The sequence below is a fragment of the Triticum aestivum genome, chromosome 1D (genome assembly GCF_018294505.1).
Source record: "Triticum aestivum cultivar Chinese Spring chromosome 1D, IWGSC CS RefSeq v2.1, whole genome shotgun sequence".
Classification (NCBI taxonomy): Eukaryota; Viridiplantae; Streptophyta; class Magnoliopsida; order Poales; family Poaceae; genus Triticum; species Triticum aestivum.
The window spans coordinates 28,500,366-28,572,454 of NC_057796.1; the positions used below are offsets into that span (position 1 = coordinate 28,500,366).

Here is a 72,089-nt window from a genome sequence, read left to right on the forward strand (position 1 = left end):
CAAAATATCAGATCATAACCAATTTTACAGGTGCATTCTTTTTAAGTTGTAACCAGATATTTTGATACATATACATGTAGTCAACGGCCCTCCAGGTAACTTTGGGTGCGACCACGATGGACTCCACGGAGACTTGATGGACTAAAATTAACGCGGATGGGGCTACAACGGTGCAACAAGGGCTCGCAGGAACCGGAGTCGTTGCTCGCGATGACCAGGGGTCGGTTCTTGCTGGAAGGATCACCAAGTACGAATCCATAAGGGATCCGCTGGTTATCAAGACTTTGGCCTGCAGAGATGCCCTCGTGTTGGCATTAGAGAAGAGCTTTTTGTAGGTGATAATTGAAATAGATTGACAGAACGTGTGTAACCAGTGGATGAAGGAAGACGCTCGTTCAGTAGCAGGTCAAGTGCTAAGGGAGATGAAAGCTGATGTCCACCACTTGCAGGGGTTTAAGTTCTGTTTTGTGAGTAGAATAGTGCTAGGGAGGCGATGACTTTGGAAGCACTCTCTTCTCAGTTTGATGTAACCCCTGTGTTTCTGATTGACGTTGTACAATCGGATCAGACTCGATTCCACTCTCAAATGAATAGAGTGCCCTAAGGGTGGTTTCTCAAAAAAAGTTACTTTTTTTTTTGAATAAATTCTTGTATATTACTCCAAAACACTTAAGGATTACAGTCAAGTTCAAAAATTTCTAAAGCGCTGGGGGCCCTCCAAGTAACTAGACCTCTGCTCCTCCAACCGAAGCCTATACCTCGTCCAAGTTTCTCGCCGTGCTTGTGAGGACCGACGGATGTCGAGACCCAGTAATTCGAACTCCGACTCTCTCGAGCAGTTGTCCTGTGGCTGGCCGATGTCCGCCACTTCATGCAGTCCAAGATCCACTTAGTTGCTGCCTCTGGCTTGGCTGGGAGCAGCCCAATCATATTCGGCAAGCATACTGGTCCGCGAAGCTCGTCGGCCTCGTCACCGACCAGCCACCGTCAAGCGGTCCGAGTCATTGCGCCGCTAGGTCCGTGGTCCTATCGCCGGTGCCTCTCCTCGTCCTTCGTAAATACCGATGTAAACGGAGAAATGGTCGTAAACTTAACAACCTAGAAACGAGAATCCAAGCGCTTGGTTGAAGATGACCTGTTTTTTATGAATGTATATTTTCCGGGTGCTTTTGATGGAAAACGACATTCAAATTGGAGCCTTATTGCGCAGTCCAACACAAGCTAGAGCATTTCTAAGACTCTTGATAATTAACCTTGTCTTTTTCTAAGGAATAATTAACCTTGTCTTAATAAGAGTCTTTTAGGACATGTAGAATGGTTGATAAATGCAGTCTTATCTTAAGTCTTGCACGTAATTTAGAGATGATAATAAAAATATGTCTACAATGGATTATCTCTTAGTCTTATATTCAATAACTAGTTATTCCTAAAAATATGGTGAGACATATTGTGCTAAAAGATCATCTCTTATATAAGAGAAGACAAGCCTTTTCTTATGATTTCTCTCTCCTTCACCTCAACGTTTGTCCTATGTGACACTGCTAAGATAGCACCGGTGTACAACCCTTACACTTTGGGTGTTACACCCTATCCCTGAATTATCTTAAGGCACTTTGACTCACTGCACCTAACATTACAAGCAAAGTATGCATCTTGTGCTCCTTAGATTGCACTGCTATATTCTAACAGTCTACTTGAATTATCAAAGGAATAGACAACGAGAAGAACACTATCAAGGTAGATTAATCAAACTGAAAAAAGCATGGAAATGGACACAAAGCTTTCGAATAAGGTACATGCAATGCAGCTGAATAGGGATCATGAAAGGTCATATCGATACTTCAGCTATGTAAGCAGCTGAACTGCAAGATATAATGATATACGCAATGATAGCGAAAGTACTCATGTGATCCCGAGCTCCAGTGATCCTAGATGAACAGTACAATCCGAAAAATAGTTAAAAGAAAAATAAAAAATCTGATTTTCTACATGCCAAAAAATCACTTATTTATTTATTTTTTACTATTTTTTCAGATTTTATTGTTCATCCGGGATCATTGGAGCTCTCGGGTTCACATACTCCACGTCCGCAATGATAGACACTTTTTTTGAAGCGAGATTTAACAACATTTTTTTTTCAACAAGGAAACAAAATGTTCAACTTGGTCATAAAAAGCTGATGGTATAGATTGTAAGATGAATAGAAAAAAATAGTAAGGGGATAAAGCACTACGTACTACTGATTCAAATAGTTTAGGCGGTTAAGTGAAAACAAAATAGTTTGTACCTGTCAAAAAAGTTTTCTTCCCAGAAAAGACACAATCTATTATAAAAGTTCACTAGAAGTACAAAGCACCACAAAACATAATAAAAATTACATCGAAATCTCTAGACCACCAAACAACCACTATCGCCACTAGAACGAGCCGCCGCCGCCGTGCCCTTGTTGCTGTTACCCTATTGGAGCGAGGCCTGGCCTTGTCGATGATAGCCAGGGATATTTCGTGCATGTGCTTCCTAAGGACCAACACCCTGGAGCCGCACTCGTTGTACTTGAACCGTTGAATCAATCCGATACTTGTGCCCCTAATGATTATCCGAAACGACTCTCGTGTTACTATGCGAGGCCCAAGCAATGGCAAACATGAATGAAGATGATCAGTTAGGCTATAGTCAAAAATAAAAATAAAAGAACATACCAGTTAAGTTATAGAGGTGTACTAGGAAATTACTACCTCTGCCTCTATAAATAAGAAATAACTATCTCTTCCTAACACATTACTCCCTTCTGTAATCAGTGTTGAAACAAAAAAGGACAATGTGCACCTAGTTCTGCAACTCCAGCTCTACATAATTCAGTTTTACTGAGAGCAGTTCAGTCCAAGAATTAGATTTATAAGTTCGATTCTACACAATACCGGACCACCTTCGATCAGTCAGTCTGCAACTGAAGGCAAACACTCAATCAGTACGTACATCACGAACACCAATCCCGGGGAGATAGAAAAGAGGGAAGAGTGATACGGGTGGTGGCAATTTTGAAGTAATTTCGAGAAATATTAGGGGCAACCACATATACAGTTTCGTTTTAAGTGTGGGCACTGGTGCAGGCGTGGGGCTGGCTCGGGGAAACGCCCGATTCCTACGTTTCAGCTCGGAGAGCTATTTTGCATCAGTCGGGCCAGGCCCAGCTAGGCGTGCAGTCTACCAAACAGCTACAAATTTGCATGGTGGTTGCGAGCCAGGTGCAGCCCAATCAACCAAACACACCCTAGGTGTATGGTGGCTAGTTTAGTTACATTGCTACTCTCTCTGATGAACACCCAACAGGTTGCATGGAACTCTGATGAACACCCAGCAGGTTATAAGGAACTCTATCTTGGCTAGAACGATTGTTATTTTAGTACCAAATATAGAGCACATACATGTAACAGTGGATTATTGAACCCGGCATAATATATAGAATAACATAGTAGACACAGAAACAAAGTAGCATGATAATAGATTCAGTGACAAATTTAGTCCCGTAATTCTTTTGGCGTCTCTTCTATTCATAGGATTCCCAAGACACAATAACAAGAAAAACGCATGATAATATCCAGTATATTGCCAAGACACTACAACAAGAAAAATAGTTGCGTGGTACATGAAAGGATATTCGCAAGACACAATAACAAGACAGATAGTTGTGTGGTACATTAAGGAAAACACATGGGTGGATTGGGAAAAAAAGGAACCATCAAAGCATGACATTGAAACAACAGCTCCAAAAGAAAACCATCAAAGCAAGACATTGAAACAACAGCTACAAAAGAAAACCATTAAAGCATGGACAGAGAGAGGTCTTGCTCCATTGAAAAAGCTCCAAGCTTCCAGGCCCCAACTAGCATCAAGCTCCAAGCTCCAACTAGCATCACAGAAGCTAAGTATCACATAAAAGACAAATATGACAAGCTCCAACTAGCATTGCAGCAGCTAGGTATCACTTAAAAGACAAATATGACAGGTGATAAGTAGCAATTAGAATACAATACGGGTTGTACACAGTGAGCACAAACGCAAACTAGAATTTCCCAACTCACTTCGTTTTAAAACAATATCTATACCTGAATGCTTAGAATTCTGTCTACTATGTGTTTAGAACATCAAACAATCTTAAACTACAAGATTTCTTATCTATTTCAAAACTAAAATTGTGGACATATTAATATCAAAGTGAACTTTCATAAACAAAGGAAACAAGCAAAAAAACAAAAAAATTGAAAGGGCTTGAGTTAGATCAGATTGTTTGTGAAAAAGTTTGCATTATGTTAGATTACTAGAGATATAGTTTGAGCTTGAAAAAGCATATAAAAGGTGGATAGAAGAGCAAGGTTCATGATTTCTCCGTGCTATTTTACCAACAGGAGGGGGGAAAAAAGATGTCCTATCTTATTTATGTTAGCCCAACAATGTGTATGCACTTGTGATATGAGACTAGAAATTTAGCCACTGCCCTTTTTACTTAGCCAAATCAGGCCTTAATGATCTATATTATAGCAGCAGAACAATCGACTAGTTAAACAAGAATGTAATGTACAACAAGCTAGTTAAAGATCACCCACTTAGAACATATACAACAAGCTTTAATCAACCTACAAATCAGCAGGTCCAAGTAACTAGAATTTTCTAAGCAATCATCATGAATCATAAACACCACCAAAAAGAAGAGACTTACCAGCAGATTTTGCTAAAAAAAATTAGGGAAACAACTTGGTAGAGGCTGTTGACGTCCTTGGTCTTCTTGGCTAGCCATCCAGATCTACGGGTCTCCAAACTGCCGTCGCTTGCTGGTGTCTACTTTTCCACTTGAATTTTTGTCTCCTTTTTTATTGGCATTTGTGTCTCTTGCTGATCATGCATTGATGGATCATCTTCATCATCCTCACTCACCTCATCATTATCCTCACTCTCATTATCAACATATTCATTCCCTTCGTCATCATCCTCACTCTCAGTGTCTACATACTCATTCTATTCATCATCATTCATCTTTCTTTTCTTGTTATTACCCTTTGTAACAACATAAGAAGCTTTCCTGCTTGAGTTGAGGCGCCTTATTTTCTCAAACACAGCACAAGCAGCATCGGTCCATCCATGATTGGATCATTTTCATCCTCATTCAACCATTGCATTATTGGATTTGTTTCTTCAAACATTCTTGTATTCATTAGCAATGCACTTGGATCAGTTTCCTTATCTATCTATTTCTCTTGATCTTCTTCAACAACTATCTTCAAGGTTTCAATAGCAAGTGAAATATTTCATTTCTCCTAATTTTTATGCATGCGAGGACAATACAAGGTAGAAAGTAAAATGTGTTGGTTTATAACTTTAGGTTGTAGAGGACACACACTATCTTGTCATATAAAAGACGGGTTTTTTTTTTTGCTTTGTGTGCACCAAAGCAAAGGCGCTCCAATTCCTCTCGCATCCACTAGATGAGACACATTGTAAGCAAATTCTCATTGCACACTTCTGTAGTGCAGGAACATACCCTCCAAACTGAAATCACTATTGGCCTGCAAGATATCACCATTTAAATTTTTAAAATTGCAAACCGAAAGGAAATGGACATTCTAAAACTAAAAGACCATGACTTACTTGGCTCCATTCTCGCCGTGGCTTGTTTTGCTAATCAAATCCCAAACATCCCTTGGCATTCCCTAAACATACTTATGTTATTAATTGATGAAAGAGCACTCTGTTTATCTAATATCTTCTCTATGACATCTATTGGTGAAGTAGCATAATCTATATGGTAGCAAATGTTGATCTGGTAATGTGTAAATGAATCAAGGACGGCAACTGCATATAACTATAAAGCAACATGAATTAAAAACAAAACAAAAACATAAATTACAACGATCCATTCATTTATCGATACCTGCAACCATAAATGTATCTTGTTCCATTGCATCTATCCTCTTGGCCACCTTGTGCATAAAACTAAGATGCAACTTTGATGTAGGGCCAAGATGGGCTTCCATCCTTGGTATAGTGACCATCATACTTTTACTGAAGCCAGAAAAAGTGTGTTGTTTCTTTGTATCAACATACTTCATCGCCTTATAAAGTAGCCTCAACGCACCCAATACTCACTCTAATGATGTCCACCAAACATTACTAGACAAACACTCTGCAGCAAACATGTAGCGAGGCTCATACCTCCATTGACACTAATTCCAATCCTTAGAAACCATTAATTATCTAAATTTAACTTTTTTCATACAGTAACTCTCAAGGAACATGAACACGGTTCTAAATGGGTGGCATTTAGAGACATGAACATGAACACAATTCCAATCCTTAAAACATGAACATGAACACAGTTCTAAATGCCACTCGTTTTAGAATTGTGTTCATGTTCCTTGAGAGTTACCATCTGTCGAAAGATAAATTTAGAGAATGGGTGGTTTCTAACGATCGGAAGAAGTGTGGATGGAGGTATGAGCCGGGTTACATGTTTGCTAAAGAGTGTTTGTCTACAAATGTCTAGTGGACCTTGGAGTGGGTATTGAATGTATTGAGGCCACTTTATAGGGCAATGAAGTATACTAATACAAAGCTTCAAAAAAAGTATGACGGTCGCTATACAGAGGATGGAAGCCCATCTTGGCCCTACATCAAAGTTTTACCTTAATTTATACACAAGGTGGCCAAGAGAATAGATGCAATGGAACAAAATACACTTATGGTTGCAGATATTGATAAATGAATGGACCTTTGCAATTTATATTTCTCCTTTCTATTTTTATTTATTTATGTTTCTCTATTGTTATGCAGCTGCAGTCCTTGATCGACCAGATCAACCTTCGCAACCATACAGATTATGCTACTTCACTAACAGATGTCATAAAGAAGATCACAACCATACAGATTATGCTACTTCACTAACAGATGTCATAGAGAAGATACTAGATACAGAGAGTACTTTTTCAGCCATTAATGAAATAAGTATGTTTACGGAGTGCAAAGGGAGGTTTGGGATCAAATTAGCAAAAGAAGTTGAGGCAAGAATGAGCCAAGTAAGTCATGGTCTTTTAGTTTTAGGATGTCCATTTTCCTTTCGGTTTGCAATTCTAAAAACTTATTTGGTGATATCATGCAGCCCAATGGTGGTTTCAGTTTAGAGGGGATGTTCCTGCATGGCAGAAGTGCGGAATAAGAATTTGCTCACAGTGTGTCTCATCTAGTGGATGTGAGAGGAATTGGAGCACTTTTGCTTTCGTGCACACAAAGCAAAGAAATAGTCTTTTATATGACAGCTGCACAAGCTAGTGTCTGTCCGCTATAACCTAAAGGTATAAACCAACACATTTTACTTTCTAACTTGTACTATCCTTGCATGTATAAAAATTAGGAGAAATAATTTACGTGGTTTACTATTCAAACCTTGAAGATACATGGAGAAGTAGATCAACACAAGGAGAGATATGTAGATAAAGAAATTGATCCAAGTGCATTGTTAATGGATACAACAATGTTTGCTGAAACAAATCCAATAATGGAGTGGTTGAATTAGGATGAAGAGGATCCAATCATGGATGGACCCAATGCTGCTTGTGCTGATTTTTTGAAAATAAGGCGTCTCGGCTCAAACAAGAAAACTTCTTATGTTGTTACAAAGGGTAATAAAAGAAAAGAAAAAGGAAAGATGATAAAGAGAATGAGTATGTACACACCCAGAGTGAGGATGACGACGAAGAGAATGAATATGTTGATAATGAGTGTGAGGATAATGATGGGGTGAGTGAGGATGATGAAGATGATCCATCAATGCAAGATCAGCAGAAGACACAAATTCAAGTGGAAAAGTAGAGACCAACAAGCGACAACAATTTGGAGACCCGTATATCTGAACGGCTAGCCAAGAAGACCAAGGACGTCAACAACCTCTACCATGTTTCCCGAAAAATAAAATAATATAATTAACAAAATCTGCTGGTAAGTTTCTTCTTTTTGGTGTTTATGATTCATGATGATTACTTAGAAAATTCTAGCTACTTGGACCTTTTAGTTCGTAGGTTGATTAAAGCTTCTTGTATATATGTTCCAAGCAGTTGATCTTTAACTAGATTGTTGTACATTGCTTTCTTGTTTCACTAGTCAACTGGTTTGCTGCTCTAATAAACATCATTAAGGCCTCATTTGGCTAAGTAAAAAAGGGAGGTGGCTAAGTTTCTGGTCTCATATACACAAGAAGATGAAGTGCATTAACTACTAGGCTTGGTCCCAACAAAACTAACCACAGAGACAATAGCATGAGGCCATCGATTTACGGTCTTGCACCATTGGGCCATGGAACATCGGATGCCAAACATCAAGGGTCATTGTAATATATCAATACTTTGATCATAACAAAGACATGGATAATAATCTGTACAGGCTCGCCCTAAAACAAGTACATGCAGTAAGTTTGCATATACTTGATGATAATTTGGTTTTGTAACTATCTACAATATAGTTATCAATTTGCTACATACTATTGATATCTAAAGCCAGAATAGTCACTCAAACAAACATCCTTACTATGGGAACTCCAACATCTCAGCCATATATAGACTTGCGAACAACAGAAGGTAGGTGCATTTCATATTTTAACATCCATATATATATCATATATACCTTCTGCCTGCTGAGCCAGCCAGATCTGCAGCTTTCTTGATCACTTTGGATAATCTGTTAGTATCATGCTTCCGGGTGGATTGTGCTCACTGGGCTTGTGCACGTTATTCACAACATTTATTCCTTGTGTTTCCTTTTATGCTTCCTAAAATACACAAGTTGTAGGGAAGTATCATCTCTCATATCCTGAAAAAGAATGAAATTCAGAGCTGAGTCAAAAGTACCCAAATACTAGAACTGAAATACGAGATAACAGATATATACTCTTAACCAATGGTGAGGCATGACACCAAGAATTGATTCTCAGAATTCCTGGCATTCATACTGCCAATTTATACGACACATCATTAGGTTCCAGTAAGCAAAATAATACTATAAACACACATTGCATCTCTATGGGTTTGTGCCCAAATCATATCGTGAAGTAGCACCAAAATTTGATTAGTTTTTCCTTTTATCGACTATCAAGAATTGGTATGAGATTGCTAAACTTGTATACTAAATCTATAGTAAAAGTTATAACCACACACACTCCAATGTTTTTTGTCCCCGGTAGGTATATTTATCACACATGCCAGAAGGGGGATGCAAGTAACAGATAATTAACCATGAGTAGCCTACAAGTGATGTGAGAAGCTGAGCAAATTACCCTGCAAGAATGGCATGTAATACATGTCGTACTCAACACGGCCTTGCACCAGTTACAGAGAAAAAGGAACATGGCTGAGAGCTAAAACTGTGTGAAGACTGCGTCATGGGGAACACAATCTGGGACCTCAACCTGACCATGACAAAGTCCCAAACAATGCAACAGCAAAGGCGGACTATACCAGAACAATTCAATACCTAACCAGATGCAATGGAGTGATGGACACCTCGAATGCACCGATATGGATACGGGTATCAGTATCGGACCAATACGGATACGTAAATTCGTCATTTTGAAAAAGTGCCAATACAGATACGTTTTACTATTTATTTATTTTTTTTTTTAAAGGATTCAGAATGTCAACCGTGACGTTTTTACATGCATGGATTCCATGGTTCCCTGTCTTCTTTAGCAAATGAGCAGAAACTCTAGAGTAGCTACTCAAAGCTTCATGACCACAGTAGTCGCATTTTCATTTAGTGTTGCCCCCCTCCAGGTGATTTCTCTATGATTTGAACATGGATCCACAATGGTGCCCTTAGATTTGTAGGTACAGTAGGAGGTTCAGCAGGAGGAGCCATCTGATGAGAAAAATGAGATCTTCACAGATCAGAGGAGAAAGAAGAGGGGATGAGCTTGGCTGGGCAGGAGAAAAGGAGAAGAGAAGTGTACATGCTTGTTTGCTGCGTGATAGGAGGCGTTAGTGAGGAGTAGCAGCTCGTCGCCGGCTAGTCGCCGCTGCCGCCGGCCCTGGGTGAGTAGCTGCTAGGTACGCAGCCACAAGCCGCCGCCTGGTGTGAGCTCGAGAGAGAGGAGCGAAAACTGGGAGGGAAAGGAAGGGAGCATTGGGGTACTAGGGTTGCTGTCTGCCTCTTAACTGGGCTCAGTGGTCTCTTAGATGGGCTGGGCCGTATCCAAAACGAACTGAAAAAGTATCCTTCAGGTATCTGAATTGTTTTAAATCGTTTATTCATGGATACTCCTTGGATACGTATCAGGGGCGTATGAGCGGAGTATCGGTATCGGATACGGTATCCGATACCGATTCGCTAGTTGCCTGAAGTATCGGTGCATTCGAGATGGACACATAAAGAATGAATGAATTGCAACATAACATTTCATTGAAAAACTGAATATAATGCAATCATGCCATTCAATTTAACGAGCAATGCTCCAAGCTCCAATGGCAATCAGGTGAAAGTAGCAAGTGAACAAACTGAGAGGATCAGCTTCCACATTTAATCATCCGCTAGAAATACTTAGAAACAGGAAACTGATGTATATTGACCAAATATTTAGTTATCAAGAAAACCACTGGATGATCTTTAAGAAAGAAGACTCGATAAAATACCAAGGCAATTCTTCAGTTCAGAGAAAAACGGAGACATGAGGCAGACCGATAGGCACTATTTCGACCGCTGACCAAAATGACACAATAACTTTAGCATCAACATGCTCGCCACTTCAGCCCAAAAGAATATTCTAACGAGTATAAATTTCATACAACCATGAAACAGTCAGAGCTTCTTGATCATAACTTGTCCACATCAAAAAAGAAACAAGGCTCATAGTGGACCTAATTCATAATCATTGTGCCGGTAAAGGAAAAAAAGAGCATGGCTGGCATTTACAGAATCAAAAGGGGAGCACAATCTGGGACCTGAGCCTGACCATGATAACCTTTCTTCTGCTACTCAGCACAAGTTTCATTTCTCGAGCTTATCTTAAGATTAAACACCACATGAAGCATTAGTGGTTGGCAGCTAAAGTGAAGTAATTGATACAATACCAAATGATGCAACGCAAAGGCAGAATTATAACAGTACATTTCAATATCTAACCAGATGCAATGGAATCATGAAAAGGAATGGATTGCAACAGAACATTGGATCTAGTAGTTAATACATACAGCAGTTCATGTTGATACGGAGAGCTAGGCTGATAAGAAACAGCACCACACTCAACAGCTCTCAGATGAAGGGCTACGAGTTGACAGCATAACCAGGATCTAGTTCATACATATTGCAGCTCATGTGGATACGGAGAGCTAGGCCGATAAGAAACACCACCAGACTGAACAGCCCTCTAAGTGCTGACAACATAATCATTTGGTCAGATAAAAGGCGAGGCATTCACAACATAACCCTCTAGTGCCAGAAAAAAGGTATGTTGAACAAGAGTCTGCTTGAGCACATGTAGAGTATAATTGAGGCCTCTGGGTTGGAAACTAGCAATCAACTTGCCATTGACATCAACCTGAAACAGCCAGCCATTACAACCGACCAGCACGACCAACTCACCGTCCCCAGGCACAACCATCACATCCTCTTCAGAGAGAGAACATTGACACTGGTGCCTGATCTCTGCGGCCGGCAAGTCAATCCGACGCTTGAAATCCCAGACCTCGCCTTGGTAGTCCCGCATCACCCAGATATCAATGGCTGTCTCCTCATCATTAAGAGACGAGACACCAAGCATATCACCCATCTCAAATAGTCGGGCGTGGTCACTGGCCACCGGAGCACGGATCTGCCGGAACGACTCGGCGGTGGTGTCGAATACCATTATCCGGTTGCCTATGTACCAATACAGGCTACCATGGAACAGGAGTCCGGGGCAATCTTCCAGTTCGTTCGGGTCAGGGCACCCTATGTGCCTCGGCGGCTGGCCAGAGCCTACTGTGAAAATGTAGATGGCACCTTGATCTTCATCCTGGTACAACAACAGCTGGTAGTCACCGGTAGAGGGGTGGGGGTACAACTCCACGGGCCTGAATCCACGAACCTGCTGGAGAGCTGCGTACTGTCGAGTTGCCGGGTTGCAGATGCAGATGTCGTCAAATTCGATGGAGAGCACGAGGAGGCCGTCGCAGGAGGCCTCGAGATAGAAGCGAGGAGCACGGACGCATGAACTCGTTAGGACGGGAGCCGTTTTCAGCCTCGCGACGCACTGGAACCGGTCGGCGGCGGCGACCCCTGCACGGTGGTTGAAGGGGACGACGTCCAGGGACTCGCCGCCGTCGGCGACGTTGCTGTGGGTGTACTGGAGGGGGAGGGCGGGCTGGCGGGCGTGGTGGGACAGGAGGAAGCCGCGGGTGGAGGTGGCGCGGCGCCATGCGGGGCTGATGGCGCGGCTGCGGAGGAGGGATTTGAGGGGCAGGCGGACGAGGATCTCCCAGATGGCGATCTCGTCCGGGAGGCCGGGGAGGAGGGGAGTCGCACCTGCGGCGTCCGCCATGGTCGCCGGCCCGGCTGGGAGTGGGAGGTCGGTGGTGGTAGAGGGGTAGCGGTGACGGCGGACGCGGCGGAGGTAGGTCTTTCCTTCCTCTTGTCCCAGTTCTCACGGATGTGTAACTTGGGCTGCTCTCGAACGGGCTGGGCTTGGCCCAGGTTCTGTTTGGAGCCTCTCTTTTATCCTGGAATGAATAAATGTGGTTTGGTCTTGTGTAGGATACACTTTGTAATTGTTTGGTGGATGGAACAGCAAGGATCTGAGCTCGTACATATGTGAGAGGCTTGATAGGGCAACCGCAAATGACAGGTGGCAAGAGAAGTTCCCAGATTTTACAGTTGTGAATGGTGCACCACGGCACTCGGACCACAGGCCGGTGATTGTGTGGATGCAAGGGGCGGATAGGAGCTGGAAAGGTGGAGACAATGGATTCCGTTTTGAAGCCCATTGGTTACAGGAGGAGGGATGTGAGGATGTCATCAGAGAAGCATGGGAGCAAAGCTGGGGAAGGAGAGACGGAGGGGTAGCGCATGCTTTAAGAGAAGTGGCTGGGAAGCTGCGGACTTGGGACAGAGAAGTGGTCGGGGCAGTGGAGGGCCAGCTGAAAAAAGCTAAAGCGGAGCTGGAACGGTGTATGGCAGCGAGAGTTTCGCAGGAAAAAATAGAGGAGGAAGCTAGACTTAGGTGTGTGGTGGATGAGCTGGAGGAGAAGAAGAACACGATGTGGAAGCAGAGAGCACATGTTTGGTGGCTGCTAGATGGAGATAGGAACACACGGTTCTATCATACTGTCGCTTCGGCGAGGAAAAAAGCGAACCGTATTAAGGAGTTGAGGAGGGAGGATGGAACCGTGGTGGCGGAGGAGGATTTAACTAACTATGTGTCCTCTTTTTTTCAGGATCTTTTCACCACCTCGGCGGGCAACCGCGTTGATGAACTCATCGCGAAGGTCCAGCCACGTGTGACAGCTGAAATGGCAAACTTTCTTGATGCTGTATTCACACGAGAGGAGGTGAAGGCAGCTCTAGACCACATCGGCGATCTTAAAGCTCCGGGGCCTGACGGCATGCCTTCTATTGTGTTCAAGCGTCATTGGCATTTCATGGGGATTATGTGGTTGACGAGGTCCTGGCCGTGCTTAATGGAGGGGACATGCCGGCAGGGTGGAATGACATATTGGTAGTTCTTATTCCCAAGGTCAGGAACCCGAACAGAATCAAGGACCTAAGACCAATCAGCCTCTGTAATGTTTTGTACAAGTTGGTGTCCAAGGTGTTGGGGATCGTAGCAGAAATTTCAAATTTTCTACGCATCACCAAGATCAATCTATGGAGTCATCTAGCAACGAGGGAGATGAGTGCATCTACATACCCTTGTAGATCGCGAGCGGAAGCGTTCAAGTGAACGGGGTTGATGGAGTCGTACTCGTCGTGATCCAAATCACCGATGACCGAGCGCCGAACGGACGGCACCTCCGCGTTCAACACACGTACGGAGCAGCAACGTCTCCTCCTTCTTGATCCAGCAAGGGGGAAGGAGAGGTTGATGGAGATCCAGCAGCACGACGGCGTGGTGGTGGAAGTAGCGGGATTCCGACAGGGCTTCGCCAAGCGCTACGGGAGGAGGGAGATGTGTCACGGGAGGGAGAGGGAGGCGCCGGGGGCTGTGGTGCGGCTGCCCTCCCTCCCCCCCCCCCTTTATATAGGCCCCCTGGGGGGCGCCGGCCCTGGGAGATCCCATCTCCAGGGGGGTGGCGGCCAAGGGGGTGGCTTGCCCCCCAAGCCAAGTGGGGCGCCCCCCCACCCCTAGGGTTTCCAACCCTAGGCGCAGGGGAGGCCAAGGGGGGCGCACCAGCCCACCAGTGGCTAGTTCCCTTCCCCACTTCAGCCCATGGGGCCCTCCGGGATAGGTGGCCCCACCCGGTGGACCCCCGGGACCGTTCCGGTGGTCCCAGTACAATACCGGTGACCCCCGAAACTTTCCCGGTGGCCGAAACTGGACTTCCTATATACAATTCTTCACCTCCGGACCATTCCGGAACTCCTCGTGACGTCCGGGATCTCATTCGGGACTCCGAACAACTTTCGGGTTACCGCATACTAATATCTCTACAACCCTAGCGTCACCGAACCTTAAGTGTGTAGACCCTACGGGTTCGGGAGACATGCAGACATGACCGAGACGACTCTCCGGTCAATAACCAACAGCGGGATCTGGATACCCATGTTGGCTCCCACATGTTCCACGATGATCTCATCGGATGAACCACGATGTCGAGGATTCAATCAATCCCGTATACAATTCCCTTTGTCAATCGGTACGTTACTTGCCCGAGATTCGATCGTCGGTATCCCAATACCTTGTTCAATCTCGTTACCGACAAGTCACTTTACTCGTACCGTAATGCATGATCCCGTGACCAAACACTTGGTCACATTGAGCTCATTATGATGATGCATTACCGAGTGGGCCCAGAGATACCTCTCCGTCATACGGAGTGACAAATCCCAGTCTCGATTCGTGCCAACCCAACAGACACTTTCGGAGATACCCGTAGTGCACCTTTATAGTCACCCAGTTACGTTGTGACGTTTGGCACACCCAAAGCACTCCTAGGGTATCCGGGAGTTGCACAATCTCATGGTCTAAGGAAATGATACTTGACATTTGGAAAAGCTCTAGCAAACGAACTACACGGTCTTTTGTGCTATGCTTAGGATTGGGTCTTGTCCATCACATCATTCTCCTAATGATGTGATCCCGTTATCAATGACATCCAATGTCCATAGTCAGGAAACCATGACTATCTGTTGATCAACGAGCTAGTCAACTAGAGGCTCACTAGGGACTTGTTGTGGTCTATGTATTCACACATGTATTACGATTTCCGGATAACACAATTATAGCATGAACAATAGACAATTATCATGAACAAGGAAATATAATAATAACCATTTTATTATTGCCTCTAGGGCATATTTCCAACAGTCTCCCACTTGCACTAGAGTCAATAATCTAGTTACATTGTGATGAATCGAACACCCATAGAGTTCTGGTGTTGATCATGTTTTGCTCTAGGGAGAGGTTTAGTTAACGGATCTGCTACATTCAGGTCCGTATGTACTTTACAAATATCTATGTCTCCATTTTGAACACTTTCACGAATGGAGTTGAAGCGACGCTTGATATGCCTGGTCTTCCTGTGAAACCTGGGCTCCTTGGCAAGGGCAATAGCTCCAGTGTTGTCACAGAAGAGAGTCATCGGACCCGACGCATTGGGAATCACCCCTAGGTCGGTAATGAACTCCTTTATCCAGATTGCTTCTTGTGCTGCCTCTGAGGCCGCCATGTACTCCGCTTCACATGTAGATCCCGCCACGACGCTTTGCTTGCAACTGCACCAGCTTACTGCCCCACCATTCAAAGTATACACGTATCCGGTTTGTGACTTAGAGTCATCCAGATCTGTGTCGAAGCTAGCATCGACGTAACCCTTTACGACGAGCTCTTCGTCACCTCCATAAATGAGAAACATATCCTTAGTCCTTTTCAGGTACTTCAGGATGTTCTTGACCGCTGTCCAGTGTTCCATGCCGGGATTACTTTGGTACCTTCCTACCAAACTTACGGCAAGGTTTACATCAGGTCTAGTATACAGCATGGCATACATAATAGACCCTATGGCCGAGGCATAGGGGATGACACTCATCTTTTCTCTATCTTCTGCCGTGGTCGGGCATTGAGCCGTGCTCAATTGCACACCTTGCAATACAGGCAAGAACCCCTTCTTGGACTGATCCATATTGAACTTCTTCAATATCTTGTCAAGGTACGTACTTTGTGAAAGACCAATGAGGCGTCTTGATCTATCTCTATAGATCTTGATGCCTAATATGTAAGCAGCTTCTCCAAGGTCCTTCATTGAAAAACACTTATTCAAGTAGGCCTTTATACTTTCCAAGAATTCTATATCATTTCCCATCAATGGTATGTCATCCACATATAATAAGAGAAATGCTACAGAGCTCCCACTCACTTTCTTGTAAACACAGGCTTCTCCATAAGTCTGTGTAAACCCAAACGCTTTGATCATCTCATCAAATCGAATGTTCCAACTCCGAGATGCTTGCACCAGCCCATAGATGGAGCGCTGGAGCTTGCATACCTTGTTAGCATTCTTAGGATCGACAAAACCTTCCGGCTGCATCATATACAATTCTTCCTTAAGAAAGCCGTTAAGGAATGCCGTTTTGACGTCCATTTGCCATATCTCATAATCATAGAATGCGGCAATTGCTAGCATGATTTGGACGGACTTCAGCTTCGCTACGGGTGAGAAAGTCTCATCGTAGTCAACCCCTTGAACTTATCGATAACCCTTAGCGACAAGTCGAGCCTTATAGATGGTCACATTACCATCCGCGTCTGTCTTCTTCTTAAAGATCCATTTATTTTCTATGGCTCGCCGATCATCGGGCAAGTCAGTCAAAGTCCATACTTCGTTTTCATACATGGATCCTATCTCGGATTTCATGGCTTCTAGCCATTTGTCGGAATCCGGGCCCGCCATCGCTTCTTCATAGTTCGAAGGTTCACCGTTGTCTAACAACATGATTTCCATGACAGGGTTGTCGTACCACTCTGGTGCAGAACGTGTCCTTGTGGACCTACGAAGTTCAGCAGTAACTTGATCTGAAGCTTCATGATCATCATCATTAACTTCCTCCCCAGTCGGTGCAGGCACCACAGGAACATCTTCCCGCGCTGCGCTACTTTCCGGTTCGGAAGGGGTGACTATCACCTCATCAAGTTCTACCTTCCTCCCACTTACTTCTTTCGAGAGAAACTCTTTCTCCAGAAAGGACCCGTTCTTGGCAACAAAGATCTTGCCTTCGGATCTGAGGTAGAAGGTATACCCAATGGTTTCCTTAGGGTATCCTATGAAGACGCATTTTTCCGACTTGGGTTCGAGCTTTTCAGGTTGAAGTTTCTTGACATAAGCATCGCATCCCCAAACTTTTAGAAACGAGAGCTTAGGTTTCTTTCCAAACCATAGTTCATACGGTGTCATCTCAACGGATTTCGACGGAGCCCTATTTAAAGTGAATGCGGCAGTCTCTAAAGCATAGCCCCAAAATGAGAGCGGTAGATCGATAAGAGACATCATAGATCGCACCATATCCAATAGAGTGCGATTACGACGTTCAGACACACCATTTCGCTGAGGTGTTTCAGGCGGCGTGAGTTGTGAAACTATTCCACATGTCCTTAAGTGTGTGCCAAATTCGTGACTCAAATATTCTCCTCCACGATCTGATCATAAGAACTTTATTTTCCTGTCACGTTGATTCTCAACCTCACTCTGAAATTCCTTAAACTTTTCAAAGGTTTCAGACTTGTGTTTCATTAGGTAGACATACCCATATCTACTCAAGTCATCAGTGAGAGTGAGAACATAACGATAGCCACCGCGAGCCTCAACACTCATTGGACCGCACACATCAGTATGTATGATTTCCAATAAGTTGGTTGCTCGCTCCATTGTTCTGGAGAACGGAGTCTTGGTCATCTTACCCATGAGGCATGGTTCGCACGTGTCAAATGATTCGTAATCAAGAGACTCCAAAAGTCCATCTGCATGGAGCTTCTTCATGTGTTTGACACCAATGTGACCAAGACGGCAGTGCCACAAGTATGTGGGACTATCATTATCAACCTTACATCTTTTGGTATTCACACTATGAATATGTGTAACATCACGTTCGAGATTCATTAAGAATAAACCATTGACCAGCGGGGCATGACCATAAAACATATCTCTCATATAAATAGAACAACCATTATTCTCGGATTTAAATGAGTAGCCATCTCGAATTAAACGAGATCCTGATACAATGTTCATGCTCAAAGCTGGCACTAAATAACAATTATTGAGGTTTAAAACTAATCCCGTAGGTAAATGTAGAGGTAGCGTGCCGACGGCGATCACATCGACCTTGGAACCATTCCCGACGCGCATCGTCACCTCGTCCTTCGCCAGTCTCCGCTTATTCCGCAGCTCCTGTTTTGAGTTACAAATATGAGCAACCGCACCGGTATCAAATACCCAGGAGCTACTACGAGTACTGGTAAGGTACACATCAATTACATGTATATCACATATACCTTTGGTGTTGCCGGCCTTCTTGTCCGCTAAGTATTTGGGGCAGTTCCGCTTCCAGTGACCACTTCCCTTGCAATAAAAGCACTCAGTCTCAGGCTTGGGTCCATTCTTTGGCTTCTTCCCGGCAACTGGCTTACCGGGCGCGGCAACTCCCTTGCCGTCCTTCTTGAAGTTCTTCTTACCCTTGCCTTCTTGAACTTAGTGGTTTTATTCACCATCAACACTTGATGTTCCTTTTTGATCTCCACCTCCGCTGATTTCAGCATTGAATATACCTCAGGAATGGTCTTTTCCATCCCCTGCATATTGAAGCTCATCACAAAGCTCTTGTAGCTCGGTGGAAGCGACTGAAGGATTCTGTCAATGACCGCGTCATCCGGGAGATTAACTCCCAGCTGAGTCAAGCGGTTGTGCAACCCAGACATTTTGAGTATGTGCTCACTGACAGAACTGTTTTCCTCCATCTTACAACTGAAGAACTTGTCGGAGACTTCATATCTCTCGACCCGGGCATGAGCTTAGAAAACCATTTTCAGCTCTTCGAACATCTCATATGCTCTGTGTTGCTCAAAACGCTTTTGGAGCCCCGGTTCTAAGCTGTAAAGCATGCCGCACTGAACGAGGGAGTAATCATCAGCACGTGACTGCCAAGCGTTCATAACGTCTTGGTTCTCTGGGATGGGTGCTTCACCTAGCGGTGCTTCTAGGACATAATCTTTCTTGGCAGCTATGAGGATGATCCTCAGGTTCCGGACCCAGTCCGTATAGTTGCTGCCATCATCTTTCAGCTTGGTTTTCTCTAGGAACGCATTGAAGTTGAGGGCAACGTGGGCCATTTGATCTACAAGACATATTGTAAAGATTTTAGACTAAGTTCATGATAATTAAGTTCATCTAATCAAATTATTCAATGAACTCCCACTCAGATAGACATCCCTCTAGTCATCTAAGTGAAACATGATCCGAGTCAACTAGGCCGTGTCCGATCATCACGTGAGACAGACTAGTCAACATCGGTGAACATCTTCATGTTGATCGTATCTTCTATACGACTCATGCTCGACCTTTCGGTCTTCCGTGTTTCGAGGCCATGTCTGTACATGCTAGGCTCGTCAAGTCAACCTAAGTGTATTGCGTGTGTAAATCTGGCTTACACCCGTTGTATTCGAACGTTAGAATCTATCACACCCGATCATCACGTGGTGCTTCGAAACAACGAACCTTCGCAACGGTACACAGTTAGGGGGAACACTTTCTTGAAATTATTGCGAGGGATCATCTTATTTAAGCTACCGTCGTTCTAAGCAAATAAGATGTAAAACATGATAAACATCACATGCAATCAAATAGTGACATGATATGGCCAATATCATTTTGCTCCTTTTGATCTCCATCTTCGGGGCGCCATGATCATCTTCGTCACCGGCATGACACCATGATCTCCATCATCGTGTCTTCATGAAGTTGTCACGCCAACGATTACTTCTACTTCTATGGCTAACGTGTTTAGCAATAAAGTAAAGTAATTTACATGGCGTTATTCAATGACTCGCAGGTCATGCAAAAAATAAAGACAACTCCTATGGCTCCTGCCGGTTGTCATACTCATCGACATGCAAGTCGTGATTCCTATTACATGAACATGATCAATCTCATACATCACATATATCTCATTCATCACATCCTTTTGGCCATATCACATCACAAGGCATATGCTGCAAAAACAAGTTAGACGTCCTCTAATTGTTGCTGCATGTTTTTACGTGGCTTCTATAGGTTTCTAGCAAGAACGTTTCTTACCTACGTAAAACCACAACGTGATATGCCAATTTCTATTTACCCTTCATAAGGACCCTTTTCATCGAATCCGTTCCGATTAAAGTGGGAGAGACAGACACCCGCTAGCCACCTTATGCAACTAGTGCATGTCAGTCGGTGGAACCTGTCTCACGTAAGCGTACGTGTAAGGTCGGTCCGGGCCGCTTCATCCCACAATGCCGCCGAAACAAGACAAGACTAGTAGTGGCAAGAAAATTGACAACATCTACGCCCACAACAAGTTTGTGTTCTACTCGTGCATAGAAACTACGCATAGGCCTGGCTCATGATGCCACTGTTGGGGATCGTAGCAGAAATTTAAAATTTTCTACGCATCACCAAGATCATCTATGGAGTCATCTAGCAACGAGGGAGATTGAGTGCATCTACATACCCTTGTAGATCGCGAGCGGAAGCGTTCAAGTGAACGGGGTTGATGGAGTCGTACTCGTCGTGATCCAAATCACCGATGACCGAGCGCTGAACGGAGGGCACCTCCGCGTTCAACACACGTACGGAGCAGCGACGTCTCCTCCTTCTTCATCCAGCAAGGGGGGAGGAGAGGTTGATGGAGATCCAGCAGCACGACGGCGTGGTGGTGGAAGTAGCGGGATTCCGACAGGGCTTCGCCAAGTGCTACGGGAGGAGGGAGATGTGTCACGGGAGGGAGAGGGAGGCGCCAGGGGCTGTGGTGCGGCCGCCCTCCCTCCCCCCCTTTATATAGGCCCACTGGGGGGCGCTGGCCCTGGGAGATCCCATCTCCAGGGGGGCGGCGGCCAAGGGGGTGGCTTGCCCCCCAAGCCAAGTGGGGCGCCCCCCACCCCTAGGGTTTCCAGCCCTAGGCGCAGGGGAGGCCCAAGGGGGGCGCACCAGCCCACCAGTGGCTGGTTTCCTTCCCCACTTCAGACCATGGGGCCCTCCGGGATAGGTGGCCCCACCCGGTGGACCCTCGGGACCCTTCCGGTGGTCCCGGTACAATACTGGTGCCCCCGAAACTTTCCCGGTGGCCGAAACTGGACTTCCTATATACAATTCTTCACCTCCGGACCATCCCGGAACTCCTCGTGACGTCCGGGATCTCATCCGGGACTCCGAACAACTTTCGGGTTACCGCATACTAATATCTCTACAACCCTAGCGTCACCGAACCTTAAGTGTGTAGACCCTACGGGTTCGGGAGACATGCAGACATGACCGAGACGACTCTCCGGTCAATAACCAACAGCGGGATCTGGATACCCATGTTGGCTCCCACATGTTCCACGATGATCTCATTGGATGAACCACGATGTCGAGGATTCAATCAATCCCGTATACAATTCCCTTTGTCAATCGGTACGTTACTTGTCCGAGATTCGATCGTCGGTATCCCAATACCTTGTTCAATCTCGTTACCGGCAAGTCACTTTACTCGTACCGTAATGCATGATCCCGTGACCAAACCCTTAGTCACATTGAGCTCATTATGATGATGCATTACCGAGTGGGCCCAGAGATACCTCTCCGTCATACGGAGTGACAGATCCCAGTCTCGATTCGTGCCAACCCAACAGACACTTTCGGAGATACCCGTAGTGCACCTTTATAGTCACCCAGTTATGTTGTGACGTTTGGCACACCCAAAGCACTCCTACGGTATCCGGGAGTTGCACAATCTCATGGTCTAAGGAAATGATACTTGACATTTGGAAAAGCTCTAGCAAACGAACTACACGATCTTTTGTGCTATGCTTAGGATTGGGTCTTGTCCATCACATCATTCTCCTAATGATATGATCCCGTTATCAATGACATCCAATGTCCATAGTCAGGAAACCATGACTATCTGTTGATCAACGAGCTAGTCAACTAGAGGCTCACTAGGGACTTGCTGTGGTCTATGTATTCACACATGTATTACGATTTCCGGATAACACAATTATAGCATGAACAATAGACAATTATCATGAACAAGGAAATATAATAATAACCATTTTATTATTGCCTCTAGGGCATATTTCCAACACAAGGTTCTTGCAAATAGACTAAAAGTGATCTTGCCGGAAGTTATCTCTGAAAATCAAAGTGCATTCGTTCCCGGACGGCTAATCACGGATAATGTGCTCATTGCCTTTGAGGTCTCGCACTATCTCAGGAACAAGAAGCATGGCCGAGAAGGAGTTGCGGCAGTGAAAGCGGATATGAGTAAGGCCTATGACCGAGTAGAGTGGACATTCCTTGAAGCCATGCTAAGAAAACTGGGATTTAGGAGAAGATGGGTGACCCTGATAATGAAATGTGTAACCACTGTGAGGTACCAGGTTAAAGTTAATGGCGTCCTAACGCAGCAGTTCAGTCCATCTCGAGGATTAAAACAAGGGGATCCGCTTTCCCCTTACCTGTTTGTGATCTGTGCTGAAGGGTTGTCAGCGTTGTTACACGAGGCCGAGGAGACGGGGAAGGTTAGTGGTGTCCAGATTTGCCGAGCTGCACCAACTGTTTCACATCTGTTCTTTGCAGATGATTCCATGATTTTGCTAAAGGCAACACAGCAGGAAGCCACGACCCTTCGAGATATCCTCGATCTTTATGAAAACTGCTCTGGCCAAAGTGTCAACATGGAGAAATCGGCGATCATGTTCTCGCCCAATACTAGTACAGAGGCAAAAAGTTCAGTCAAAGGGTCGCTCAAAATATACAGTGAGAACTGGAACGATCGCTATTTGGGGCTACCTGTACATGTAGGCAGATCAAAACGGCGAGTCTTTGGCTACATAAAGAATAACATGTGTGGCCGAATGCATGGATGGCAGGAGAGACTGCTTGCGAAAGCCGGGAAGGAGACGCTCGTGAAATCTGTGGCACAGGCGATACCGGCCTTTGCCATGTCGTGTTTCGACCTGACGAAAGGTTTTTGCAAGGAACTGAATACGCTCATAGGGAAATTTTGGTGGAGCCAACAGGATAAAGAAAACACCATGCACTGGCTAAGTTGGGAAACCTTGTCACTTCCGAAAGGTATGGGTGTACTAGGCTTCAGGGATATGCACAGTTTCAATATGGCAATGCTGTCTCGACAGGGGTGGAGACTGCTGCAAAATCCGGAGTCCCTTTGTGGACGCATCATGAAAGCGAGATACTTCCCTCATTGTCATATGTTGGATGCAGAACCTAGGGATGGAATATCGTATACATGGCGGAGTATTCTTCGTGGCCTCGAGCTAATCAAGGAGGGTTATATCTGGCGAATCGGCGATGGGACGGGAGTTAACATCTGGTCCGATCCCTGGATTCCAAGGGCTTGGTCACGCCGTGTTATTACACCCAAAGGACAGAACCTGATTACACAGGTCAGCGAGCTTATTTGCCCGATTACGGGAGCATGGGATGAGCAGCTTGTTAAGGACACTTTCTGGCCGGATGATGTATGACACATTCTCCGGATTCCATTGCGTGAAGGAGTCAGTGATTTCATGGCATGGCATTTTGACTCTAAAGGGAACCATATTGTGAAAAGCGCCTACAAGCTATTTGTACAGTTGCAGAAACAAGCAAGGAATGGGGCCCCTGGCAATAGCACAATGGTGGTGGGAAACTTGGATAGGTGGGATAACCAGGCATGGCGTAGGATATGGAAACTACCCTGCCCACGCAAGATTCAGATGTTCGCTTGGCGAGTCAAACACGAGTCACTGGCTTTCTGTACTAACCTGACGAGAAGAGGGGTCAGGCTCGAGAACTCCAAGTGCTTCTTTTGCGGGAGAGTGGATGAAGACGGGGCTCATCTTTTTGTCAAATGCAACGCTGTCAAGGAAGTGTGGAGGGAGATGAGCCTGGAGAGGGTACGCTTGGAGATGGAAGAGCTATCGTCAGTACATGCAATCATGGACCTGCTTTGGAGGCTAGATGAAAATGTGTGTGTCCAAATCCTCACCTTCTGGTGGAACTGGTGGAACAAGAGGAATAAAATACGAGAAGGGGAATTACCAATCACGGATGACGAGCTAATTCGCCGAGTCCAATGCAGTACCTTGGAGTTCATGCAACTGTTTAGAACGAGTAAAAAGAAGCAAGCAGAGAGCAAGTGGGCACCGCCGGGTGAAGGAATTCTGAAGATCAATGTGGATGGAGCGTATACGCCGGGCGAGACTTTTGCTGCATGGGGAGCGGTTGTCCGTGACGAGGCGGGAGATGTGCTGCTGGCCCGAGCTGGTAGGAAGGAGCAGATAAATGACCCATTCGGAGCAGAGGTTGCGGCCATGTCTGAGGCGGTGGCCATGGCAGCTGACATTGGCGCCCTTCATGTCGTCTTCGACACCGATTCACAGCTACTGCAGGAAGCACTCGACTTGTCCAAGGTTGACTCGTCCCCATACGCGGCTGTCATCGAGGACATCAAGCTTCAGCTTAAATTGTGGTTCTCTAAGCAATCTATTACTTTCTGTAGACGCGCAGCGAACTCGATAGCGCATGAACTTGCAAAACTTGGTAGTTTATGTTTGCCAAATGACAGCATTGGCTGGACCAATATTGTACAGCGCCATGTGGCTGCTTGTGTGTCGGGCGATTTACCCGAGCACCGTTAAGTTATAAAGCTTTGCTTTCTCTAAAAAAAAATTGTTTGGTGGATGGAATTGTTGGCAGTCTGATCATGTGGGAGTCCGCCGAACCAGATCGGATCGAGCACGCCAAACCGCCGCCACCGCCGCCGCCGCCCCCGCCACCGGTCTGAGCTCCCTCGTACGCTGCGACGCCGCGTGCCGCCCGTCCGTCTGCACTCAAACCCCGCCGCCGGTGTGTGCTCAGTAGGAGCCGGGTCGCAGGAGGAGCCGCGCCATTGTCGGCTCGGCCGGACAGCCGGTCGTCGTCATGGAGCACTGGCGCTTGGAGCTCCCGCGGATGACGCTCACCAGGTACTAATATGTAACATCGGTGCCGTCGTCAAATCATCCGTGTCTGCCTGGTAGTCGTCGGCCGGTGCATCCTTCAATTGCCATGGCCACCACCATGAGCTACAAAAATGCTAACCTCCGTCACGGGGCCCTCGCCGTGCAACTTGTTTAATTCACGAAGAGCAGCAGCAGATCTAATGTGTGAAGAAGCAGCAGCTGGTTCAGATTTGTTTTGCTTCCTTTCTTTGCCCTCACCATGCAACCTCTGATGCAGCCTACCAAACAAGATATGTTGTATACAGCATCTCTGGTGCACACATACAGTACAGTCTACCAAACATACATCTTAGTTCATCTTTGCATCGGCTCAACCAGGCCAAGCTCAGCCAGGATCCTCCATGCGATGCAGGGTGAAGCTACCCAGGCAGCCAAACACGCCCCAGATTGATGTTTCCCTCGGTGGTGCACATTTCAGGCTTGTGGTGTCGAGCAGATTGGGTCTATTGTTTAAGTAGTGATCGAGTAGCAATTAATACAGATCGTTCAGTTTGTCTATCCTATGGACCGGGCACATCTACATTTTTTTTGCCTGTCGGCCCCATCTACATGGATAGTAAAGAATAACACAGTCGGAGGAGACACTGTGCTAGTACTTCAATCCATGTGTACGCATGTATGGGGGTTGGTTACAATATATTCGGCCATGGTGATCAATGCATGGTCTTGGCTGAAAAACAGTTTTTGTCATGCGAGCATCACATGATTTTTTTTTCTCCCCAACAAAAAGAAGCCAATTGTCGACGAAAAGCTCCCATGACGGGCGGAGGACACCAAGAAAAGCTCCCAGGACTCCAGAGCTAGGGTTGCCCGGGCAACCCGCATAGTCCCGCATAAGTAGAGAGTTGGTTCATATTGGACTAAAACTGAGCAGAGCAGTTGTAACTAAAGAAAATCAGTTTTGACTATGGAGCGGGACGGATCGGGCGCTGCTCTGCACTCCTATCCAGAGCTGAGAATCCATAAAGGGGCCTTCGATGAGGTTAACAAAGGCATGGAAAGTAGGGATGCTGCTTTTCACCTTAGGTTAACCTTACACAAATTCAAAAGATGAGATAAAAAAGGCATACTACTGGCGCAAGAGAGAAAGGAAACCAAAAACTGAGCACGAAAGCATGTGTCGATCAACCCATGCAGAGGCCAAAGGTTTATTACCATCCTTTCATAAGAAAATAAAGCATAGAGCACACCGAAGGAATCTCCGGAGAACCAAAAGAGTAGACAGCAGCAGCAACGAGCGAAGAACAACCATACAACATGGGTGTTTATTCGAACAACTAATAACAAAAGGGTAGGCACTATGATTCTGACTTCATTGGTACCTGGGAACCTCCCTTGGCTTCGGACGGTGAAAGCTCGCATCAACGGTGTTAACGAGTATGCTTCTGGTAATAAAAAGGTGAACACATAGGTGAGTGAAGCAATGGACAATATCCCAACCGTCCCATCCTTGATCTCTCAGCACTGGCGGATGTCTGGCATATATTCGATTTGGGGGTGGTGCTTGGAGCTGCAATTCTGCCTGGCTTAGTGATGAGCAAAATTTCATTTTATGCCTACATGAGTGCAATTATATGCTTACTGATAAGCACATTAGGTTAAATAATACAGAAACTGGTCATAATATTCCAGTACAATTTAGGATGATATCATATAAAACCTTTTACACGGAAAAAATTTGTTCTTGATTAGTAGTATAAGTCTGGTTATGTAGGTAAATCAGTTCTCTAGTATGAAAGTAGTACTGCACGGCTTTGAAATAGTATAAGCAAAGTCCTAGCACTAGTATTTGGAGTGGTATGAGTCCGGCTAGGGTTGTGTTGCCCGTGTAGTACTAGCTAGAATTAGATTCTGAAAGATGCATTGTCCGTATACGTTTAGGAATATTGGGTCGACTGGTTCTGTATATATACACAGCAAGTTGCGTGAGACTTGTACCGTGAGTTGAGAGAAAAGGAGAAATTTGAGAAGAAAATAAAGAGAAAAAAGAAAGAAAGACACAACAGGTGCCTTTGGCAAAAGTTTTGGACCCTATAATACTGGCTGACGTTCCCCACAAGCAAACGCCAGTGCGAAAGATGCCACCTAAGCGAACGTTTTGTTCATTGAGTAAAGCACCTCCCAACCAACCCATTTCCCTTTAGTGTCTATTAAAACAGAAAAAGGCCTTCAATTAATTGAACACAAAAAGGCTCATTTTCATGCCACACTACTAAATAGCCTTAAACCTATTACTAGCAAAATGGCCCGTGAGTTGCAACATGAAAGAAAAATCACAATCTCCAATGGCCAAGACCACATTTTGTTGCATCACTGAGATACACTATCACTATCAATTTCGTGAAATCATGAAAAAAATTTAAACTCGTGTACATATTTGAAATCTTGAACATTTTTCAAATTCGAGAACACTTTTACAAATTTTCAAACATTTCAAAAAATCAAGAAGATTTTTTGAATTCATGAACATTTTATACTATTTGCAAACGTTTTTCTTAAAGTGTGATTTTTTTAAAAAAACATCGTGAACCGGCGAACATTTCTAAAACCGACGATTTTTTTTTGGAAACTAGTGGAATTTGTTTTTGAAATTCACAATCATTTTTTGATTCAACGAACATTTTTTGAAATGCATGATCATTTTTTGAATCAATGAACATTTTATGAATGAATAGACTATTTTGTAAGTCACGAACAGTTTTTGAATTTTGAGGATATTTTTCCTTTCATGAACATTTTTTGAATTGGCAAACTGTTTTTCAATTTTATTAACATTTTTTAATACATAAACTTTCAAAAAAATCATGAACATTTTTTGATTTCTCTAACATCTGTTTTCAAAAAAATAATTGAATATGCAATCATTTTTCAGAAAATCGTGAATATTTTTTGAATCCACAATTTTATGATTTATTAAATATTTCATTTCAAAATTCTCAGTTTTTTAAATTTTCAGTACTGTTTTGAAGTCCCAAATTATTAAAAGTAGAAAAAACGAAAAACAAAAAGAAAAGTAAAAAATAAAAACGAAATTTAAAAGACAGGCCGTCCGGGCATGGGTTGGCCCAAACGGGGGCACTGCATCTTCTCCCAGCGCGCAGAGCGCGGTATAGGAGGTCCCTACTGCATGGGCCGGCCCAGACTGGAGATTTCCCTGTGTAAAACGTTTTTATCAAAAAAATTATAGATGGCATTGATGGGTAATATTTTGCAACTTTGGGGGTTACTTTCCTGAACCGCCAGAAGCAGTAGCTCCTTTATCATTAGGTATAGATTTTGGACCTCATTTTAATGATATAAAACATACCATACAAATGCCATGACATTTAAATAAAAATGCCTTGTCATGTTCAACAATGATCATGTATTGTACATTTTCTCTACAAAAGTATTGTACATCTAAAGAAACAAATTAAAAATGCAAAAATAATGGCGTGCTAAGAAAATATTTAGAAATACAAACTAACATGTCTCTATAGATTTGGCATAAAAATGTACAAACAAGAAGGGGAAATTGCCATAGCCGTGAATTATTCAAAAATGACATGCTAAAAAATAAGGAAAATTTCCATGATCGAGATAATACAAATGCCATGACATTAAAAATAAAAATGCCAAGATACAATAATATATAAATGCCATGCCATTATTTTTTATACCACGCTATAGATAATTTTTTTGACATGCTCTTACTAAAAAACATGTCATCATCTTAATGAAAAAATGCCATGCTCTTAATAAATAAAAATGCCATGAAGTTAATAATAAAAATGCCATGCACCTAATAATAAAAAATCCATGCTCTTGGTAATAAAATGACATTCACTTAATAACAAATTGACATGCTCTTAATAATAGAAATGCCATGTTCTTAGTAATATAAATGCCATGCTCCTAAATAGTAAATGCTATGGGAAAATGCACCAAAAAAGTTAACCCTGGACAGTTAATATCAAAAAGCATGTAAATGGTCTCCCATGTAAAATAACATGGAAAACCTTGTATGAAATGAGGGACACACATGGATTTTTTTTTCTCATGAAAAGCAATTTGAGAAAAGAACATGTAAAAAAACGAATATAAAAAACTTTACCCATGTTTTTGTGAAAATAAATGCCATGTATTTACAGTACAAAAAAGATATATGAGAAAGATGCCATCTTATTTTTACAAAAATACCATGGAAAACACAAAAAATAGATCTTACATGGCAGATGCCTGTGTAAAACTTAGCATAGCAAAGAATGAACAATACAAAAACCTTTTACGCATAAATAATTGTTCATTAGGGGGGTGGGGTGGATATGTCCCCTTAGGAGAAATATATTATACATTTACATAGTTAATATCTAACTGGTCATATTCTCTCCATTGGTGTGGGCCTCATGTTGGTTTGCACATCGCCACCTAAAATGAAATCCCACATATATGCGACTCTCACAAGTATCTTGATAGCCCCAGATATCGCATCAGTAGAAGACAGGCTAGTTAGTCACGGAGGCGCTTCCATGGGCATGCTTTGCTTGCCTCAACTTGGGCACCACCAGTTACCAAAAAAGGCTTTTGTGCCACTTTATACAAATATACAAGCATCCACGAACAACACCCCACCACACACACAACACACACCCAAGGCAGAGACAAAGATGATGGAGCACCGCAACACCACCGAATCAACCACCAAGCGATCTACAGATGGGCCAATAGGAAATGCCTGGAGCCGACCGAGGCCTCCGCCATGAGCTAGCCACCGCAAAGAGGTGATTCAAGGTGCTGCCTTCTAGAAAGACACGACACCAGAGTGCCGCCACCGCCTGATCTCGAGGATCAAGTTTTCACCTGGAGCAACACAAAGAGAATGGAGCAATCGTGACAGAGCCTTCAAGAAGGAAACAACACCCATGAACGATGCCGCCGTCAGCTAGGGAAAACACCGGGCAAGTTATGTACCCTGGCGCTCACACCCCTCATTTGTCATGCTACGCTGGACACCAACACCCATGCCACCCACATGGCCATGGCTGCCCCCCACCACCACCACCACACACACACCTGAGACACATGCTCCGTTGACTCCCACCACGACTCTCACCGCCAGGTCCACCCGCCCTGGATCCAGAAGACTCTGCCACCAGGGCACCATCAATTCCGCTTCACTTGTAGAGTAAAGCTTTGTAATATCTTGCAATCCAATTTGTAGGAGGAAAGGATGTAGAGCTCTAACCGGCGGTGAGGTGAGCTAAGCCCGGGAAGGAAAAAGCACATGCTACATTTCTTTGTCTAAATTCATGGCTGCTGATTCGACTCTGGCTTCTTCCTCCTCTTCTCTCCATGACCATTCTCCCTGTGGCGCATATAAACAAATGCAATGTCTGCCAGTAGGGTTGTCATAACTTTGGCTTCTCTATTGTCTTCTCTCTGTAAATTTTTTCCTATGCAATTCAAACATTCATGCAATTTTGTAGTATGGAAGATGGCATGATATTATTGCTGCGTTTTAGAAATCATGTGAATCAAATATGCTCTAAATAGATATGGGCTCCCTCATTTTATAAGAATTCAAACAACATGTTTTCCGGATTATAAACATGTGCGTTTCTCAACGGTTACGGGTGCATGATAAGGCTGCATAGTTTCTCTTGGCTTGCGTGTAGTTGCTCTATCTTGCAGAGTGTTTCCCTGTTGTTGTTGTTGTTGTTGTTGTTGTTGTTGCTGTTGTTCATATTGAATTCCTGCTCTAGCCAACTCATCCAAAAGTCCAAAATATGGAAGAGGGTCGGACATTATACTCCAACACTCCCCTCACGTCTATGCTCCTTTCGAGTTTATGATGTGGGCAACGGAAGCGGGGGCCGACCACAATTATTTATTGGGTTTACTGGGTTTTGAACCCTGAATCTCTTGATTGCAAGTTTATGCACCTAACCACTTCATCCATCAGTCCGAACTGATGGAGGGAGATGAGCAATATATTTCAACAGTTCAACCTGAGAAACTTTGTTGTCGTCATGGGTGCCTTTGTACTCATTTGGAGGACTGGCCAATGTTGTATCATATGTTCATGGACTTTGATGTTTTTTGCTTTTGGTATCATGCTTGTCATTTATCCGTAGTGTGAAGTGCACATGATGAGAAAATGGGGAGTACTATTTGCCAAATTGTAAGTGTTTGGAATAACAACTTAGTATTATCTAGAGGCCAAAGCAAGCATATATACAAGTTTAGAAGGGAGGCCAAAGACCAAATACAGAAAACCAAAAGGCATCATAAATATAACTCTAACCCCCTCCCCCCTCAAACTCACGGTGGATCCACAACGCTGAGTTTGGAGAGGTAAAATCTGTGTTGCGCTCTAGTCTGGGCCTTCGTGATGAAGTCCGTCAACTGTAACTCGGAAGGCATATACGGAAGAGCAATAACATGGTCCTACACATCAGTGTTTACAAAGAAAGCATCAACACAAATATGCTTGGTAAACTCATGCTTCACGGGGTCCCGCACAATATCGATAGCACTTGTACTGTCTGACAAGAGTGTAGTAGGTGTTTGTAACAGAAACACCAAAATCCTTGAGTAACCAGTGTAACCAAGTCACCTCCGCCGTGAGAAGACTCATAGCTCGCAACTCAGCCACTACACTAGAACGGGAAACCACAGTCTGTTTTTTTCGTCTTCTAGGCAATGAGAGAACCACCAAGAAAGACACAATAAGCAGAAAGTGAACGGCGATCCAAAGGATCACTAGCCCAGGTAGCATCCGAATAGGCCTGGGGATGTCACGAGCTGGAATGAGGAAAGACGAGATGGTGAGAGATCGTGCCATGAAGATATTGTATAAGACGGACAAGGTGACTATAGTGAACCGAAGTGGGAGAAGAAACAAACTGACTTGGGATATAGATATGATAAGAGATATCCAAACGAATGACGGCGAGATAGATAAGACTCCCAACAAGATGACGATAACGAGTCGGATCAGACAGGGCTCACCATCAGAAGCACGAAGGTGAATATTAAGCTCCATAAAAGTCTCAATAGTGCGGTCACCACTATGAACCGCACAAGCAAGAAGATCATGAATATACTTTTCTTGGGAAATAAAAAAGCCATCGGAGGTGGAGGAAACCTCAAGCCCAAGAAAGTAACGAAGAGGGCCAAGATCAGACATAAGAAGCTGCTCATACAAATATCCATTTTAAAAAAGGATGAACTAGGGGTTCCACCCAAATCAATCAATTGCAGATATTTCAACCAATAAAAAGAGAGGGAACAAAGGAGAATACCTTGAGGGTTCAAAGGGGGAGATGATCCACCATTTTTTTAGTTTAGATCCGCAAGATTGGGGGGGGGGGAGACATGGGCGGCAGGGGGAGGGGGACAAGAGTAACAAATATGCGTGGCAGAGTTGATTGTGCGTCGCGCTATCTATCGTCCCGGGGCCAGACGTCATGAAAAGGTGTGATATTTTGAAATACTTTCAAACGTGGTTCATTTCGTCTGATATTTTCGGAAAAATGGTTAAATTTGTACTCCCTCTGATCTGAAATAAGTGTCATGGTTTTAGTTCAAAGGGGGAGAGAGAGACATAGGCGGCAGGGGGAGGGGGACAAGAGTAACAAATATGCGGGGCAGAGTTGATTGTGCGTCGCGCTATCTATCGTCCCGGGGCCAGACGTCATGAAAAGGTATGATATTTCGAAATATTTTCAAACCCGGTTCATTTCGTCTGATATTTTCGGAAAAATGGTTAAAATTGTACTCCCTCTGATCTGAAATAAGTGTCATGGTTTTAGTTCAAAGGGGGAGTAGTTTTTCACCACCCCTCCCCCAGGTAAAAAAAAAGATGCGGGAGCAATATCCATACAAGTGCAAATATCCTTTTTTTAACACAGTACAGACGCAAGCGCTATGCGCATGCACTCACCCATATGAACACACACCCTACCCCTATGAGCACCTCTGAGAGACTGAGCCGGCATATCATCTTGAGATTTTACGACGTCACCATAGGCGCCTCGCAGTCGACGGGAACGTCTCCTCCCACTGAACGCTCATCGCCGGAAATCCTGAACTAAATCAAGGATAAATGCGAGCACCATGACTAAACTTTGTACACACATAATGGATACATAGATGTGCGAATAAATACATACACGCAAATATCCATACTGCACATAGATACACACATTTGCAAATACCCATACACTAAATCTTGCATTACATACACCAAATATGCACAAATTATTGGGGAATGCCATGCCAAATTTACTACAAACCCTATCCTAACCTAAAAACTATAAGACCAACTATACCTACCAGATCCCTAACCCTAGCATACAAATCCTACACCATACCTACCAAATGCCTAACCCTCTCATACAAATATCCAATGATTAAAAAAAGTGATGAATTAGGGTTTTACCCAAATCGATCTTATGTGGAGATTTCAACCAATAAAAAAAGCGGAACATAGAAGAGAACCATGAGGGTTAGAAGTAGTCCTGGCCATGGGCAGCCCGGCCTGACGATGCTCATGGGCTGGGCCTGGGCCTAGATTTTGATCCTGGAGGCCGGGCCGAGGCGGGCTCGGGCCCGTCGTATTTGTGTTTTACCAAAGAGGCCCGGCCTGAGGCCTGGCGGGCTTTTACATGGTCGGGCCGGGCTCGGGCCTGATTTTCTAGGCCGCCCGGGCCTAGGTTTTCTACGCTGGGCTTGGCTAGGCCCGGCTCGAGGGATGACCAGGTATAGTTAGAAGGGGAAGAGGACCCACAATTTGAGCTCAGATCCAGAGGGGAGAGACCAAGAGAGAGAGAGGGGTGGGAGGGAGGGGGGCGAGAGTAACAGAGGGGAAGTAGAATATTAGAGAGATGGTTGGGTTGGGATGCCTCGGCAGGGCCTGGTGTTTTTTTTCAACCAAACCGCATGGCGCCATGGTCTGGGGCGGTCAACGTCGGACCGCATGACGCCCTTGAACCGCGCATCGTTCTACCTACCATGGCGCCCTGGCCCGGGCATCATGAAAACGGATGATAGTTTGAAATATCATTTTGTCTTAAGTTTTAAAAAATGCTAAATTCGTCATTTTTGACCGATTCCTACACACACCTTGATGCGGCAGAAAAAAGGAAAAAGGAAAGGAATCCGGAGCCGTGGAAGCAACGGCGTGGTGCTCCCTGGGAGTGCGCATGCTCATCACTGTGCGCGAGACTAGACCAGGGTGTGGGCCCTGGGCCTTCGCGCCTCGTGCCCACAGCCTTTTCAAAGTTCAAACCCGAACCCCCACGCCCACCGCCCTCCGCTCGCCAACCTCACCCCAGACTCACACCCTCCTCCCTCCCTGACACGCTGGCCCCGCTCCACCTCTGACCCACCCGCAGCGACGCGCGGGTACGGAGCCACGTAGTACCATCCCAACCCGCTCTGCTCGCACCGCCCGGCCATGCCTATGCGGGGGACCCACCGCCCCAGAGACCACCGCAGTTCAAATCCTCTTGAACGAGAGAGAGAGAGAGAGAGAGAGGAGAAGCCCAGTCCAAAAAGGTCTCAGAGCGGAAAAGGGGGAAGCCGACCAGCCCAGGCGATGCTGCGCGGCAGCGCCGGACCGCGAGGAGGAGGAGGAGGCGCTGCGGCGGCGGCGGCGAGGCCCCCTCGCTGCCCTCACCCCCGCCCCGCGTCGCGCCGAGGTGAGCGGCGGCGCCTCATCCGCACGGCTAGTTTGTTTGTTGGCCAGGGCCTCTGTTCCGCTCCCATTTCTTTTTTCCCCTCCGATTTAAATCCGCTTTTGTTGCAGCGCGAGGGGCGGCCGCCTCTCCGGAGCCGAAGGGCGACGCCGTGTCGGTGCTGGAGGATCCGGTGGTGTCTTCCGTCGAGGAATCCTCTGTAAGCGGCCCGTCTCCCCCCCCCCCCCCCCCCCCCCATTCCTCCCGACTTCTGTCACCTCTGTCCCCCAGTTCTCTCTCTTTGAGCTGCTGCTGCTCTTGTTTCGTAGCTGAGATTCTGTTACTATTAGGTTGATCTCTCTTGGTCTTTGCTAGATTCATTAGTAGTATCTCCCGAAATGCAGATTCAAATTTCTATTCCAGAATTTTCAAAATATAAATTAATAATGAGCATGCTTCGTTCATTTTTTATTAATAAATTTGAATGACGCTCCATGTTTGACTCGTTCTGCTATGCGTTGACCATAAATCCTGATGCTTCCGATGTTTCAACCAGTTCACATTTGAGTTCAAGAGAGGGTCCAAGAGGGCGAGGAAGGCGATGCCGCCGGCAGAGGCGCATAGAGGGAAAGAGAACTGGCATGGAGAGGTAAGGCCAATCTGAGTTTCCACAAGTGTGCATTTTGTATACAAAATTCGTTGCTGTATGATCTCCTACCCTCCTGAACCTGTGGTGCTGTGTCTTTACTCTGTTTCGCAGGGAGTCACTAGCAAACAGAACATGGCTGCTGCAAAGCCACACTTGACGAAAGAGGGGCCAGAAGAGGTGGAGTTCACGCACTGCGCGCCCAGCATCGTTGCGAGGCTGATGGGTCTCGACACCGTGCCGAGGTCCAAGAAGGTTCTTGACCGGTGCCAGAGTGACATCCAGAGCAATCCGCGGCTGAAGTTATCCGGACGTGCTGAGGAAGTGGCCCAGGTTTCATGCGAGGATCGGCCATGCCGGAGCAGTGGCGATGAGCTGCCAGAACTGAAGGATGTTTTCGAGGTGACCGAGATGGAGAACATGGCGATGCGCAAGGCGTTGCAGTCAGGCAAGGAGATGCCACGCCCAAGAAGCAACGATGCCGATCTGGAGTTCGTGAGGCAGAAGTTCTTGGATGCAAAGCGCCTTTCCACAGACGAAGGCCACCGGAATTCCAAGGAGTTTGGTGAAGCACTTGAGATACTGTACTCCAAAAAGGATGTTTTCCTTGAAATCCTTCAGGAGAGCAGTATTGCATTGTCAGGATTCCCAGGGCACGTCCTTGGTTACAGTGGTTTGCAGTGCTCCCCCCATGGAAGCAGTGGTGCTGGTGCGCAATCCTTTGGGCAAGACAACTTTTGCAGAACGGAAGTTGATAGTGAATCTGAGGATCCTCGTCCTAGTATGCATCTCGAAGAAACTTCAGATGTGTCACTGGAGCATTCGGCACCAAAAGGGAGCAGGCGTTCACGTAGGCCCTCGCAAATTGTTGTTCTGAAACCAGACCCTCAGAGGAGAAGTTCTACACCGGTTATAGCAAGCCAAGAAACATCGCAGTTTGGTCAGTGGACTGGTGCACGATGGTTGAAGCCCCCACGCCATAGTCCGCATAAGCAAGATGGCATACATTCTATGGCACATGGCAGTGTGCAAGTTACAGAACCAGAAGGAGATACACCTGAACAGAAGCTTAGAATACAAACATCTATAAGGGGTAGCTGGAAGAAACCATCTGAGAATGAACGCTACCTTGGAGTTGGCTGTCAAAGGGAAAAGGCTGCTTCCACTTCTCATGATGAGACTTCGTCAATTTCTTCATCCACGCATTCTGCTGGATCATCGGTGAGCAGAAAGGCCAGAAAGCACCTCTCTGAAAGATGGCAAATGGCCTGCCAATCCAGAGCTGAAAATCCAGTTCCTACTGATACAAGAACATTAGGTGAGATGCTTGAACTCACTACTAGAGATGCAACGAAGGTAACCACCCACAAGCGTTTGTCAGATTCAAACACCAATTCCAGTAATGCGCAAGAGATGCCGGCCAGCCCTCTTGGTATTAGCAGCAAAGATGGTTGGAAGACAGGGATTTACCGTGGAGATAATTCAAGAAGTGTCATATCAAGGAATTTTCCCAGGTCCAAGTCTCTCCCAACCTCATCTACCACTGTTGCAAAATTACCGGGGAGGAGGCGCTCTGCACCTAACTTGCCCATTCTGAAGGATCTATTGAATACACCCACTGATGATACTGGAAATGGACTTCTCAGGAAGAGGTTACCAATCAGAAAAGCCAAGCAGAATGGGCGAGTTATTGTTCATGTAGGAAAGGAAAATATGCTACCTGAGAAAGAGATTTATGTAACTTCAGAGAGAACAAGACACAGTATCTGCACTTCCGATCTACCCAGGACAAGCAACATATATAATGAGCATCCAGGTGACGTTATCAGTACTGAGGATCACACAGCTATTGATTTGGCTATTCCACATGATGATGTGCGAAATTTGGAAGGTCAGGCAGGATGGACAGAACAAAAGCTAGCAACACCGTTACCAGAGCCAGAAGAAGACATAGTAATTCATAATCAAGATAACATAACACTGAAGGTACACAATACATTACAATTTTTTTTGTTATTTATTATTAAGTAATCTGCCATTATTCTGTTGTCAAATTAGTTTGCCGAGAATATAAGCTCTGTTATGAAATGTTCAGTTTTGAGACTACTGCTACTTTCTCATTATCAAAACGGTAACATTTGGTTTCAGGAGGTGAAAAGCCAATTAATGGAGAGTGACATTGCTGAAATTGATCACCAAGCAGTAAAGTCTGCTTATTCTGTAAGCGCTGAGAGTTGCGAATGCTCAAGTCCAACTGCTTCATCGCAACAAAGTTCTGGAGAAGAGGCTACTTATTCTGGAATCTTCAAAAGTGTCAATGATGGTATTCAAGGCAAGCATACCAAAACCAAGTCTGACTCTTCTGCACTTAATATGATTCATATTCTTGTCAGTAATCTTTTATTCCCATTTCATCTCATAAATGCAGGACTCAGAGCTCAACTTAAGATGCTGAAGATGGGCGATCAAGTTGATACACGCAGAGATGATTCGGATGCATACTCGAGCGATGAGTGCGACGATACAGACATTTCAGATTACCAGGTAAAGGAGGAGCAGCTACCCATCTTTAAGGATGAGGAAGACAGGGACTGCACTTATGTCCAGGAGATGCTTGGCACTGCGTGTGGCTTTCCAGTCTACCCAGACCAGTGGCAGTTCAGCTCAGATGTGTTCGTATGGCTGGAAAACAAGTACAGCAAGCTGCTCCTGTGGTCGAAATCAGACAGGAAGCTTCTTTTCGACCTCGTTAACTCAATCTTGGCTGACATGACGGCTCCAGGTAGCAGCCTGTGTTCAAAAATCATGATGAACTCCTGGCCTCAAATGGATTGGAGAAAGTTAGCTGAAAATGTCTGGCAAACAGTAGTATTCATGCGAAGGAGCCATCAGCCATTTGATCTGGACAGTGTCGAGCCTTTGCCCCTGGACCATCACCCTGAACTTGAAATGTTCGGAGCAGACATTGCTGAAATGATACGTGACGATGTTCTGGAAGAGCTTGTGGCCGAACTCGCGTCGCATATCAACTGACACCCTAAGGCTGTGACCTGTAGTGGTTGAGATATTTGACCAGGTAATGTACATAGCCTGCTGCAAATTACTTATTTGCGAGTCGGGTTACTACGATGTAGGATTTGGGGGAGATGGCTTCATGTAGAACATATGGACTCTATGTATGCTGGTGGAATACTTCCCCTGCTGTTGCATTAACTCCTTTATTCATGCCTCCATTACAAAATTTCTCATAGTTATTCCTTCAGTTTGGATTTAAATCTGAGATCAGATGCCACCTTTCCCCATTCACAGCCTTGCAGTAATGATACAGTTGAGCACATTATCCTAGAGGAAAACACAAACATTCTGATTTTTGGTCTTTGTTTGGTGCATTATTTGTATTGTTACACATGATCCAGTTTTCCTTTGAATTTTGTGCTTCATTTCATTCTTGTCTCATTCATTGCATACAATGTTCAATGACTCGGTTCGGTTACAAGGCCAAGATAAGAAGTGAAAACAAAATCTGAGCCAACTGTTGGAATTATGAGTAATTTACCAAATGATTTTATTAACAGAAATACTAGATAAAGCATGACTAATATAGCCGCGATAAAGCAAGTCATGCAATCTGACGGAAAGAAAGTAAATAGCATCTGCATATATGAACTTGAACTAAACACATCTAGAACAGACACTAGATGAAGTTGCATATATGAAGTAAAACCTATCATATGTAGGACAGAAACTAGAGCAAAGAACTGTGTCATGACATCTAATAGAAAGAGCAAGAACACGTACGGGACAGCAGCAGCAGAAGCACTGGACTTGGGGTCGACATCCTCTCCAGCCATGTCGTTGCTGAGGTAGTCGATGTCGGGGAAGAAGTCGTCGTCGGGGAAGTAGTCGTTGGAGTCCGTGATGAAGAAGCCAGTAGTCGCGCAGAGCGCTCCCCAAAAACCTTATCACCCTTCTCCCATACAGGACTCAAAAGGCGCGGTTCCGGAGGCCTACTGTCCTGACCTGCGGTGCACACCGCAAGCCGGGATGGGGAAGAACGTAGCAGCAGCGCAGTGGTCGGAATTTTGTGGCGAGAGGAAGAGGAGCTTCTGGTGTGTGAAGGATGCGAACAGGCTGCGACGGGAGGTGAAGCAACGGAGGGAGACGAAACGAACAAGCAGCGGCCGAAGAGGCGCGCCGTTCGAATTCAGTGTCCACTACAGAAAACATTTCAGCTCCCGCGTGACCTTTCATATACCCGTCGTGCGTGGCAAAAATTTAGACATCGGCTCGCCTCATTCCCGCAAGGCGCGGCGCGGCGCGCCGCGCCGCGCCGAGGCGTGGCGAGGCGGGCGGCGGAGGAGGAGCGCGCGTGGATGTCCCTCTTGTTCTCATGCTCATACATATGTGGAAAGAACCTCCCTTATAAAGAGGTCTAACTCCCTCTAAACTAGCAATGTGTGACTAAACTTTAGTAGTGTCCCTTGCCTTGCACGAATGGGCTAAGTGGGCCTCTAGGATTTATTAGGAATTTCTGAAATTGTTATTGGGCTAGGCCCATAAATAGATAAAATTCCAGCAATCCCCCACCAGATCCTAGAGGCACATAGAATTTGCCTTTAGTTCCAAAACACTGTTTTATATACCGGTACTGCAGTGGAGACTGTTAAGTTGAACTTCCACCTAGAACTCTATGCTACACTAGTAAGCAACTTGAACAGTGGACTGGGCCTTGAACTGCAAGTTTTCTGCGAATCTAGCTTCACATAAAGCCTTGACCGATACGTGGCTACCGTGGGTCTTCCCCGCGGGTGGAGCTTATGCGTCATACTCCGAGACCTTTCATGAGTTTACTAGAGAGAACCCTACTCTCATAGATTGCGACATTTGACAATCAGACTCATATAGGTGTGTTCTTCAAAAGATGTTCTGCAGAACAACATCTCTGCTTAAATGAGCCACTTAGAACACATTAAGATATACATCAACCTGCCATACAGTTTTAGGAGAGTATTGCATCTTCATGGAGTGGTATTGTTAATAGTAAGTGTTGAGGATATAGACCTTAGAGTCACCCGCCAGGAGGGGCCGGGTTACTCTTCGGACGGTCATTGCCAGAAGCCCGGAGCCAAGTTTCAAGACGATGGGCCAGAGATGGGCTGAGACCCGGATATGGCTTAGGGCCTGTAGTTACAATCATTATTATAGTAGACTTGTAGTGTAAGGCAAGTATAGTTTAGAGTCCGAGCTGGACGTTCTTATGAGCCGGCCGGGACTCTAAGGGCTGCTGGGCGTCAGCCTCCCTATATAAAGGGACGACCCGGCAGCGGTTCAAGGGCGACAACAACCTCATCGAGAGCCGGGCATAGCTGTTTAGCTCCCTGGCGATCGTAACCCTAATCAATATCACCTCAAACTGGACGTAGGCTTTTACCTTCACCGTAAGGGGCCGAACCAGTATAAACCCTCGTGTTCCTTGTCCCGCATAATCCCTTCAAGCTTCCTAGTTGCGATGGCTCCACAACTAAGTCCTAGCTCGAGGACATCTGCCGTGACAATTCCACGACAGTTGGCGCCCACCGTGGGGCTCGCGCATGGTGGATTTGAGTTCTTGAAGGGCAGCTTCGAAGGGCTCAAGGGATACGCTGTGGGCCGGATGACCAAAAGTCGTCGCGGCAAGCTCTACATCGACGATGCGGACTGGGGCCCCGACGCCGGCTCAATTGAGTACGGGTACCGGGTCCCCTTTGGCGCAATTCATGTCTTCATTGGCAAGATTGGTGAGCCGGGCCCCGAGCCGGATCTCTGCGCCGATCTCATCGAAACGGCTCTGCGCGCACAACCCGCCCGGGCCCGGCCTGCCTTAAAGCATGCTTTTGTGGGGTGTATCCATGGAGGACTCTCCGATCGATCTGGATCCGGTGATGAGGCGGCCGCCGGCTCTGATAACGAGTCGGCCACCGATGAGTCAAACTCGTTGTACCAGCTTCAAGATGGCAGGCTCATGGGTTGTTCCGATGGTGACAGTATTCCGGACCTTTTTGAGCCACCAAGTCAGGTTGGAGTTTTTATGGCTGGTGCGCAGCCTGTTCAGAACCCCGCTGCTGGAGCGGGAAACCCGGTGCCTTCTCCGGCTCAGGTGCTAATGGATCTCACGGACAAGATGACGGCCCTGTTAACCGCCACGGTTGACCCGGCGGATCAAGCTCAGCATGATGCGGAGGTGGCACAGCTAAAATTGGATCTGATAAAAGCTAAAGAGGATCTTGCAGCGGAAGGGATCAGGCTGGCTGCGGAGCGGGCGGCTCTCGACGCCCGGACTCAGCTGATTCAGGCGCAGTCCTTCCAACTCACGATGGATCAGAACGCGGCCAACGAGGTCATGAAAAGGAGGCATCAGAAGGCCCAGTCTCGACTCCCACCGGTTTACGATCCACGCAATCTTTTCAACACGCCGGGTGCAGGGTCTAGTAACCCGCCAGGGATCATTGCGCCCGGGTCTGGACCCCTTATTCAGCCACGAGTGATGGGGCCTCCCCAGGTGCCCCCTGCCCCGCCTCAGTATGTGCCAATACCCCCGGGTCATTATGATAACCCGCTGGAGAACATGGTGGCTGCGGCAGCACAACTGGCGGCTCTCCCCGTGGACGGCGACTCTCCGGCGGCCATCGAAACCCGCCGGGTCAGGGAACTCCTGCAGACGGCACTGGCACAGGAAGAGGCGTACTCCTACAGCCGGGACAGGATCCACTCGACCCCTCGTCCAGGCCAGAGCCCAAGTTACAGCCGGCACATGGTCTCAGCAACCGGCTCAAGTAATGTCCGACGCCATGACCCGCCCCCTGGCCATGGCCCGGCTCATAATGGAGCCTTTTACGCAGCAGACCAAGCGCGGCAAGAGGCGGAGCAGGTGCCTCAATTGACGGCTTACCAGACCCCCCCGGTTTATCCAACGACGTCCGTTGATGTGGGTATTTCTACCAGGACCGGGGGTGTCCCTTGTTTGGTGCCAGCCATCCGTAATGAACGTCTGCCTAAAGACTTCAAGGGCCCTAGGAAGGTGCCTAACTATACAGTTGACTTACAGCCTGCAGCCTGGATTGAGAGTTATGAGATGGCTATGGAATTGCTAGAGGTCAGTGAGGCGGCCATGGCCAAATATTTCACCATGATGTTAGATGGAACTGCCCGCACGTGGTTGAAAGGGCTACCACCGAACTCCATTGGGTCTTGGGCTGAGCTGAAAGCCCGGTTCATTCAAAACTTCAAAGATACCTGTAGGCAGTCTATGTCTATTGTGGATTTGACTAATTGTAAGCAGCAGGAGGGTGAATCCACGACCCATTGGGTTCGCCGGGTCAAGGAGATCATACATTCATCAGATAAGATGGATGCCGGCTCTGCAGTCTTAATGTTGGAGCAGAACTGTCGCTTTGTGCCCCTTAAGATGAAACTCGGACGGCTTAAACGCGACTGCACCGATATGGGTACCCTAATGGCGGCTCTTGTCAAGTATGCCGATTCTGACGGTACCAAGGATCCCCCTTCAGACGATGAAAGGACAGGGAAGGGAAAGAAGAACGGCAACGGCAAGGGTCCTCAGTCTAACCCGGGGAACCAAGGAGGAGGCAAGCGTAAGGCCGATGGCAGCCTAGAGTTTGTAGCCAACGCCAACTCCCAAGGTAATAACCAGCGACGCAAGGGGAGGCCCCTCCCCGAGGCGGCGGGTCAGGTCCAACGCTGGAGCAGCTGTTGAATGAACCTTGTCCAAGGCATGGCTCTAGAGAGAAGCCAGCGACTCACCTGTGGAAGGATTGCGCGATCATGAAGGCCTTTAAGAGCTACAATGGCCCGAGCGGCGGCTCAAATTCCGGTCCTCAGAACGGTCAAGGGGGCTTTAATCAACAGTCTGGTCAGGGTCATCAACAGCAGCAGGGGGGTTATCAGACCAACCCAAAGCAGCTTAGCGGTGGACAGTATCATGTGTTCACCACCAGTTTGTGCAAACGGGATCAGAAGCTTCACAAGAGAGCTGTTCATGTTGTTGAGCCGGCGGTTCCACGCTACTTATGGTGGTCTGAGCAGCCTATAGTGTGGAGTAGGGAGGATCACCCTCCCCGGGTGGATAACCCGGGCCACTTGGCCTTAGTGGTGGCTCCTCAGGTGGGAGGCTATAAGTTCACAAAGGTACTCATGGATGGAGGCAGCAGCATCAATATCCTCTATTATGAGACTTCCCGTCGTACGGGGCTAGTCGATAAGAACCTCAGCCAGTCAAACACTACCTTCCATGGTGTGGTACCCGGTAAGTCGGCTTATTCAGTCGGCAAGATCGAATTGGAAGTGGATTTTTTGGTGATGAGAACAACTACAGGGTGGAGAAGCTGACCTTTGAGGTGGTCAAGATAAGAAGTCCATACCATGCTATATTTGGACGGCCGGCTTATGCCAAGTTCATGGCACGGCCATGCTATGTGTACTTACAGCTCAAAATGCCGGGTCACAACGGGACTATTACGGTTCACGGCAGCCGAAAGGTGGCTCTAGAGTGCGAGGAAGGCGACGCGGCTTATGCAGAGTCTGTTTGTGCTACAGAGGAGTTGAAGTTTTACAAAGACAATGTTGACCCAACAGATATGACCTCTCTGAAAAAGCCAACCACGGAGAATGAACCAGCAATGAAATTTAAATCAGCTGATGAGACTAAACTTGTTGATTTTGTTCCAGGTGACTCGTCGCAGCAGTTTAGCATCAGTGCAAATCTGGACCCGAAATAGGAAAGCGCGCTCATCGAGTTCATCCGTGAGAATAGGGACATCTTCGCGTGGAAACCTTCCGACATGCCAGGTGTACCTAGAGAACTCGCTGAGCACACTCTCAATGTTGATCCAAAATTTAAGCCGGTCAGACAGTTCCTTCGACGGTTTAACGAAGAGAGGCGGAAAGCTATTGGTGAAGAAGTGGCCCGGCTCTTGGCAGCCGGGTTCATTGTTGAAGTTTTTCACCCGGAGTGGTTGGCTAACCCGGTGCTCGTACTCAAGAAGAACGGCACCTGGCGGATGTGTGTGGACTACACGGACTTGAACAAGGCGTGTCCGGCTGATCCTTTTGCTCTCCCCCATATTGATCAAATCATTGATGCTACGGCAGGTTGTGCACGCTTAATTTCTTGGATGCTTATTCCGGGTATCATCAGATTAAGATGGCAGTTAAGGACCAGGAGAAGACGGCGTTCATCACTCCCTTTGGAGCCTTCTGCTATGTGTCTATGCCCTTTGGACTCAAGTGTGCACAGGCGACTTACCAGCGTTGTGTACAGAATTGTCTTCATAAACAGATCGGGCGCAATGTTCACGCTTACGTGGATGATATTGTGGTTAAATCCATCAAGGAGGAAACCCTGATAGATGACTTAAGGGAAACCTTCGATAATCTCCGGGTCTACAAGATGATGCTTAACCCGGCCAAGTGTGTTTTTGGTGTTCCTGCAGGCAAACTATTGGGCTTCTTGGTTTCTGACAGAGGCATTGAGGCTAACCCGGAGAAGATCAAGGCCATCACCTCCCTAGCTAAACCGGCGTGTATAAATGACGTTCAGCGTTTGGCGGGTCGTATCGCTGCTTTAAGCCGGTTTATAAGCCGTTTGGGTGAGAAGGCTATGCCCTTATATCAGTTGATGAAGAAAACTGATAACTTTGTCTGGAATGATGCAGCTAATACCGCTTTTGGGGATTTGAAAAAGCAACTGGCAGAGCCCCCCGTCCTTGCTGCTCCGGTTGATAAGGAGCCCTTGCTACTGTATGTGGCGGCAAACACACGAGCCGTCAGTGTGGCTATTGTGGTGGAGCGCAAGGAGACGGGTAAGGAGCATCCGGTTCAGCGGCCGGTTTATTATGTCAGCGAGGTGCTTATTGAGTCCAAGCAGCGGTACCCGCATTGGCAGAAGCTCGTATATGGTGTGTTCATGGCGAGCCGGAAGCTCAAGCATTATTTTCAGGGTCATCCCATCACTGTGGTCAGTTCTGCCCCTCTTGGGGATATTATCCAGAACAGAGAGGCTACAGGGAGAATTGCTAAGTGGGCTATAGAACTTGGACCTCATGGCCTCAAATATGTGCCACGCACTGCTGTTAAATCTCAGGCTTTGGTGGATTTTATCAATGACTGGACAGAGTCACAAGTGCCTGAGCAAAGGCCAGATAACACTTATTGGACTATTCACTTTGATGGGTCCAGACAGCTGGAGGGCTCGGGGGCTGGTGTTGTATTGGCTTCCCCTAAAGGTGACAAATTCCATTATGTGCTATGGTTGATGTTTCCTTGCACTAACAATGCGGCTGAATACGAGGCTTTGCTCCACGGTCTTCGGGTGGCTAAGGAGATGAGCTTAAGCCGGGTAAGGTGCTTTGGTGACTCAGACTTGGTGGCTCAACAAGTATCAGGCACCTGGGATTCTAAGGATCCTCTCATGGCGGCTTATCGCCGCGAGGTTGATGCCATTGCTGGGCACTTTCAGGGATACCAAGTGGAGCACATTGATCGCAGGAAGAACGAGGCGGCTGATGTTTTAAGCCGGCTAGGCTCCCAGCGAAAACCGGTGCCGCCTAACACTTTCTTGGATGTCCTGTATAACCCTTCGGTTCGGTTGCCTACAGAGGAGGACTTGGCTATCCCTGACCCGGAGGCACGACTGGTGGCGGCTCTTCATGTCATACCAGACTGGACAATGCCATATCTGGCTTATATAACCCGGGGAGAGTTGCCTGAGGATGAAACTCTGGCCAGGCAAATAACCCGGCGGGCTAAGTCAATGATTGTTATCGATGGCGAGTTGAATCATCGCAGTGTTTCAGGGGCATTTCAGCGTTGTATCTCCCCTGAGGAAGGTCAAGAGATCTTGCGCGAGATCCATGAAGGGGATTGTGGCCATCATGCCGGTTCAAAATCTCTTGTGGCCAAGGCTTTCCGTCATGGCTTTTATTGGCTGACGGCTCACGCTGATGCAGAGGACTTGGTCAGTAAATGTGATGGTTGACAAAGGTTCTCACGACGGGCTCATGTGCCGGCTCAGGAGTTGAGGATGATCCCAATCACTTGGCCCTTTGCGGTCTGGGGGCTTGATATGGTTGGGCCTTTTAAACGGTCCAAGGATAAGAAGACCCACCTCTTGGTGGCAGTTGACAAATTCACGAAGTGGGTGGAGGCTGAGCCAGTTAGCAAGTGCGATGCAGCCACGGCGGTTCAATTTATGAAAAAGGTGATTTTCCGCTTCGGCTTTCCGCACAACATTATAACTGACAATGGCACCAATCTATCCAAGGGCGCTATGGAAGAGTTTTGCCAACGAGAGCATATCCGACTTGATGTTTCCTCAGTGGCTCATCCCCAATCCAATGGTCAAGCTGAGAGAGCTAACCAGGAGATTCTGAAGGGCATCAAGCCCCGGCTTTTGGTCCCTTTGCAACGGACGCCGGGTTGTTGGGTGGAGGAGTTGCCCTCCATCTTATGGAGCATCAACACTACTTCTAACAGGTCTACAGGCTTCACGCCTTTCTTCATGGTTTATGGAGCAGAAGCAGTCCTCCCCAGCGACATCCGTCACGATTCACCTCGTGTGGCGGCTTATGTTGAGACGGATAATGAACAGGCGCGCCAAGATGCTCTGGACTTGTTGGACGAACAGCTTGATGTGGCAGCAGCCCGTTCAGCGATTTACCAACAAGACCCGCGTCGTTATCATAGCCGCCGGGTCAAATCCCGGGTCTTCCAGGAAGGCGACCTTGTGCTCCGGCTCATCCAGGATCAAACAGATGCACACAAGTTATCCCCACCTTGGGAAGGGCCCTTTGTGGTCAGTAAGAACTTGCACAACGGGTCATATTACCTCATTGATATTCGGGAACATAAAGATTCGCGTAAATCTGAGGAGGAGACCCGTCGGCCGTGGAATATAGCTCAGCTTCGGCCTTACTACACTTGAGCTATCGGCTCTTGTGGTGTACATATTTATTTCAGACATGTATATATTATGATAAGCAATAAAGCAGGACCTCTGTCCTTTTTTCTCCTCCAATTATGCGTGTGTTATTTTTTACATGCTGATTTAAAGGAGGATCCGGCTTATGATCGTATTTGAGTCTAGCCGTAAGCAGTAAGGTCATTTGGGGGCTTCCTGTTCAAACATGGGTCGTATTCGAACCAATGAGAACATAGCTGTCGATACCCACTTGATTGGCAAAGTGCCGAGCTCATTGGAAAGTTAATTTTGGTCATATTTGAATCACAGTTTAACCCCTCTAAGAACCGACGTGGATCGTATTCGAATCAGCGTCGTTAAACAATTTTAAGAATCATTTGGGGGCTTCCTGTTCAAACATGGGTCGTATTCGAACCAAAGAGAACATAGCTATCGGTACCCTCTTGATTGGCATCGCCACACCCACTGGGGGCTATATGATCGTATCCGAATCTTGGCTTAACCCCCTTTGGGCCGGGTCTCTGGTCGTATTCGAACTGGAAGCCCCTAAGTTCTGATTTATCACAAGATTACTCTGATTATGACAAAGTGTGCATGGCCGGGTCTCACTTGCCGGCTTAATTTTGGTTTATCTTGTTAGTTGAACATCATGGATGTCATCAAGGCAAGTAAATTAGAGTTAAGATACCAACCGTGCTACCCGGGTTATTTAATCCGGAAGTATGCTTACAGACCGTTAAGTGTGTTATCACGGCTATGTTCAGAGTATAACTAAGGACCAGTCTTTTTTGATTCATATTCCGGGTTATCCATCTCAAACACCTGATTCTCAGGGTGGTAAGCCGCCTTGAGACTTGTGATTTGCCTTTCTATGCAGATACTTAAAGGCACCTTTTAAGGTTGAGAAGGACAAAGGGATAATTATGACCCGGAGGAACACCAAAAGGATAACTTCAAGGGATTTCAGCATTCATTACGTGCACGATGGCATGGCAGAGATAAATTGTTGCACCTATTCTATTACAAAATTCATCAAGTCTCAAGGATGGAGCGTTGTTCGGTGAACCGCCAGCCACTTTATGATGCCTGCTGAGTTGAAGTCCCCGGCTCGTTCCTGTCTTCTGCTCCGGCTGATCCCAAGACCTCGAAGGTTGACGACTTCCAGTCGATGCCGCTGAGAGCTTCGAACTGGGCTTCTTCGTCAATTAACCCGGCCGGGTCAATCTCCGGGGCGAAGGTGTGCTGACGAGCCGGAGGAATCAGATTGAGAGCTTCATAGCGAGGGGTTGGAATCCTCTGATTCTCCGCATTGTACCCCGGCTGATACTTGGTTAAGTCGGTGTCATTCCCGATGATGGTGGCCACCGGGCGTACAGCCTTCACACACGCGAAATCCCTCTGGTCGAAGGCGGAGCCGTCTTCCTTCAGGCTTGGGTAACCCAGGGCGATGTCTGCCGGGTCTAGCTCCGGCAGGAATGCTTTGGCCCGGCTCAGCGCGGCGATTGCTCCGGCTCTCGCGGATGCTCGTCGTAGCTCCTGGATCCACTGCGGCAGAACTGCGAGCCGGCGCAGGACTTCGGCCAGATGAGTTGGCACCTCGTTGGATAGGGCCACCACAGCTAAGGCACGCTGTGACCCGGTGTAGAGCTGTTCCACCAGGGTGTACACGGCCTTTAACTTGGTGACCACGCTCTGGTTAAGGTTGGCGCTTCTGGGACCTGTTTAACAACATCAGATAAGCCGGTGACAAGGATGAATCAGGAGATGTAAACATTCTAACATGGATGAAAGCCGGTGAGGCGACTTACCGAAGATGGCGGCTACCATTTGGGAAACCTGGCGCTTTAGGCCGGAGAGCTCAGCGGTTTTCTCAGAGAGCGCCTTCTCCGCCTGTTCCGCCCGGGTCACCAGTGCGGCCTTCTCCTCGGCCCAGGCCTTCCGCTCAGCATCAAATTCGGTCTTCAGCTTCTCTTGAGCGGCGATGCTGGAGACAAACTTGGCGTTTTCCTTCCGGGTCTCCATCTCCTGTGTCTTCAGCCGGCTCTTGAGATCCGCAAGGTCCGACTCTAATTTCTTGCCAACAGCCTGCATATATTTCCGGGTAATTAACAGTCATTATATAAGTCCCAAGCGCTTTCCAAGCAAAGACACTTGGCACTTGGGGGCTAATGCATATTGAACGTATCTATCTACGTACTGCCGGCTCAGTTGAGTAAGCTTGGACCTAAGTCTACAACATATTCAAGTATAAGTCGTCGACTTGGGGGCTAGCATGACAAGGGTCACTATGCAGTAAGTAAGAAGACAGCAGAAGGATACCTCAGATTTTTGTTGGATCTGGTTGACCATGGCGATCTCGGCGTCCCGGCTCTTGTGAACTTGGCTGATGTAGCCAGAGACGAGCTCTCCAATGCTCAAGTCGGTGTAGCTGGAGAGGTCCAGATTCACCCGGTGGGGCTGCAGCAACTCCCCCTTCACGGAGCATTTGGCCAAGGCGGTCGGTCTCCCCGGCTCAACGAATTCCGTCCGGGTGATTACCACGTCCGGGTCTTCTGCTGGTGGGGCAGAGCCGGAGGCCTCCGGGTTAACCGACGCTTCGGTCGTTGTCTTGGTAGTCGGGGCAGGGGCTTCAGGCGCCGTGTCCATTGGAATGGTGGCTTCGGGGGCGCAGGTAGCTGGCGGCTCTTGAGCCGTCGCCTCTGGGTCAGGCAAGTCTGGCACTCCGGCTGACCTGGTTTTCTTTGCTCTTTTAGTGAGCTTTGCCTGGGCGCTGAAAAGACAGAAGTGTTAGGCACACAAAGAGTAAGTACAGACAGATAATGTAAGGAGATTGTTATTACCCGGGTGCAGTCTTGAAGGCCGGCAGACTCGACTGCATGGAGTCACCCGAAGAGGGGGAGGTCTCCTGATAATTGGAGTCAGAAGAGTTGAGTGGCTGACGGATAACACCCGCCAACGGATGAAAGGGGTACAGGTGAGAAAAAACCTCAGTGCGACGCTTCCTGGTTGCGTCGGGTAACCCGGCGGAGAGGTCGTGTCTTTGTGGGCCCGGGGTGTGACGCCGACTTTCGTGAACCTGCTGCTTCAAAAGAAATTGAGGGTCTTGATGAGCTAATGGATGTGAAAAGCTTACTTTCCGGGTTACTCTTCGGACTTTCAGCTGTGGCAAAGGCTCCGAGTCGGAGGAAAGTGACATTACCTCTTCAACCACCGGGTTACTGGCGCCGGTGTCATCCTGTCAATGAGCAAATGTTGATAAGGCGGACAGCAACAAACAACAAATATGGCAAGAGTTTAAAGGTTTAAGGGTTACCTCTGACTCGGAGCTGTCGCTTAATTGCAGTAGCTCCGAAGCAGTGGGTCTGCTTCCCTTTTTGCGAGGGGCGGCTTTCTTGGCGGCTTTCTTCGCCTTCCTGGCCTTCTTGGCCGCCTCATGGTCATACTTGACCCGCCAGAATTTATCATCAGCCTGAGAAATACAACAATGAATTCTTAAAATGGTTCAGATCAAGGTGACCTGCAAAAGAAGTTGAAAGGTTAAAGTCAGCGGCTTACCGCTGGGGCTGGATTGATCTTGCAGAATGGGGCTAGCCCAGTTCTTCCGCAATCTGCCAAGCTCTCGTTTAGAAGAGCCTTGGTCTCCTCCTCTGCAACGTCTTCTGGAAGATCATTGCGACTGTGCCTCTGCGGGTCATCCTTTCGCCCGGTGTACTCACACATTAAGCCGGGGCGGCGGCTCAATGGGATCACCCGCCATGAGATCCAGACCCGGACCAGGTCAATTCCGTTCAGACCGTTGCCTAGCAGAGCCTTGATCTTATTGATCGTTGGAAGCAGAGGCTGGCGTTCCGCGGCAGTCAGTTTGTCGGATAGCGGATGAGTCGGCTCTAGGCGTGTTGGGCGAAAGCCGGGCAGCGGGTTCTCGTCAGCCGGGGACGTATCTTGGCAGTAGAACCAAGTCATATTCCAGTCCTTGGGGTGGCTTGGCGGCTCTGCGTAAGGGAACAGACAGTCCCTACGCCGTTGGATGGAGATGCCGCCTAATTCCAGACTTGGCCCGTTGGCACACTCGTTTTGACGGTTTAAGTAGAACAGTTCTCTGAAAAGCAGCAAACTGGGCTCTTCTCCAAGGTACACTTCACAAAAGACTTGGAAGTTGCAGATGTTGGATACGGAGTTGGGTCCTATATCCTGAGGCCGTAGGTCAAAGAAGTTGAGCACGTCCCTGAAAAAGTTTGAGCCGGGCGGTGCAAAGCCCCGGCTCATATGGTCTGCGAAGATCACTACCTCCCCGTCCTTTGGCTGTGGTCTCTCTTCCGACGGGTCAGGGGCACGGTAGGACATGATTTCCTTCTTAGGTAAATATCCGGACTTAACGAAGTTGGCCAGGGTCTCGTCAGTGACGTTGGATCTCATCCAGTTGCAAGTGATGGGAGCCTTGGGAGGCATGGTGAAAGTTGGTGGTCTATGATAAAGAGAAAAGTGTCCGGGTTAATTATAAGCCGGAGATTATCATTCAAACTAAGGTGGCGGCTTATGAAGGGGACTAATGATATATACTCAATTAAGCCGGAGAATTCTACAAAGCACGGTTCTCTTTAAACCGGAGGATTCTACGGCGCGTGTTTTCTTTAAGACGGAAATGTAAGCCGCCAAGATTTAATGGTTGCAGTTTTTACTAAGTGTGGTAAAACAGGTTTCACAGGTTGCGATAACTTTTTTGGATCAAAATGGTCGGGTGAAATGAAAATTTTCTAGACCTAGAAACAGACGAGCGGATGTTCTTAAGCTCAAATGAAGCATTTATGCAGTGGAAAGAGATCTACTGGCATTCAAAATGAGGCCTAAAGAACTACCGCACTAGTTCTATGTAAGGCTGAAGATCAACAAGGGCAGTGACTACAGGAACTACCGAAGCTTGTGGCTATGGTGACGAACATGAAGAACACAGACGAACTCTACCACAGATCTGTTCTAGCAAGGCAGAGGAGACTCACCGGAGTTGGGGAAGAGCGGGAGTCGCCGCCGTTATCTGGTCCGAGTCAGGGTGATGCAGCGGCCGGGTTGATGAAGATCAGGGGCGCGACGACGGCGGCAGTGGCAGAGCTCGGGCAGAAGAGCGATGACGCGAGGAGGAAGAAGAGAGCGTGAGAAGAGCACGTTGGGCCGGCCTATTTATAAGGCGAAGTCATAAGTGGGCGCGAGATTCAAGGAGACCACGGCGTGGTTATCTCCCCCTCACGACGCCTCGATTTTCGGAACGACAGTAAAAGCAAAGATCCGTTGCGGATCTGGCGGAGTAAAAAACGGACTTAATGGAGGATGACGTCACGGCGGATTATCCGGAGTCCAGAGGATGACGTCACTCCGGGTTATGGCCTTCACATGAATGGTAAGCCGGAGATTTTCTCTGTCGGCAGAGTTGAAGATTGACACGAGCCGGCTCAAGTCAATCTGGGGCCTAATGTTGAGGATATAGACCTTAGAGTCACCCGCCAGGAGGGGCCGGGTTACTCTTCGGACGGTCATTGCCAGAAGCCCGGAGCCAAGTTTCAAGACGATGGGCCAGAGATGGGCTGAGACCCGGATATGGCTTAGGGCCTGTAGTTACAATAATTATTATAGTAGACTTGTAGTGTAAGGCAAGTATAGTTTAGAGTCTGAGCCGGACGTTCTTATGAGCCGGCCGGGACTCTAAGGGCTGCTGGGCGTCAGCCTCCCTATATAAAGGGAGGACCCGGCAGCGGTTCAAGGGCGACAACAACCTCATCGAGAGCCGGGCATAGCTGTTTAGCTCCCTGGCGATCGTAACCCTAATCAATATCACCTCAAACTGGACGTAGGCTTTTACCTTCACCGTAAGGGGCCGAACCAGTATAAACCCTCGTGTTCCTTGTCCCGCATAACCCCTTCAAGCTTCCTGGTTGCGATGGCTCCACAACTAAGTCCTAGCTCGAGGACATCTGCCGTGACAATTCCACGACAGTAAGGATACTCTCCTCTCAGTTGATCAACAGCTTGTCTTCCACATCTAATTCACGGGATCTCCGATCACAAAGAATAGGTTACCACTGTGAACAACTCATATTGTGGGTCTCATACCCATCTCCCTCGATGCATTATCTATCACATTACGTGATAGACCCTTAGTAAAAGGATCTGCCAGATTTTTAGACGTTTGAATATAATCCAATGCAATAACTCCGGAGTTTCTCATTTTCCTGATAGACTTTAACCTTCTCTGAACGTGTCTTGATGACTTCATGTTATCCTTTGAGCTGCTCACTTTCGTGATCACAGTTTGATTGTCGCAGTTCATAAGGATACCCGGTACAGGTTTCTCAACAACCGGCAAGTCATTCAAGAGCCGGCGAAGCCAATCTGCTTCGACCGTAGCTGTATCTAGTGATGTGATTTCTGCTTCCATTGTTGACCTCGTTAAGATGGTCTGCTTGCAAGACTTCCAAGAAACAGCGCCACCTCCATGAATGAATACATAACCGCTCGTGGCCTTTATCTCATCAGCATCTGAGATCCAGTTTGAGTCACTATACCCTTCAAGCACCTTTGGATGCCCAGTGTAGTGAATTCCATAATTCGCAGTGCCTTTCAAATAACGCAAAACTCTCTCTAGAGCTTTCCGCACATCTCCTAGTTTTGAGACAAACCGACTCAGTTTGCTCACAGCAAAAGAGATGTCAGGTCTTGTAGCACTGGCTAAGTACATAAGCGAGCCAATAATCTGAGAATATTTCAATTGATCTCTAGCAATTCTTCGATTCATTGGAAGTAACACACTCGCATCATATGGTGTTGGAGAGGGCTTGCAGTCACTATAGCCAAAGCGACTCAAGATCTTTTTCACATAGTGAGATTGAAGCAATGTAATCCCACCATCATCGTCTCTCAACAACTTGATGTTCAAAATGACATCAGCCACTTCTAAATCCTTCATCTCAAAACAACGAGATAGGAAATCCTTGACCTCCTTAATAACATTCAGATTTGTTCCGAAAATCAGTATGTCATCAACATACAAGCAAAGAATAACTCCTTCGCCCCCACCATGGCAATAGTACACACATTTATCAGCTTCATTTACAACGAAGCCTGCAGCGGTTAAAGTTCTTTCAAACTTCTCATGCCACTGTTTGGGTGCTTGTTTGAGTCCATACAAAGATTTGAGCAACTTGCACACTTTTCCTTCCTGACCATCTAGTACAAACCCATCTGGTTGTTCCATATAAATTTCCTCGTCCAACTCTCCATTTAGGAAAGCAGTCTTAACATCCATGAACGAGAAGACCATGTGAGGCAGCTAGTGAAAGTAGAACTCGAATAGTGGTCAGTCGAGCCACAGGTGAGTAAGTATCGAAGAAGTCTTCACCTTCCTTTTGGGTATAACCCTTAGCCACGAGCCGAGCCTTGTACTTTTCAATAGTACCATCAGGCCTAAGCTTCTTCTTGAATACCCATTTGCATCCTATAGGTTTGCACCCATAAGGACGATCAGTTATCTCCCAAGTTTCATTCGCCAAGATGGAATCCATCTCGCTACGAACCGCTTCCTTCCAGTAGTCAGCATCTTCAGATGCATAGGCCTCCGAAATAGAACTGGGAGTGTCATCTATGAGATACACAAGAAAATCATCACCAAAGGACTTTGCAATCCTCTGTCTCTTGCTCATAGTAGGAACTTCATTGTTCTCCTCCACAGAATTTTCAAAGTGTTCCATCGAAATGGCAAGTTCGGTAATTGTAACTAGTTCCTGATTCGATGAACTAGGCATCTCCTGATTAGACGAGGTAGACATATCCTTCATGGGAAAGATATCTTCAAAGAAAGTCGCATCATTCGACTCCATGATCGTACCGATATGCATGTCAGGTACTATTGAGGATATAGACCTTAGAGTCACCCGCCAGGAGGGGCCGGGTTACTCGTAGGGTCGTTGCCAGAAGCCCGGAGCCAAGTTTCAAGATAATGGGCCAGAGATGGGCTGAGACCCGGATATGGCTTAAAGCCCGTAATTATCATCATTGTTATAGTAGACTTGTAGTGTAAGGCAAGTATTGTTTAGAGTCCGAGCCGGACGCTCTTATGAGCCGGCCGGGACTCTAAGGGCTGCTGGGCGTCAGCCTCCCTATATAAAGGGAGGACCCGACAGCGGTTTAGGGGCAACAACAACCTCATCGAGAACCGGGCATAGCTGTTTAGCTCCTTGGCGATCGTAACCCTAATCAATAACACCTCGAACTGGACGTAAGCTTTTACCTTCACCGTAAGGGGCTGAACCAGTATAACCCTCGTGTTCCTTGTCCCGCATAACCCCTTCAAGCTTCCTAGTTGCGATGGCTCCACGACTAAGTCCTAGCTTAAGGACATCTGCCGTGACAATTCCACGACAGTTGGCGCCCACCGTGGGGCTAGCGCACGGTGGATTTGAGTTCTTGAAGGGCAGCTTCGAAGGGCTCAAGGGATACACCATAGGCCGGATGACCAAGAGCCGTCGCGGCAAGCTCTACATCGACGACAAGGACTGGGGCCCCGACGCCGGCTCAATTGAGTACGGGTACCGGGTCCCCTTTGGCGGAATTCATGTCTTCATTGGCAAGGTTGGTGAGCCGGGCCCCGAGTCGGATCGCTGCGCCGATCTCGTCGAAACGGCTCAGCGCGCACGACCCGCTCGGGCCCGGCCTGCCTTAAGGCGCGCTTTTGTGGGATGTATCCATGGAGGGCCCTCTGACCCTTCCGGGTCTCGTGATGAGGCGGCCGCCGGCTCTGACGGCGAGTCGGCCACCGATGAATCAAACTCGTTGTACCAACTCCAGGATAGCAGGCTCAGGGGTTGTTCCGAGGGCGACAGTATTCCGGACCTCTTTGAGCCGCCAAGTCAGGTTGGAGTTTTTATGGCCGGTGTGCAGCCTATGCAGAACCCCGCTGCTGGAGCGGGAAACCCGGTGCCTTCTCCGGCCCAGGTGCTGATGGATCTCACGGACAAGATGACGGCCCTGTTAACCGCCACGGTCGACCCGGCGGACCAAGCTCAGCATGAGGCAGAGGTGGCGCAGTTAAAACTAGATCTGATAAAGGCTAAAGAGGATCTCGCAGCGGAAGGAATCAGGCTGGCTGCGGAGCGGGCGGCCCTCGATGCCCGGACTCAGCTAATTCAGGCGCAGTCCTTCCAACTCACGATGGACCAGAACGCGGCCAACGAGGTTATGAGAAGGAGGCATCAGAAGGCCCAGTCTCGACTCCCGCCGGTCTACGATCCGCGCAATCTCTTTAACACGCCGGGTGCAGGGTCTAGTAACCCGCCAGGAGTCATTGCGCCCGGGTCTGGACCCCTTATTCAGCCACGAATGATGGGGCCTCCCCAGGTGCCCCCTGCCCCGCCTCAGTATGTGCCAATACCCCCGGGTCATTATGATAACCCGCTAGAGAACATGGTGGCTGCAGCAGCACGGCTGGCGGCTCTCCCCGTTGACGGCGATTCTCCGGCGGCCATCGAAACCCGCCGGGTCAGGGAACTCCTGCAGACGGAGCTAGCACAGCAAGAGGCATACTCCTACAGCCGGTACAGGATCCACTCAACCCCTCGTCCAGGCCAGAGCCCGAGTTACAGCCGGCACATGGTCTCAGCGACCGGCTCAAGTAATGTCCGACGCCACGACCCGCCCCCTGGTCATGGCCCGGCTCATAATGGAGCCTTCTACGCAATAACCCAAGCACGGCAAGAGGCGGAGCAGGCGCCTCAATTGACGGCTTATCAGACCCCCCCGGCTTATCCGACGACGTCCGTTGATGTGGGAATTTTTACCAGGACCGGGGGAGTCCCTTGTTTGGTACCAGCCATCCGTAATGAACGTCTACCTAAGGATTTCAAGGGCCCTAGGAAGGTGCCTAACTATACAGCAGACTTACAGCCTGTAGCCTGGATTGAGAGTTATGAGATGGCTATGGAATTGCTGGAGGTCAGTGAGGCGGCCATGGCCAAATATTTCACCATGATGTTAGATGGAACTGCCCGCACATGGTTGAAAGGATTACCGCCGAACTCCATTGGGTCTTGGGCTAAGCTGAAGGCCCGGTTCATCCAAAACTTCAAAGATACCTACAGGCAGTCTATGTCAATTGTGGATTTGACTAACTGTAAGCAGCAGGAGGGTGAGTCCACGACCCATTGGGTTCGCCGGGTCAAGGAGATCATACACTCATCAGATAAGATGGATGCCGGCTCTGCAGTCTTAATGTTGGAACAGAACTGTCGCTTTGTGCCTCTTAAGATGAAGCTTGGGCGGCTCAAGCGCGACTGCACCGACATGGGTACCCTAATGGCGGCTCTTGTCAAGTACGCCGATTCCGATGGTACCAAGGATCCCCCTTCAGATGATGAAAGGGCAGGGAAGGGAAAGAAGAATGGCAACGGCAAGGGTCCTCCGTTTAACCCGGGGAACCAAGGAGGAGGCAAGCGTAAGGCTGATGGCAGCCTAGAGTTTGTGGCCAACACCAACTCTCAAGGTAATAACCAGCGGCGCAAGGGGAGGCCCCCTCCCCGAGGCGGCGGGTCAGGACCTTCTCTGGAGCAGCTATTGAACGAACCTTGCCCGAGACACGGTTCCAGAGAGAAGCCAGCGACTCACCTGTGGAAGGATTGTGCTATCATGAAGGCCTTTAAAAACTACAATGGACCGGGTGGCGGCTCAGGCGCCGGCGGCTCAGGTGCCGGCGGTTTTCATGGCCCGGGCGGTGGTTCAAATTCCGGTCCTCAGAACGGCCAAGGGGGCTTTAATCAACAGTCTGGTCAGGGTCATCAACAGCAGCAGGGGGGTTATCAGACCAACCCGAAGCAGCTTAGCGGTGGACAGTATCACGTGTTCACCACTAGCTTGTGCAAACGAGACGAGAAGCTTCACAAGAGGGCTGTTAATGCTATTGAGCCGGCAGTTCCACGCTATTTACGGTGGTCTGAGCAGCCCATAGTGTGGAGTAGGGAGGATCACCCCCCCGGGTGGATAACCCGGGCCACCTGGCCTTAGTGGTGGCCCCTCAGGTAGGAGGTTATAAGTTCACAAAAGTACTCATGGATGGAGGCAGCAGCATCAACATCCTCTATTATGAGACTTTCCGTTGTATGGGGCTGGTCGATAAGAACCTCAGCTAGTCAAATACTATCTTCCATGGTGTGGTACCTGGTAAGTCGGCTTATCCAGTCGGCAAGATCGAATTGGAAGTGGCTTTTGGTGATGAGAACAACTACAGGGTGGAGAAATTGACCTTTGAGGTGGTCAAGATAAGAAGTCCATACCACGCTATATTCGGACGGCCGGCTTACGCCAAGTTCATGGCACGACCGTGTTATGTGTACTTACAGCTCAAGATGCCGGGTCACAACGGGACCATTACGGTTCACGGCAGCCGGAAAGTGGCTCTGGAGTGTGAGGAAGGTGACGTGGCTTATGCGGAGTCTGTTTGTGCCACGGAAGAGTTGAAATTTTATAAAGACAATGTTGACCCGACAGATATGACCTCTCTGAAAAAGCCAACCACAGAGAATGAACCAGCAATGAAATTTAAATCAGCTGATGAGACCAAGCTTGTTGATTTTGTTCCAGGTGACTCATCTCAGCAGTTTAGCATCAGTGCAAATCTGGACCCGAAATAGGAAAGCGCGCTCATCGAGTTCATCCGTGAGAATAGGGACATCTTCGCGTGGAAACCTTCTGACATGCCAGGTGTACCTAGAGAACTCGCTGAGCACACTCTCAATATTGATCCAAAATTTAAGCCGGTCAGACAGTTCCTTCGACGGTTTAACGAAGAGAGGCGGAAAGCTATCGGTGAAGAAGTGGCCCGGCTCTTGGCGGCTGGGTTCATTGTTGAGGTTTTTCACCCGGAGTGGTTGGCTAACCCGGTGCTCGTACTCAAGAAGAACGGCACCTGGCGGATGTGTGTGGACTACACGGACTTGAACAAGGCGTGTCCGGCTGATCCGTTTGCTCTCCCCCGTATTGATCAAATCATTGATGCTACGGCAGGTTGTGCACGCTTAAATTTCTTGGATGCCTATTCCGGGTATCATCAGATTAAGATGGCAGTTAAGGACCAGGAGAAGACGGCGTTCATCACTCCCTTTGGAGCCTTCTGCTATGTGTCTATGCCTTTTGGACTCAAATGTGCACAGGCGACTTACCAGCGTTGTGTGCAGAATTGTCTTCATAAACAGATCGGGCGCAATGTTCACGCCTACGTGGATGATATTGTGGTTAAATCCATTAAGGAGGAAACCCTGATAGATGATTTAAGGGAAACCTTCGATAATCTCCGGGTCTACAAGATGATGCTTAACCCAGCCAAGTGTGTTTTTGGTGTTCCGGCAGGCAAACTATTGGGCTTCTTGGTTTCTGACAGAGGCATTGAGGCTAACCCGGAGAAGATCAAGGCTATCACCTCCCTGGATAAGCCGGCATGTATAAATGATGTTCAGCGTTTGGCGGGTCGCATCGCTGCTTTAAGCCGGTTTATAAGCCGTTTGGGTGAGAAAGCTATGCCCTTATATCAGTTAATGGAGAAAACTGACAACTTTGCCTAGAATGATGCAGCTAATACTGCTTTTGAGGATTTGAAAAAGCAACTGGCAGAGCCCCCCGTCCTTGCTGCTCCGATTGATAAGGAGCCCTTGCTACTATATGTAGCGGCAAATGCACGAGCTGTCAGCGTGGCTATTGTTGTGGAGCGCAAGGAGGCGGGTAAAGAGCATCCGGTTCAGCGGCCAGTTTATTATGTCAGCGAGGTGCTCATTGAGTCCAAGCAGCGGTACCCGCATTGGCAGAAACTCGTATACGGTGTGTTCATGGCGAGCCGGAAGCTCAAGCATTATTTTCAGGGTCATCCCATCACTGTGGTCAGTTCCGCCCCCCTTGGTGATATTATCCAGAACAGAGAGGCTACAGGGAGAATCACTAAGTGGGCTATAGAACTTGGACCTCATGGCCTCAAATATGTGCCACGCACGGCTGTTAAATCTCAGGCTTTGGTGGATTTCATCAATGATTGGATAGAGTCTCAAGTGCCTGAACAAAAGCCGGATAACACTTATTGGACTATCCACTTTGACGGGTCCAAACAGTTGGAGGGCTCGGGGGCTGGTGTTGTATTGGCTTCCCCAAAAGGTGACAAGTTGCATTATGTGCTACGGTTGATGTTTCCTTGCACTAACAATGCGGCTGAATACGAAGCTTTGCTCCACGGTCTTCGGGTGGCTAAGGAGATGAGCTTAAGCCGGGTACGATGCTTTGGGGACTCGGATTTGGTGGCTCAACAAGTGTCGGGCACCTGGGATTCTAAGGATCCTCTAATGGCGGCTTATCGCCGTGAGGTTGATGCCATTGCTGGGCACTTCCAGGGATACCAGGTGGAGCATATTGATCGCAGGAGGAACGAGGCGGCTGATGCTTTAAGCCGGTTAGGCTCTCAGCGAAAGCCGGTCCCGCCTAACACTTTCCTAAATGTCCTGTATAACCCTTCGGTCAAGTTGCCTACGGAGGAGGACTTGGCTATCCCTGACCCGGAGGCACGTCTGGTGGCGGCTCTTCATGTCATACCAGACTGGACAATGCCATATCTGGCTTATATAACCCGGGGAGAGTTGCCTGAGGATGAAACTCTGGCCAGGCAAGTAACCCGGCGGGCTAAGTCAATGGTTGTCATTGATGGCGAGTTGCATCATCGCAGTGTTTCAGGGGCGTTTCAGCGTTGTGTCTCCCCTGAGGAAGGTCAAGAGATCTTGCGCGAGATCCATGAAGGGGATTGTGGCCATCATGCCGGTTCAAAATCTCTTGTAGCCAAGGCTTTCCGTCATGGTTTTTATTGGCTAACGGCTCATGCTGATGCAGAGGACTTGGTCAGTAAGTGTGATGGTTGCCAAAGGTTCTCACGACGGGCTCATGTGCCGGCTCAGGAGTTGAGGATGATCCCAATCACTTGGCCCTTTGCGGTCTGGGGGCTTGATATGGTTGGACCTTTTAAACGATCCAAGGATAAGAAGACCCATCTCTTGGTGGCAGTTGACAAATTCACAAAGTGGGTGGAGGCTGAGCCAGTTAGCAAGTGCGATGCAGCCACGGCGGTTCAATTTATGAAAAAGGTGATTTTCCGCTTCGGCTTTCCGCACAGCATCATAACTGACAATGGCACCAATTTATCCAAGGGCGCTATGGAAGAATTTTGTCAACGGGAGCATATCCGACTTGATGTTTCCTCAGTGGCTCACCCCCAATCCAATGGTCAAGCTGAGAGAGCTAACCAGGAGATTCTGAAGGGCATCAAACCCCGACTTTTGGTCCCTTTGCAACAGACGCCGGGTTGTTGGGTGGAAGAGCTGCCCTCCGTCTTATGGAGCATCAACACTACTCCTAACAGGTCTACTGGCTTCACACCTTTCTTCATGGTTTATGGAGCAGAAGCAGTCCTCCCCAGTGACATCCGTCACGATTCGCCTCGTGTGGCGGCTTATGTTGAGACGGATAATGAACAGGTGCGCCAAGATGCTCTGGACTTGTTGGACGAACAGCGTGATGTGGCAGCAGCCCGTTCAGCGATTTACCAGCAAGACCTGCGCCGTTATCATAGCCGCCAGGTCAAATCCCGAGTCTTCCAGGAAGGCGACCTTGTGCTCCGGCTCATCCAGGATCAAACGGATGCACACAAGTTATCCCCACCTTGGGAAGGGCCCTTTGTGGTCAGTAAGAACTTGCACAACGGGTCATATTATCTCATTGATATTCGGGAACATAAGGATTCGCGTAAATCTGAGGAGGAGACCCGTCGGCCATGGAATATAGCTCAACTTCGGCCTTACTACACTTGAGCTGCCGACTCTTGTGGTGTACATATTTCAGACATGTATATATTATGATAAGCAATAAAGCAGGACCTCTGTCCTTTTTTCTCCTCCAATTATGTGTGTCATTTTTTACATACTAGTTTGAAAGGAGGATCTGGCTTATGATCGTATTCAAGTTTAGCTGTAAGCAGTAAGGTCACTTGGGGGCTTCCTGTTCAAACATGGGTCGTATTCGAACCAAAGAGAACATAGCTGTTGATACCCATTTGATCGGCAAAGTGCCGAGCTCATTGGGAGATTGCCCTTGGTCATATTTGAATCATAGTGTCACCCTCTGAGAACCGACGTGGATCGTATTCGAATCAACGTCGTTCAACAATTTTCAGAGTCACTTGGGGGCTTCCTGTTCAAACATGGGTCGTATTCGAACCAAAGAGAACATAGCTGTCGATACCCTTTTGATTGGCATCGCCACACCCACTGGGGGCTATATGATCGCATCCGAATCTTAGCTTAACCCCTTTGGACCGGGTTTCTGGTCGTATTCGAACCGGACGCCCCAAGTTTTTATACTTTGTCGCCAGTCTACTCTGCTCATGTCAAAGTATGTACTGCCGGGTCTCTCTTGACCGGCTTATATTTGGTTTATCTTGTTAAGTTGAACATCACGGATGTCATCCAGAGAGGTAAATTCGAGTTCAGGTACCAACCAGGCTACCCGGGTTATTTAAATCGGAGGTATGCTTACGGGCCGTTAAGTGTGTTATCACGGCTATGTTCCGAGTATAGTTAACAACCAGTCTTTTTTGGTTCGTGTTCCGGGTTATCCATTTCAAACACCTGATTCTCAGGGCGGTAAGCCGCCTTGAGACTTGTGATTTACCTTTCTATGCAGATGCTTGAAGGTACTTTTTAAAGGTTGAGAAGCACAAAGGATAATCATGACCCGGAGGAGCATCAAAAGAATGACTTCAAAGGGTTTCAGCATTCATTACGCGCACGATGGCACGGCAGAGATAAAATTGTTGCGCTTATTATATTACAAAAATCTTTCAAAGTTTCAAGGGTGGAGCGTTGTTCGGTGAGCCGCCAGCCGCTTTATGACGCCTGCTGAGTCGAAGTCCCCGGCTCATCTTCTGCTCCGGCTGATCCCAAGACCTCGAAGGTTGACGACTTCCAGTTGATGCCGCTGAGAGCTTCGAACTGAGCTTCTTCGTCAATTAACCCGGCCGGGTCAATCTCGGGGGCGAAGGTGTGTTGGCGAGCCGGAGGAATCAGATTAAGAGCTTCATAGCGAGGGGTTGGAATCCTCTGATTCTCCGCGTTGTACCCCGGCTGATACTTGGTTAAGTCGGTGTCGTTCCCGATGATGGTGGCCACCGGGCGTACAACCTTCACACATGCCGCGAAGTCCTTCTGGTCGAAGGCGGAGCCGTCTTCCTTCAGGCTGGGGTAACCCAGGGCGATGTCTGCCGGGTCTAGTTCCGGCAGGAATGCTTTGGCCCGGCTCAGCGCGGCAATTGCTCCGGATCTTGCGGAGGCTCGGCGTAGCTCCTGGATCCGCTGTGGCAGAACTGCGAGCCGGCGCAGGACTTCAGCCAGATGGGTTGGCACCTCGTTGGATAGGGCCACCACAGCTAAGGGGCGCTGTGACCCGGTGTATAGTTGTTCCACCAGGGTGTACACGGCCTTTAGCTTGGTGACCACGCTCTGGTTGAGGTTGGCACTCCTGGGACCTGTTTAACAAAGATCAGACAAGCCGGTGATATGGATGAATCATAACATTTACAGACTTGATGAAAGCCGGTGAAGCGACTTACCGAAGATAGCAGCCACCATTTGGGAAACCTGGCGCCTTAGGCCGGAGAGCTCAGCGGTCTTTTCAGTGAGGGCCTTCTCCGCCTGTTCTACCCGGGTCACCAGTGCAGCTTTCTCCTCAGCCCAGGCCTTCCGCTCGGCGTCGAATTCAGTCTTCAGTTTCTCCTGAGCGGCGATGCTGGAGACAAACTTGGCGTTCGCCTTCCGGGTCTCCATCTCTTGAGTCTTTAACCGGCTCTTGAGATCCGCAAGGTCCGACTCAAATTTCTTGCGAGTAGCCTGCATATATTTCCGGGTCATTAACAGTCATTATATAAAGTCCCAAGCACTTTCCAAGCAAAGACACTTCGCACTTGGGGGCTAATGCATATTGAACGTATCTATCTACGTACTGCCGGTTCAGTTCAGTAAGCCGGACTCTAAGTCTACAACGTATTCAAGTATAAGTCATAGACTTGGGGGCTAGCATGACAAGGATCACTATGCGGAAAGTAAGAAGACAACAGAAGGTTACCTCAGACTTTTGTTGGATCTGGTTGATCATGGCGATCTCAGTGTCCCGGCTCTTGTGAACCTGGCTGATATAGCCAGAGACGAGCTCTCCAATGCTCAAATCGGTGTAGCCAGAGAGATCCAGATTCACCCGGTGGGGTTGCAGCAATTCCCCCTTCGCGGAGCATTTGGCCAGCGCGGTCGGCCTCCCCGGCTCAACATACTCCGTCCGGGTAATTACCACGTCCGGGTCGTTAGCCGGTGGGGTTGAGCCGGAGGCCTCCGGGTTAGCTGACGCTTCGGTCGTTGTCTTGGTGGTCGGGGCAGGGGCTTCAGGCACCGTGTCCATGGGAATGGTGGCTTCGGAGGCGGCTGGCGGCTCTTGAGCCGTTGTCTCCGGCTCAGGCAAGTCTGGCACGCCGGCTGACCTGGTCTTCTTTGCTCTTTTGGTGAGCTTTGCCTGGGCACTGAAAAGACAGAAGTGTTAGGCATACAAAGAGTAAATACAGACAGATAATGTAAGGAGATTGTTATTACCCGGGTGCAGTTTTAAAGGCCGGCAGAATTGACTGCATGGAGTCACCCGAAGAGGGGGAGGTCTCCTGGTAATTGGAGTCAGAAGAGTTGAGTTGCTGACGGATGACACCCGCCAACGGATGAAAATGGTACAGGTGAGAAAAAACCTCGGTACGACGCTTCCTTGTTGCGTCGGGTAACCCGGTGGAGAGTTCGGTGTCCTTGCGGGCCCGGGTGTGACGCCGGCTTTCGTGAACCTGTTGCTTCAAAAGAAATTGAGGGTCTTGATGACCTAATGGATGAGAAAAGCTTACTTTCCGGGTTACTCTTCGGACTTTCAACTGCGGCAAAGGCTCCGAGTCGGAGGAAAGTGATGTTACCTCTTCAATCACCGGGTTACTGGCGCCGGTATCGTCCTGTCAGTAAGCAAAAAGTTGATAAGACGGATAGCAGCAAACGACAAATATGGCAAGAGTTTAAAAGGGTTAAGGGTTACCTCTGACTCGGAGCTGTCGCTTAACTGCAGCAACTCCGAAGCGGTGGGTCTGCTTCCCTTTTTGCGAGGGGCGGCTTTCTTGGCGGCTTTCTTCGCCTTCCTCGCCTTCTTGGCCGCCTCATGGTCGTACTTGACCCGCCAGAATTTGTCATCAGCCTGAGAAATACAGTAATGAACTCTTAAAAAGGTTCAGAGCGAGGTGACATGTAAAACAAAAGTGGAAAGGTTAAAGTCAGCGGCTTACCGCTGGGGCTGGATTGGTCTTGCAGAACGGGGCTAGCCCGGTTCTTCCACAGTCTGCCAGGCTCTCGTTTAACAGAGCCTTGGTCTCTTCTTCGGCAACGTCTTCTGGAAGATCATTGCGACTGTGCCTCTGCGGGTCATCCTTTCGCCCGGTGTACTCACACATTAAGCCGGGGCGGCGGCTCAATGGGATCACCCGCCATGAGACCTAGACCCGGACTAGATCAATTCCGTTCAGACCGTTCCTAGCAGGGCCTTGATCTTGTTGATCGTTGGAAGCAAGGGCTGGCGTTCCGCGGCAGTCAGTTTGTCGGATAATGGATGAGTCGGCTCCAGGCGCGTTGGGCGAAAGCCGGGCAGCGGGCTCTCATCAGCCGGGGATGTGTCTTGGCAGTAGAACCAAGTCATATTCCAGTCCTTGGGGTGACTTGGCGGCTCTGCGTAAGGGAATAGACAGTCCCTGCGCCGTTGGATGGAGATGCCGCCTAACTCTAGACTTGGACCATTTGCGCACTCATTTTGGCGGTTCAAATAAAACAGCTCTCTGAAGAGCAGCAGACTCGGCTCTTCTCCAAGATATACTTCACAAAAAACTTGGAAGTTGCAGATGTTGGATATGGAATTGGGTCCTATATCCTGAGGCCGAAGGTCAAAGAAGTTGAGCACGTCCCGGAAGAATTTTGAGCCGGGCGATGCGAAGCCCCGGCTCATATGGTCCGCAAAGATCACTACCTCCCCGTCCCTCGGCTGTGGTCTTTCTTCTGACGGGTCAGGGGCACGGTAGGACATCACTTCCTTCTTGGGCAAATATCCAGACTTAACAAAGTTGGCCAAGGTTTCATCAGTGACGTTGGATCTCATCCAGTTGCAAGTGATGGGAGCCTTGGGAGGCATGGTGACGGTTGGTGGTCTATGAGGAAGAGAAAAGTGTCCGGGTTAATTATAAGCCGGGGATTATCATTCAAACTACAGTGACGGCTTATGAAGGGAACTAATGATATATATTGATACGGTGAGTTATCTAAGCCGTCGGAGTTTTCAGGATAAGTTGGTCATCTACGGCTTACTGCAGTTAAGTCGGAGGATGCTACAGAGCATGGTTCTCTTTAAACCGGAAAGTTTTACGGCGCGTGTTTTCTTTAAGTCGAAAGTATAAGCCGCCAAGATTCAAGGGTTGCAGTTTTTACTAAGTGTGGTAAAACAGATTTCACATATTGCAGTAACTTTTTCGGATCAAAATGGTCGGGCGAGGTGAAAAATTTTCTAGACCTAAAAAACAGAGGCAGAAGAAGTTCTTGAGGTTGAACACAGTTCTTATGCAGTAAAAAGAGGGTTTCTTACAGATGAAATGGGTCTCAAACCTCTACCGCAGTGGTTCTACGCGAGGTTAAGGATCAACCAACTACGGTGGCAACAAGAACTACCGAGTTTGTGGGCAATGGTGACGAACACGAAGAACTGAAGGAACCCTACCACAGATCTATTTTAGCAAGGCAGAGAAGACTCACCGGAGTTGAGGAAGAGAGGAGGTCGCCGCCGTTATCTGGTCCGAGTCAGGGTGATGCAGCGGCTGGGTCGATGAAGATCAGGGGCGCGACGGCGGCGGCAGCAGCAGAAGCTCGGGCAGAGGAGCGACAGCGCGAGGAAGGAGAAGGAGAGTGTGAGAAGAGAGCGTTGGGCCGGCCTATTTATAAGGTAGAGTCATAAGTGGGCGCGGGATTCAAGGGGGCCACGGCGTGGTTATCTCCCCCTCACGACGCCTCGATTCTCAGAATGACAGTAAAAGCAAAGATCCGTTGCGGATCTGGCGGAGTAAAAAACGGACTTAATGGAGGATGACGTCACGGCGGATTATCCGGAGTCCGGGGGATGACGTCACTCAGGGTTATGACCTTCTCATGAATGGTAAGCCGGAGATTTTTTCTGTCTGCAGAGCTGAAGATTGACACGAGCCGGCTCAAATCAATCTGGGGCCTAATGTTGAGGATATAGACCTTAGAGTCACCCGCCAGGAGGGGCCGGGTTACTCGTAGGGTCGTTGCCAGAAGCCCGGAGCCAAGTTTCAAGATAATGGGCCAGAGATGGGCTGAGACCCGGATATGGCTTAAAGCCCGTAGTTATCATCATTGTTATAGTAGACTTGTAGTGTAAGGCAAGTATTGTTTAGAGTCCGAGCCGGACGCTCTTATGAGCCGGCCGGGACTCTAAGGGCTGCTGGGCGTCAGCCTCCCTATATAAAGGGAGGACCCGGCAGCGGTTTAGGGGCAACAACAACCTCATCGAGAACCGGGCATAGCTGTTTAGCTCCCTGGCGATCGTAACCCTAATCAATAACACCTCGAACTGGACGTAAGCTTTTACCTTCACCGTAAGGGGCTGAACCAGTATAACCCTCGTGTTCCTTGTCCCGCATAACCCCTTCAAGCTTCCTAGTTGCGATGGCTCCACGACTAAGTCCTAGCTTAAGGACATCTGCCGTGACAATTCCACGACAGGTACCTCAGACTTTACAACCAAGAATCTATAGCCAATGCTATTAAAAGCACATCCCAGGAAAACACAATCCACAGTCTTTGGTCCAAGCTTCCGCTTCTTTGGAATTGGAACATTGACTTTCGCCAAACAACCCCATGTTCGCAGATAAGAGAGTTTTAACCTTTTCTTCTCCCATTCCTCGAATGGAGTTATCTCTTTGTTCTTTGTGGGGACTCGGTTTAGGACATGACATGCCGTCAATATCGCCTCCCCTCACCATGCCTTGGAGAGACCCCATGTGTCTAACATGGCGTTAACCAAATCAGTTAGAGTACGGTTCTTTCTTTCGGCCACCCCATTTGACTGAGGTGAGTAGGAGGCGTCCTCTCATGGATTATACCATGTTCCGCACAAAAAGCATCAAATTCATTGGAAAAATACTCTCCACCACGGTCGGACCTAAGCCTCTTGATTTTTCGATCAAGTTGGTTTTCCACTTCAGCTTTATAGATCTTGAAAAGTTCAAAGCCTCATCCTTAGATTTCAGAAGATACACACGGCAGTATCTAGTGGAGTCGTCAATTAATGTCATGAAATATTTCTTTCCACCTTTTGTCAAAACACCATTCATTTCACATAGATCTGAATGTATGAGCTCGAGTGGTGCAAGATTTCTCATACACTTAGATCCCTTGACAGTGGTGAAACTAGGGATTAAGTTCAACTTCGCTAGTCGCGACATGCAACCAAAGTTAACATGACAAAGACGTGAATGCCACACATTTGATTCACTATTGTTGCAAATATGATTAACAACTTTATTGCAAACGTCTGATAAGGATAAACGAAACAGGCCTCCTGACTCATAGCCTTTACCAACGAAGGTTCCATACTTGGATATTACAAATTTATTCGACTCAAAGACAAGCTTGTAGCCATCTCTACACAGAAGAGATCCGCTAACAAAATTTTTATTAACGGAGGGGACATAATGCACGTTCTTCAGCCGCACGATCTTCCCCGAAGTAAACTTCAGATCGACCGTGCCAACACCATGAACAGAAGCACTTGAACCGTTGCCCATCAGCACGGTTGAAGTCCCTGCGGTCTGATAAGATGAAAACATGGAAATATCACCACATACATGCACATTAGCACCCGTGTCAATCAACCAATCAGGAGAATGACATACTGAAAGAATAGTGGGAAATATACCATACCCAGCATCCTTTATGTGAGTGTCTCCAATGACAATATTAGCGGTCTTGCCGCCTTTCCCAGGATGACGCTTGTCATAGCGATTAGGGCAACTAGGAGCCCAATGATCAGGATCCCCACACACATGACAAGCACCTTTCTTCTTGTTATTCTTCTTCTTGAAGTTCGTGTGTTGCACAGCCTTGTTCTTCCCATCAAACTTTGCTTTACCATCAAACTTGCCCTTGTTCTTGAACTTGTGGGGCTGGAAGTTCTTCTTCTGTACCAGATTGGCACTAGATCCTCCCTCAATACCTCGAGCACGTGTGTCCTTTGCTCTCGTGTAACGCCCACGATGCGGCTATATCTCCCACGTGTCGAGGCACGACTTAGAGGCATAACCGCATTGTGGTTTTGCCGCAAGAAGGGTCATCTTCACACAATCCCATGTAATGAACAAGAATGGGATAACGAGAGTTGGCTTACAATCGCCACTTCACACAATACATAAATATAATTCATACATCATCCAAAATCCACACATAGACCGACTACGGTCAAATCCAAATGAAAATAAGATAACCCCAAATGCTAGATCCCCGATCGTCCCAACTGGGCTCCACTACTGATCATCAGGAAAAGAAACATAGTAACGACCACGTTCCTCATCGAACTCCCACTTGAGCTCGGTTGCGTCATCTGCACTGGCATCGTTGGCACCTGCAATTGTTTTGGTAGAATCTATGAGTCACGAGGACTCAGCAATCTCACACCCGCGAGATCAAGACTATTTAAGCTTATAGGAAAGGATGGTGTAATGAGGTGGAGCTGCAGCAGGCACTAAGCATATATGGTGGTTAACATACTCAAATGAGAGCGAGAAGAGAAGCAACGCAACGGCCGCGAAGCTAGAAATGATCAAGAAGTGATCCTGAAACTACTTACGCTCATGCATAACTCAAACCGTGTTCACTTCCCGGACTCCGCCGAGAAGAGACCATCACGGCTACGCACACAATTGATGTATTTTAATTGAGTCAAGTGACAAGTTCTCTACAACCGGACATTAACAAATTCCCATCTGCCTCATAACCGCGGGCACGGCTTTCGAAAGATAATACCCTGCAGGGGTGTCCCAACTTAGCCCATCATAAGCTCTCACGGTCAACGAAGGATAAACCTTCTCCCAGAAAGACCCGATCAGTCTCGGAATCCCGGTTTACAAGACATTTCGACAATGGTAAAACAAGACCAGCAAAGCCGCCCGAATGTGCCGACAAATCCCGATAGGAGCTGCACATATCTCGTTCTCAGGGCACACCGGATTGTCCAAGCTTCCGATAGGCGATCCCAGAGTTGCCCCTGGTGGCCACCGGCGACTGACAGGTTGGACCAATACTCAGAGGAGCACTGGCCCGGGGGTTTAAATAAAGATGACCCTCGGGCTCGCGAAAACCCAAGGGAAAAAGGCTTAGGTGGCAAATGGTAAACTAAGGTTGGGCCTTGCTGGAGGAGTTTTATTCAAGGCGAACTGTCAAGGGGGTCCCATAAATCACCCAACCGCGTAAGGAACGCAAACTCAAGGAACATAATACCGGTATGACGGAAACTAGGGCGGCAAGAATGGAACAAAACACCAGGCATAAGGCCGAGCCTTCCACCCTTTACCATATATATATAGATGCATTAATTAAATAAAAGATATTGTGATATTCCAAAATATTCATGTTCCAACATGGAACCAACTACAACTTCACCTGCAACTAGCAACACTATAAGAAGGGCTGAGCAAAAGCGGTAACTTAGCCAAACAACGGTTTGCTAGGAAAGGATGGTTAGAGGCTTGACATGGCAATATGAGAGGCATGATATAGCAAGTGGTACGTAGCGCAACATGCAATAGAACGAACAACTAGCAAAGCAAAGATAGAAGTGATTTCGAGGGTATGGTCATCTTGCCTGCAAGGTTCTCAGAGTTGTCGAAAGCTTGATCCTTGTAAGCGTACTCAACAGGTTCCTCGTTCATGAACTCGTCTCCCGGCTCTACCCAAAATAAGAACACAAGCAATGGAGCCACAATCAATCACGGGAGATGCACAAGCAACATGATGCAATACATGAATGATATGCAAGATATGATATGCGATGCGTATGCGTGCTTCGAAAAAAAAGAGATGAACAAGGCAGTAACTTGGCAAACCAAGCATGCCACTGGAAAGATGAGATGATTTCAGTCGAAATCGATATAAAGATCACCGGAAACGGATGCAC

The 72,089-nt window shown here is 47.6% G+C and overlaps 2 protein-coding genes across 2 annotated transcripts; one reads left to right on the forward strand and one right to left on the reverse strand.

The window, feature by feature from the left end:
- Positions 1–10,928: 10,928 nt before the first annotated feature.
- Positions 10,929–12,668, reverse strand: LOC123164079 (putative F-box protein At1g33530). The gene has a single exon (XM_044581494.1). It carries the CDS (start codon positions 12,551–12,553, stop codon positions 11,429–11,431), a length of 1,125 nt encoding a protein of 374 aa, XP_044437429.1. The 5' UTR covers positions 12,554–12,668; the 3' UTR covers positions 10,929–11,428.
- A 22,287-nt stretch (positions 12,669–34,955) lies between these two features.
- On the forward strand, positions 34,956–39,189 carry LOC123180070 (uncharacterized). Its single transcript, XM_044592028.1, has 6 exons — positions 34,956–35,139; positions 35,247–35,335; positions 35,672–35,764; positions 35,876–37,747; positions 37,910–38,093; positions 38,190–39,189. The coding sequence occupies exons 1-6, from the start codon at positions 35,037–35,039 to the stop codon at positions 38,792–38,794; spliced, it is 2,946 nt and encodes a 981-aa protein (XP_044447963.1). The 5' UTR covers positions 34,956–35,036; the 3' UTR covers positions 38,795–39,189.
- Positions 39,190–72,089: the final 32,900 nt, after the last annotated feature.

What these genes read in the sequence shown, in the direction of transcription:
- LOC123180070 (XM_044592028.1), top strand. Translation starts at nt 35,037, where the DNA reads ATGCTGCGCGGCAGCGCCGGACCGCGAGGAGGAGGAGGAGGCGCTGCG. An exon ending in CTTCCGTCGAGGAATCCTCT is followed by an intron (nt 35,336 to 35,671) that starts GTAAGCGGCCCG and finishes TGTTTCAACCAG; the next exon opens with TTCACATTTGAGTTCAAGAG. An exon ending in TGTCAATGATGGTATTCAAG is followed by an intron (nt 38,094 to 38,189) that starts GCAAGCATACCA and finishes TCATAAATGCAG; the next exon opens with GACTCAGAGCTCAACTTAAG.
- LOC123164079 (XM_044581494.1), bottom strand. Translation starts at nt 12,553, where the DNA reads ATGGCGGACGCCGCAGGTGCGACTCCCCTCCTCCCCGGCCTCCCGGAC.